Here is a 72089-nt window from a genome sequence, read left to right on the forward strand (position 1 = left end):
GCTCAGGATGTGTGTGCTGGATTTTGGCGGTTCTTGGAGGCAGCATCTACCCTTGGTGGAGTTTGCCTATAATAACAGCCATCATGCTAGCATAGGGATGGCTCCATATGAAGCTTTGTATGGAAGGAAGTGCAGGTCACCTGTTTGCTGGGAAGAAGTTGGAGAAAAGGCCTTGGTAGGGCCTGAGCTTGTAGAGATCACCAGCAGAGTGGTGCCCATAATCAGAGAAAGGATCAAGACTGCTGCAAGCAGGCAAAAGAGTTATGCAGATATCCGCAGGAGGCAAGTAGAGTTTCAGGAGGGGGATTTGGTATTGCTCAAGGTGTCTCCAATGAAAGGGGTGATTCGGTTCGGGAAGAAAGGTAAACTAGCTCCGCGGTACATCGGACCCTTTGAAATCTTGCAGAAGATCGGGAATGTATCGTATAAGCTGGATTTACCTGCTTCAATGGAGAGAATCTATCCGGTTTTCCATGTTTCTATGTTAAGAAAGTTCGTGTCAGATCCAAGCAAGGTTCTTAGTGAGCCTGATGTGGAGATCTAAGAAGATCTCATCTATGTTGAGCAGCCAGTACGGATTCTTGACACTCAGATCAGAAAGTTGAGAAACAAGGAGATTCCGATTGTGAAAGTCCTTTGGAATCACCACAACATTGAGGAGTGTACCTGGGAGACACGGGAGTCCATGCTCCAGCAATATCATCATCTCTTTTAAAGTAAGTGTTATGTGTTTTATGTGAATGTTTATGTTTTATGCCATGCTATGTTTGTTTGGTGAACATTCGGGGATGAATGTTCTTAAGGGGGGGAGAATGTAATACCCGGCTAGACTCCGGTATCGAAATTCCTACCGTCCGGTGGAATCTCAGATGTCGAAAACCTCTAGAAGAGTAAAACCATGTTTTCATAAAAATGTTTTAATGTATTTTATGGTTTTAAACAAGAAAGGAAATTGAGTTTTGAATGAAAAAGACCAAGGAGGCATTTTCAGGTTCGGCCGCCGAACATTGGATAGTTTAGGGGGGCAAGTTCGGCTTTCGAAAGTTTCAAACGTTCGGCCGCCGAACTTGCATGAGTTTTGAAGGCACTTTAGGCTGCCAAAAGGTGGTCTGGCAACCCCTATAAAAGGGCTCCATGGTCGAAACGGGCGAGTTTTCTCCCCATTTTCGGCCACGGTGAGTTCCTGCTCTCCCATGGTTGATCTTTGATGTTTTTCCTCCGATCTTTAGAGTTTTAACGAGTTTTATCTTGATTTGAAGATATTTGAACAAAAAGAACAAGTTTTGAAGCTTGAAGACCAAAGAGTTGATTCCTCCCCATCTCCGAGCTAGGATCGTCTCTCCTCTCGTTCTTCAAGAGGTAAGAGTAGATCCATAGTTCATTTCATATTTTAAGCAAGTTTTATGAAGTTTCTTGGGGTAGAAATGCATGTGTAGGTTTATGATGAGTTTTTGGTTAAATGTGTGTTTATGAGTAATGTATGTTGGTTATGCTTGTTTGATGTGTTATAGTTGGGGTTTAGGATAGTTTGAAGCCCCTAGGAGCTTATATGCTTGAGTTTGCTTGTTGTAGAATAGGTAAATACATGTTGAATGAGTTGGGAGGCGTTTATGCATGTGAAAGGCTGGGTTCTGCCACTTTGGGAGGACCTAGGTTCGACAGCCGAAGGCTCTTTCGGCCGCCGAACCTGCCTGTGAAGGCCAACTTTTGGCTGCCGAACCCTGCCCCCGAAAGTGGACTTTCGGCCGCCGAAGGTGCCGCCGAACATGCATGAGTTTCGTCTCTAGAGGGAACCTCCGGCCGCCGAAAGTGCCGCCGAAGGTGCATGACTTTCGGCTTTGGAGGGACTTTCGGCAGCCGAACCTGCCGCCAAAAGTGCCCTGTTCAGCCCTCCTTTGCATGATTTCTATGATTGTTTTAAGATGTTTTAGGAGGTTTTTGGAGAGAATTTTAGAGTCATGTTCATGAATGTTTGGTCCCTCATTTGAGTCCACCTGTATAGGTTCGGACCCGAGGAACCGAGGACCTCAGCAGTGAGATAGCTGCTTTAGAGTCATTAGAGCTTCAGCCTGAGGTGAGTGGAATAACTCCTTATGTTTTAAAGCAAATAAATAAATTTTGAGCATGATACATGCATCACGTATGCCATGAGATATACTAGGTTGTTTGCATTAGAATTCACGAATATATTGCATTGCATAATATGATGATAATGTGGATGGGTGTTGGATGATCCTTTAGTCCTCGTATGATATGATGTGATATGATATGGTATGGTATGGAAGTCCAGGTCGAGACCCATTCTACGCCCCTGGCACTATGTTAAGAGAAAGACCAGGTCGATGCCCATTCTACTCCCCTGGCATTATAGGAATGTTATGTTATGTATGTTATGCTAAGAGAAAGACCAGGTCGAGGCCCATTCTACGCCCCTAGCACTATTGGGTATGTTGAGGACTATTGGTGACAAAACCATCCTTGATGTGACTTGTTTGTGCTGTGTTGCATTTCATGAAAGCATGAAATATAAATTGAATGTTTTACTATTCTGCTCACTGGGCTTTATAGCTCACCCCTCTCCCTTAACCCCCAGGTTTGCAGGTACAGGGTAGACCAGGAGGTCAGCAGGAGTAGAGTTATGTTATTGTAATAGCTAGATGTGGACATGAATATGTTGTAATGTAAAAGTATAGTATAGAAATGTAATGTAATGATGCTTATGGAAGTTTAGAGTTGTGCTTGACCATAGTATGATTGTTAATCCCTTTCTAGTACATGATCTTAAATGTTTAATGATGATTATTGTAAACCAAGCTTAATGTATGTTATGTCACCCCATTGGAGTATTTGATGAGGACTCCAGTGTGAGGCTTTATGTTATGATTAGTGCATGCACAGGTTAAGCTTGGTGAATGAATGAAAGAATGAATGAATGAGTGAATGAATGACCAAATGAGAAAGTTTTAAAATTTTTATGTAATTATTGATCATGTATGGGGTTAAACAGGTTTACAGGAGGAATGTTTGGCTTGCTACGGATCCCGGCGGCCTTAAGCCGATCTGGATCCTAGCACCGGTAGCGGTCCGATTTCTGGGTCGTTACAACCTAGGCTCTCCCAAAGGACATAACCCGATTCTGCCTCTCACATCCAGCCACCAAAAACCTCACAACATGCATTCAACTCTTCTAAAACATGCATAAACACTTATTCAAGCATATAGGGGCATAAAACTAGCCTAAACCCCAACAAACATCACATTTAACATGCATTTATCATCTAACTAACATAAACCCTAACATTTTACATCTACTCTAAACATGCATTAAAACCCCTTAACCCTTCATAAAACTTACTTAAAAATATAAGAGAAGATGAGGATCTACACTTACCTCTTGAAGATCGAGAGGAGATGCGATTCCAAACTTGGAGATATGGAGGAACGAGCTCCGGGGGTCTCCAAGCTTCAAAACTTTGATCTTAGCTTAAAATCTTCAAAACATGTTAAAAACTCATAAGAATCTTGAAGGATTTGAGGAGGAAACACAAGATCAACAAGGGAGTGGCGGAGACTCACTGTAACGACCCGGAAACCGGACCGCTACCGGCACTAGGATCCAGATCGACTTAAGCTCGCCGGGACCCGTAGCAAGCCTACTATACATCCTGTACATCTGATAAAATTCCATACATGATCATATATTTTCTTAAAAACTTTAAACTTTTCATATACCAAGCTTGACCTGCACATGCACCATAACTGTAAACATAAAAACTCCATACTAGAGCCCTCATCAAATGCTCTAGTAGGGTCAACATCTCATACATCAAGCTTGGTTCATCATATAACATCATTAAAACATTACATAAGGATCGTGTACAACAGGGATTTACATTAAACATTAGGGCCAAGCACATTACTAATCCTTATTACATTACTGTTCAATACTTTACATTACATTACATGTCATTTCATGTCCACTACTAATCTATTACATAGACTATACCATAACCTTGCTGACTTTCCCATAGCTACCTGTGCTCCTGCAAACCTGGGAGTTAGGGAAAAGGGGTGAGCTACTAAAGCCCAGTGAGCAGAACGGTAAAACAATTTAATAACATATGCTTTCATGAAATGCATCACAACACAAACAATTCACATCACGGATGGACTTGTCACCAATAACCCTCTCCATAATCCAACTGTGCCAGGGGCGTAGAATGGGCCTCACTGGTCTTTCTCTTAACATGACATAACGTAACAAATCCAATGTGCCAGGGGCGTAGAATAGGCCTCACTGGTCTTTCTCTCATATCGTGCAGGGGCGTAGAATGGGCCTCACTGGACTTCCATACCGTATCATAACATATCATATCGAGGGCTAGTGGGTCATCCAATATCCATCCACATCAACATCATATTATGCAATGCGTCATATTCGTGAATTCTAATGCAATACAACCTATTACGTACATGGCATTCATGATGCATGAGCATGCTAAAAATTTCATTTACTTTAAAACATAGTTCAGTTCTACTCACCTCTGGCTGACTCTGAAACAGCTAACACTGCTGGCCTCCTTGGTTCCTCGGGTCCGAACCTACACAGGTGGACTCAAATGAGGGACCAAACAAACTCTAACATGACTCTAAATATCTCCCCAAAAACCCCCTAAACATTATCAAAACATGCATAGAAAACGAACAAAGGAAGGCTGGACAGGGGACTTTCGGCGGCAGGTTCGGCGGCCGAAGGTCCCCCAAATCCGAAAGTCAGGCACTTTTGGGGGCAAGGTTCGGCGGCCAAAAATCCTTCCAGAGCCGAAAGTCCAAATCTTCAAGGGCAGGTTCGACGGCCGAAACTCCCCTCCAGAGCCGAAAGTCCAAACTTTCGGGGGCGAGTTTAGGCGGCCAAAACTGCCTCCACAGGCAGGTTCGGCGGCCGAAACTGGACTCTCCCAAAGGGCAGAACCCGATTCTGCCTCTCACATCCAGCCACCAAAAACCTCACAACATGCATTCAACTATTCTAAAACATGCATAAACACTTATTCAAGCATATAGGGGCATAAAACTAGCCTAAACCCCAACAAACATCACATTTAACATACATTTATCATTTAACTAACATAAATCCTAACATTTTACATCTACTCTAAACATGCATCAAAATCCCTTAACCATTCATAAAACTTACTTAAAAACATAAGAGAAGGTGAGGATCTACACTTACCTCTTGAAGATCGAGAGGAGATGCGATTCCAAGCTTGGAGTTATGGAAGAACGAGTTCCGGGGGTCTCCAAGCTTCAAAACTTTGATCTTAGCTTAAAATCTTCAAAACATGGTAAAAACTCATAAAAATCTTAAAGGATTTGAGGAGGAAACACAAGATCAACAAGGGGGTGGCGGAGACTCACCTTGCCCGGAAATGGAGAGAGAAAACTCGTCCATTTTCGGACAGGGGGCCTTTTATAGGTGGCTGGCCAGACCACCTTCGGAGGCCAAAAGTGCCTCCGCAACTCCACCATGTTCAGCAGCCGAACATGAGGTTCGGCGGCCGAACCTGGGTTTCTCCTCCAAAACATTTTCTTTCAAAACTCAATTTCTTTCTTCATTAAAACCATAAAAAAAAATAAAAACATTTTAGAAAACCTTTATTTTACCCTTTTACAAGGCTCCGACATCCGAGAAATTTCGGATTTCAACGGAGATTCCGTCGGAAGGTAGGAATTCCGATGCCGGGGTTTAACCGGGTATTACACTCACCTTGCCCGGAAATGGAGAGAGGAAACTCGTCCACTTTCGGACAGGGGGCCTTTTATAGGTGGCTGGCCAGACCACCTTCGGAAGCTAAAAGTGCCTCCGCAACTCCACCATGTTCGGCAGCCGAACATGAGGTTCGGCGGCCGAACTGGGTTTCTCCTCCAAAATATTTTCTTTCAAAACTCAATTTCTTTCTTCATTAAAACCATAAAAACATATAAAAACATTTTTTGAAAACCTTTATTTTATCCTTCTAGAAGGCTCCGACATCTGAGAATTCCAGATTCCAATGGAGATTCTGCCGGAAGGTAGGAGTTCTGGTGCCGGGGTTAGGGTGTGTGGATAAACTGAAGAGGAAGATTATGTATGCAACATCCTAGTGAAAGCATCATGTAACGATGACATTCATAGTCAGAATGAATATGTGATTTAGATATCTAAAACTCTAGAGGGAGACCTGCAAGGAAGCTCATAACAGCCATTTGCTCTCGTTAAGCTTGTTGAGTTTTTATATTTGTGTTAAAAGGCATCAAGACATTAAATTCCTTGTAAACTCTTTTAAAATCCTTAAAATATAAGGTCAGAGTTCTATCCTGTTTCTCAACCCGATAAAATGCCTTACACACATCATAAATGCAAGAAATATTCCTTTTGCCCGAGTATAAAAACTCCAAATAATTCATTAATTCTTTAACAAATTCACAGTGATTAATAAGATTGATTATCTCACTATGAATGAAATTTTGGATATGCAAAAATAATCGAGTATCATCCCTCATCCAATCTTTCCTAGTATCATTAGTTGGAGGATCCTTGGTAAGGTAATCGTCCATTCCGATATTTCGTAAATAAATACGGATAGCCTTACTCCAATATAGAAAATTAGATCCATTTAATTTGCATTCTATAATTTTAGTCATCACAGGATTCACATTAGCTATGGTGTTTTTAATTTCAGCCATGGAAATAGCCCACCCAAATCACAAGCAACAGAAGGCATGGAAGCGAAAAAAAAAGGGACGTGAATAGTACCAGATGTAAACAGTATCCAAAATACAATCCAATCCAAAAATAACTCCACAAAACATCCAAACGGCAAACCGACCACATAAGTGAAGAGTGGACATTGAGGCAATACTGGCGATGGTGATCGAAGCACATGTGGACAAGTGACGCGCCTCCACACGCCGACGAGTGGGATGATGTTAAAAACTTGTTGCGGCGTGTGAGGGTTACTCGCTAGTCGAATAGTTGTCGGCTCTTCAGGGAAACGTCGCTGGCTCTCCAGCATCCTTCTTGAGTGGGCGGTGAGAGATAAACATCACCCTATAAGGGTGACCTAAAAGAACAAAAAAAATGGAGCCTAAGTCTCCAAATAGAACAAAGGGAAAAGAAAATTCAAAATTTTTTTTTGCATCTACAAGGCTCTGATACCATGCAGAGAAGTAATGTTTATTGTGTCTATTCCAATAGAGATTACAACATATTTATACATAAAAGACCTATCTAGAAAGGAAAGAGAATCCTTTTATCAAGCCTATAATCATGCAATTCTTAAGATCAAACAACTAACAGATCTATTCATATTTACTTCCTATATCAATATATCTACTTCCTATAACACTAATCAAATCGTTATTGCCAAGAGACCAGGAGAGCTTAGTTGTTGGCTGAGTAGGGGGCAAGAGGGAAGGATCCTTCAGGAGGGGATTGTTGTCCTTTCCATAATAGACCTCCTCACTATCGGAATCGAATTTAGGAGTTCGCAAGTCAGCTAACGGAACAAATGGTGCATCTCGGGCAACTTTAGGGCCCTGATTATAGCCTGTGGAGAACATCCGAAAGGCCTCCTCATAAATCTTCTTTTGCAGCTCCTCCAAATTCTTGAACTCTTGCACTCGCTTCTCATAGGCCTGGTGAACCCTGTCTTCGACAAACTTAGCGTCCTTCAACAGAGAAGCACACCTACCTTCTAGAGTGGAGACCTCGTAGCGAAGTTGTTGTCTTGGAAGTAGAGAATTCTCCAGCATGAGGGTTAGGCTTTTTAGGTCCCCAGCTTGTTTGTTGAGTTCGTGTTAGAGTACAATGGTGCGGGCCAAAGCCTCATCCCAGTACTGGCGAGTTTCCTTTAAGAGCGAAAATTGGGCGAGAGCTTCATCCTGTTGGAGTTCTGCTGTAGAAGCTCGCTGGGATGATTGGATGACCTCCTCCCTTAATTCCTTAAGTTGCTTGGTGAGATTTACAACTTGCCCTTTGAAGTTTACAATGTGCTCGCGAGACACCACAGTGGCAGCCAGGTTCTCATCTCGTCGTGTCTCCTCGATATCGTTGTCCATGGAGCTTTGGATAAACCGATTTCGAGCATTGATCTCTATGAAAGTTCCTAAGGATTGTCAAAAAGAAAAACGATGTCAGCAGACCACAAATCTAAAGTATCGAAAAGAAAAGCGATCAACTTACCATGAGGAGCAGCTCCCTTAAATTGTCCTTGAGAGTCTCTAAGGAGCGAAAACTGCAAGCGAATTGCTGCCTAGTGGACAAACCAGATTGCAGATAACTCAAAGGAAGCAAGGGTCGGAGACGTATGGCACCTCGCCGAAGACTTTACTACATAACAATTCGTTTAGCAGGACAGTCCCCAATGATGATATCCCCAGCAGTAGGAGGAGGAGAAATGCTTTGAACAGGAGATTCAGTGTCTTTGTTCGAACTGTAATCCTTTGATTTGCTGATGATGATAGGATCCTTTGGGACCGTCTTAGAGGCAGTTGGTGTCTTAGAGACAGCAAAATGAGAGCCTTCTGAAATGGCACCAAAGCCAGTGAAGGTGTAGGGCTGCAAGCAAAAGGCCGAACGAATAACAGAGGAGTCGTAACATGAAAGACCTCCCAAGTGACTTCGGCGAAAGACTTGTTAGCTTGGAAGACTAACAAAGTCTCTTTGAGATTCTCTATGGATAAGGTAAAATTCTTAGGAAATTTAATCTTGTCCATTGGCAAAGCAGAGACTGCAAGGAAAAAGAAAATAAAATTTAGTTAGAACTTGGCATTATAAAAAGAAAAATTCAAAGAAAAACTCAGAAGTACCGGCTTGGTGACAGTCCTTCAAGGAGGACATGAACAAGAACTTCTCAACATCTTATTTTTTTTCCTACAGAGGTCAGTGAAAAAAAGGTAGATCTGATCTATAAAGTTCAATCTAGGAAACTTATTGTAGCCCTGAGGTATATCCCCCAAGATAGGTCGACATCCCATTTGACCCTTGAACTCTCTTTTAGCTTGACAACAACAAAATGCTCTATCTAGCCCTTGATCGAATTTTTATAGCTAGTAAAAATGGAAAATCTAGCTTAGGGACCAAAATAATAAAACCCATGTATAGATGTAACCAAACGAAAGAAGGTAGATAATAGGTCGACGGAAGGAGCGAAACCCTGACACAGACAAATATACTCAAAACAACACATGAATAGAATGGAGTTGAGCGTCAATATTCTAGGAGTTACCCTATAGTGTTGGAAAACCTCGATGAAAAAAGGGTAAAAGGGAAAGTTAGCCTAAACTCGTGTTTCTTGAGGAAAAACACCAAATTACGCCTCTATTGGGCGTCCACCAAACCCTAAGGGATGGGCTGGATAGAGCTATTCTCTCATTGTTTAGGGGTGCCCTAATTCTAAAGATTTCAATATCTATTAGGTTGCGGGGAAGATGTTGGAGCAAGAAAGACGGAGTGACAGAAGAGACTAAATTATCCACCGCTGGAATTTCAGTAGGAGCCATAAGAAGAGCAATAACATACCTCTGATCGGAGAATCGAGACTAGAGAGGTGGGAAAGGCAGAATAGCAGAGATGAAGCAGGACAAAGGCAACAAGTGAAAAGCCAAATTCGAAATTGGGAGAAGACGAAAGATATGACACCTATTAGAGTCCCTTTTTCGATTTGAGCAAAATTAAATAGAATCTCGAAATTTACTCCCTCACTAATCATGAAATAATTGGTAAGGGGAATAAAGGAGCACTTGATGACTAATGGATCTCGGACCGTCAGGCACACAATAGCCTATACTAAAGAAGCCTAGACCAACATAACATAGGCCCATAACATGTCGCATAAGACGGAACCTGGACCAACCAAAGTCTAATCCCATAGCCTGGATAAGGCTCAAAGGAGCTTGGGGGCAGTCAGGCCCGACTACTCACCAACATTTGTATGAGAGCAAAGCCTGCAATAATAGGAATTGCGTCCTAAAAGGGCCAAAAAGAATTAAATAGCCTTTTGATGAGAATTAAAACTTTGTACTCACAAACAGGCTATCCGCGTGAAGGTGGCAGACAGAGGTGGCAGACAGATAAGATAAAGGTGTAGAACGGTAGAGGCATGCCCGATAAAGACAAGAAAAAAAATAGAAATAAAAAGAGAGAATAATCAAACTAAGACCAAACTTACCAAAACTGACATAATCCTAGACTCACTTTGGATCTCAGAACATCAAGTTCGATTAGAAAAGGGATATATAAAATTTTCATAACAATAGCATTATTTTATGGTACATGAGCACTTTTTAATTTTTGAATATGAAGAAAGTTGATATTTTAACGTTTTTATATTTATTAAGGATATCGTAGATATTGAATATCTAAGTAAATTATAAAAAACTTTATAAAAACCTAAACATGACACTATTGTTACTTGATCCAGTGCTACAAAGATTCAGAATTCAATGTGTTCTTTTGAAGAATTTGTATGTATATTCTATTAGAATATTCTCCACTGTGATTTTAATGTTTTTGCTTTTTTTGCTTTTCCCGCAATATACTCAGATTGGAGAGGTGATGGCCGACAAAAAAAAATAGCATGTTTAGAAAGCGTCTCTTATGCTATTATTAACAATAATAAAATATGTTTTTATAATAAAATATATTATGTTTTCACAAAAATATATATTATCAATAATAATTAAAAAACATTTTTTAGGTACAAATTATATTATAAATAATATTGTATACCAGCTGCAGGTTTTGCTGCTAAGCGAGAGGGGATAAAATTTTGCTGATGTATCCCTATTTGATAAAATTTTTTGCTTCCACCTTTATTTGGCAAATTTTCTCTTTAGTCCATCACTTTGACAAAAACCCAAAGAGCATGAGCTTTGGCATTTTAGAGGGATTCAGATGTCTGTTAAGCTTACTCATTGCAATGGAAATACTCATTCTCAAGTAAGTTTGTAAAGGACTTGATAATGTGACACCATAATGACAGACAAACTTTCTATTAATCTTCACTTGCCCTATAGAAGAATCACAAAATTCCCTGCAATGCAACTGCACTTCCAGCTCCACCGAAAGTAATATTGGAGAAGTCAAAAAGAATGTGAGTGAAGCTTCTCATCCAGTCCACTCTCTAAATGATGCTAAAACTTCTTATCTCCAACACTTCCAAGTCAAAATGGAACTTATGTGTCTAGGTTTTCCAGCTAATCCTCCAGCCATCTGCTACTGCAATTGCATATTTCTGTGAGTTCCTATGACCTTGATTGTATATACACCCTGGCTGACTTTAGCAGCAAGGACTAAGAGAGTCACTGCTCACTACATGATATTCATCAGCAGACTGCATTTATTTAAAAAACAATATTCAAATATTGCATGAAAGTGTATATTTATACATGCTGCTACATGTTCCTCTCATCTTTCTCTCATTGATGAGTTCAAATAAAGAAATCAGCTAAACATGATCTGCAGCTATATTGGAGGATCATGCTTCGCTCTTGGCGAACCACAGAACCAGATTGCCATCAGCACTATTAGGGTATGATTTTGTCCAACAAAGACTGCAGACTGATACCTGTTGTGCTGTGACCAATAACATTGATAGTGAATAGAGGAGATTGAAAATCCAGCCCCTTTTTATGCCACAGTTGCTGGTAACCTTCACCAGCTCTTATGACTGAAATTCCAAAAGAATCAGAAATTCCCTGCACTTTATTCTGCTTTAAGCTCAGATGAAAGTAACATTGGAGACTTAAAAGAATCAGATTAAAGCTTCTCATCCAATCCACTCTCAAAATGATTTACTTCCTAAATCCAGCATTTTCAGGTTGTAAGGAACTAATGTGTTCCAGCTAAAGCCTCTGCACAGATGGGTGCTGCTGATTCTCCTGCCATCTGCCACTGCAGTTGCAGTAGCTGACACTTGTATTAATGGTAATTGTAGCTCTTCAGCAACCTCTTATCCATAAAGCTATTGGTACTATCACTGTCAAATAGGATTACCAAATACCAACTGCCTGTTTTCGGTAATTTCCTGTAATTTCAATTAATTTCTCTTGCAATCTTGCTGTTTCAAAGGCTTGGTATAAAGTTCCTAGTTTCATCATCCTTACCATGGGTCTAATTTCATAAGGGAAACCTTCAAAAAATCCAGATAAAAGTAGGCATCCGCCTGCTCGGATAAAACCCTCTCCATTCTTGTCCAGATATCCTCGGAACAAATTCCTTCTTGTTGTCTCAGCATCATAAACTCTTCAACAATGTCCTTTAGAGCTTAACCTCTAAATCTAGCATATAACCAGACAAAAAAAAAATCAGCTTGCAATCCCTACCCTTCGCTCCCTTGGAACTCCATAAACCTCAAAGTACTTGACTAGCTTCCAACAATAAAAAATCTTAGTAAACGTAAAATTCATTTGTATAATATTTATCAACAGAGTGCATTCACTTTTTGAGAAATTTCAATGATCGTTTGCAAGTATGCATTTATATATGCTGCTATATGTTCCCCTTATATTTCTCCCGTTGTTGGGTTCAAATAAAGAAATCAACTAAACTTGATCTGCAGCCATATTAGTGGATCATGCTTCAATCTTGTTAGACCTGATTGTCATCAGCATCTGTACGGTTGCATTATTAATTTGTTAACAATGCATTTCTACAAAGCACACATGGACTGTGCCTAATTTAATTGAAATCAAGGCTGTCAAGGTTCTAGTTGCTCCTCAGTACCAAGCATCCCAGCCAGAGTAGTTCAACACTCATTGTCAATTGGTGGGCATAAACTAAAGAAAAAGAAACTGTTATATGCTTGTTCTTTCTTCTTTCGAGAGTATAGCTGCATTATGCTCGTAGATGTGAATACTTTATCATTCTTGTGCACATGCGAGCATAGAAGGAAACAACTTTTATCGGATAAATTAATTATTATTTATCTTAAGATGTATGATTATAGTTTAATCAGTATTATTGCATGCATGCCTTCAAGATCAGTGCTACTTGATCTGATGGTGATGCATGTGTTGGAACCTTGGAGGCACTGTCCCTTTGTGTGACTATATTTTAATCATTCATCATAAATTTTTATAATCAGATTGCTTAATTATAGCACAACATTGATGAAACACTTGGAACATGACAACCAAGATAAATCAAGAAGTCAAATTCTTTATGTTCTATTGCACTTCTATATATATAAGAGGCTCATTCAATGGGATTAACACAACCAAGACCACCTGTACATTCACACAGTTGATAGACTATCTTCTGCATAAGGAAAAAAATGGCTTCTTGTCATATCCGTTCATTTAGTTTACCTTCCAGATCTCATCCGCTAATTGTTAATATTGAGGAGCAGTTGTGCAAATTGAAGGCATCTCAGTCCTCAACAATGAGCTGCAAATTGAATAGCCTAAAGAATTTGTTTGAGTGCACTGATGATTTGCTTCAAATGCCAGTGGCTCAACAGACTCTCTCCCATGAAAGTCAAAGCCAGTGTGTAGAAGACGCATTGAGTGGATCTCTGGATCTGCTGGTTTTGTGTGATTCCACAAGAGACTTTTTCTCACAGATGAAGGAATGTGTGCAAGAACTTGAATTATCTCTTCGTAGAAGAAAAGGTAAGGACTCTGGCATGACAACCGATTTTGAGGCTTATGTTGTATCTAGAAAGAAGTTGAGTAAAGTTATCTGCAAATATCTGAGAAATTTGAAGAGAAAGGAGAGGAAATGCACAACAGCAGCCTTGGAAAATAACTCCAACCTGACAAACATGTTTAGCCTATTAACAAGAGTCCAAGAAACTAGTCTTGTGGAGTTCAAGTCGATCTTATCTTTCATTTCTCAGCAAAAGGCAAAATCAAAGCTCTCTGGCTTGTCTATCATCTCAAAAGCACTGCAATCCAAGCGTGTATCATGTGAGGTGGAAATTGAAGTAAATGAAGTAGAGAAGATTGATGCAGAATTGCCTATCCTAAAGTCAAGCAAAGATATCAGTATTTCTCAACTTCAAAACCTTCTTAAAGGATTGGAGTCTTTGGAGTCGAGCATTCAAGAAGCTGAGGAGGAGCTAGAATGCATTTACAGGCGATTGGTGAAAACTAGAGCATCACTTCTCAACATCCTGAATCATTAGTGGGGTTGCTTCCACAAACTCCCCTACACAATTTTGTATCATACAAATTCAGTTCCCAATTGTAGATATATATACACACAGAAAATGAAATCAAAGATTTATATACTCAGATTCAGAACATCTCCCTATTTGCTCACTTTCTCCTCTTTATATTATATTCAACTGCTAAAGTAGCTCAAAAAATTTTTACGAAGTTAAATTTAGAAGAATCAACATAAAATTTTAACAGGATCTTGACAAGCACTGTTTATTTCCATAGCCAGTGGAATCAACATGTTTTCTGCTGCTTGGAGTTGGTTAAACTGAGATGGAAAAAGAATAAATTACACTATGAATAATTTTAATTTAGTGAAAACTGCTATACTCTGTAAAAATTTTCAAAATTATCATCACATTTTACAAGTTAGATCATCTGAAAAATGAAATTGGAAAGCATATCTTGGAAATGATTTCTGTTTCATTTCCAAGGGAATTAAAGAAGGCCTTTTGTTCACCCATAAACTATTATAATAATTTAGATAAAGCCAAGGCTGTCAAGATTCATGCTGCTTCATAATCAATGGATATTCAAATAGTAAAAGAAATTGAACAATTATTTTGAGCTAATGCATCACCCTCGTGGGAATTCATAATTTACTAGAGTCATGCAAATGAAGCAGGTAAAAACTGAAGGATATTATCTAATAGTTATGACTACGTTTTGTTTACAAAAAATAATTTGTATTTAAAAAATATTTTTTTAAAATGTAGTTTTTTTTTATTATTTATTTTTAATTTAAAAAATAAAATATTATTAAAAAATTAATATATAAAGGTCTTAATAAAATTTTTAAAAGATAAAAAATGACTTTTTCTTTTTAAAAGATGAAATATTTTTTTTAAATGACTTAATTTTTTTTTATCAGAAAATATTTTTTATTAATTAATTATTTTTTCAGTATTTCAAATATCAAAAAATATGTCCATGCGAAATAAACGGAGCTTTACTTCTGAAACCTTTGAAGTCGGGTTCATGCATGGGCTATTTGTCTAATAATAACAGAATGTCTACTTGCGCATGTTCAAACTAAAAGCTGTTCATTTTGAAGGAGATCTCTTTGTCTGGAGTTATGGCAGCTGAAACTGAACTCGAAAAATATTATAATCAATTAGGGATGATAAGGGGAAATTTTCATTGGTTATTCTTGAACTTTGAGGGTTGTAACACAGTACTACCTAGAAATTAATTTGTAATAAAAAAATACTTAGAACTTTAATATTAATAATGATAAAATACCTATAGTCTGACCAGTGCTAACTGAACTCCAAAAAAATGGTATGAGATTATTAAGCGTATTTTTGCGAGCACATATTACCGCTAACATTTTAAAATAGCCAAATCTCCCTCTGTATCTCTTACTCCTTAGATGTTCATATCTCAAACCTAAGTAGAAGTGATAAGATAGATCATTCCCTGTCAATGAGATGCAATTGCGGGATGGAGGTGGTGATAAAAACCTATTGGACAAACAAAAATCCAAGTCCAAGATTTCTTGGATGTCCATTTTATGGAGTAAGCAATCTTTGGGTTAATTAATAGTGTTTGGTGCTGGGAAAAATAATTATTAAAAATGCCACCCACTAATGCCATTTTTTTTTTTTTAAAGCTCAAGTCATTATTGATCGGATCATAGGTACTTTATGGTTACTGAAATTAAAGTTTAAATTTTTCAGTAAAAATTAATTATTAGGTAGTACTATATTATGGCTCCAAAATTCAGGTCGTACCTGTGAAAGTTACCTGGATGATAAAAACATCGGTGGAGCCGGCACAAAACTCTAAAAAATGATAGCAGTTATGGAATTTGAAAAAAAGAAAATCTTATATTTTTAAATTTAATTTTTAAAATTTTATTTAATTAATAAAATGATTTCTTAATTTCAACTTTATATTTTTAATTAAAACTAATCCTTATATTTTTACAAATTGATTTCTAAATTTTTAATTACAAGTAAGTCTTTATATATGTAAATTAATTTCTCTATTTATAAAATTTTAGTATTTTCTATGTGGAAAACACTAAATGAAAATTAAATAAAAAAATATGTTGTTTCCTTTTGCTCTAATTAAATAAAATAAATAAGTAAATCATTGATAAAAGAAAAGTTAAATGGTATAGAATTCTCTGAGCTTAAATATAAAGGCATATTGTATCGAGATTCTTTATTTAATTTTTATTTTATTATTTTATTATCAAATATAATATATTAAAAATTAATGAATATGTGATATTAGTTTTTAAAAAATATAAGTAAAAATTTGTAAGTAATTATAATATTTAGTGACTAATTTATAAAAAATAGGGATGAATTATAACTATAAAACTATTTTTTTATAAAATTATAACTAAATTATAAATAGATGGCTTAAATTGTATATTTTACTAAACTTTAAGAATTAAAATGTAATTTATCCCAATTAAAAATTAATTTTAACTAATTTTCAAATGTCATACCAGCGTTTATTACCACTTAAAGGCAGTAGAAAGAGAAGATCTATTTTTTTAATAGAATAAAACTACATGATTGTTTTTATTATAAAGTAAATTACAGAACTCTACTCGAAAAAGATATAAAACCACATTGCAGTTCTTTTATAATTATCCAAACAAACATATCTTATCTTGATAATACCTTTACTTGGTGGCGGCAGAAGTTATGATCATGAACTTTTTTTCATAAATCTGACTCTTACACCTTTTAGGTTCGAAAGCTTTAGAAATAAATATATGCAGTTTTGCGACCCTATTGCTGAAGAATTGCTCATATATTCTAATGACTAGCATCGGTTTCTATTGAAGAATTTGGAAAAGTCAGAAGTGCCAAAACAAGAGCATGAGCCATGGCATTTCAGAGGGATTCAAATGCCTGTTAAGTTGACTCATTCGAATGAAAATAATAATGCAAATAATAATTCTCTAGTAAATTTGTAACGGACTTAATAATGTAACACATAATGACGAACAAACTTTCTAGTAATCTCCGCATGTCCTACTGAAGAATCACAAAGTCCTTGCAATGTAGCTGTGCTTCGAGCTCTAGGTGAAAGTAATATTGGAGGCTTGAAAGTAAAAAAGAATGTGATCGAAGCTTCTCATCCGATCTACGCTCAAAGTGATGCTAAAACTTCCATACTCCAACACTTCCAAGTCAAATTGGAACCTATCTGGATTTTCCGGCTAATGCTCCTGCCATCTGCAACTGCAAATGCAGTGGTTGGCGCTTGTATTAATGGCAATTGCATGTTTCTGTGAGTTCCTAGGACCTTGATTGTACATGCACCATGGCTGACTCCAAAAGCAAGTACTAAGAGGGTCACTATCTCTAACTCAAGTAGAACCCTCTTTGTTCTAATCTTGAGACCCTCAAAACCATATCCATTCCCCTAATCTTTAAATCTAGCATATACCCTTTTTCAAACTCATCTCATGAAGAACTTGTGCAAAACGAGAGAGAGAGAGAGAGAGAGAGAGAGAGGGTTTCCTCATTGAATGAAATGCACAATGCGTGCTCTGGTACATTTACAGGTCTCAACTAACAAACTAACATTCCCACCTATGAAGAAAATAGAAACAGAAAATACAAGAAAAATGTTGTGCATCACTACTTAACCCAAAACACACATTTTACTAATATAACTTAACACTTTCCCCGCTCAAGATGAAGCTGGGTGTCGCAGCTTAAGAGATAGCAAGCGCATCTTGAACATCCACAAGCTGAGCTGTGAGGAAACATGAGCTAGAGAAATAAATCCTCGAGTGAACTGAGTGCAAACTTCATGACAATCTATATCCAAGTGCTTAGTACAGTTGTAAAAAACTGAGTTAGGCAGTAATATGCATAGCAGCTTTATTGTCACAATGCAAAGGAAAGGAAGTTGAGTGTCCAAGTGAAAATCCCGCAACAGATAACTCAACAAAAGTAGCTCACAAACTGTCATCGTGATGCTTCGATATTCTGCTTCTGCAAGGACCTACTAACAGTTGCTTGTTTCTTTGACTTCCGTGAAATTAAAGCATTGGCAAGGAAGACACTATATCCTCTAACAGACTTGTGAGACATAGAACACACAGCTCAATTCGCATCACAATAACCCTTGAGCTTCAGTGAATTACTAGCTAGAAAGAAAAGATCTAGAGAGGGAGAGCTCTTCAAAAAATGCAGAATACACAAAGCAGCAACCAAGTGAGGTTTTCTTGATTGTTGGATGAATTGACTCAGCTATTGGACTGAGTAACAAATGTTTGGCCTTGTTAGTCCTAAGTAAAATAGCCTGCTAATTAACCTTCTGTAAGCTTCTGGATCAGAGAGCAATTCCCCATTTGTGTCATATCCAGAATTAAAATCTGATTTCTAGTGTGATCATAGGACTTGTTCAATCCCATAAGGAACTGTAAAAACTTATCATCATTCTCCCTATCCATAAACAGCTTGGACAATCCACATTCACAAACTGGTAAAGGCCTTAATACCGCAACCTCATCCCAAAGTTTTTTTCATCTTAGTAAAACACGTTGCTACTGACATTGTACCTTGTGTAAAAGAACTAATCTCCTTCTTTAACTGACATAATAAAGGACCGTTACCCTCCCCAAAGTTTTCAGCCAATTCTTCCCATAATTCTTTTGCTGAATTAGCATAGAAGAATGCCTCTATAAGATCTTTAGAAATAGAAATCAAAATCCATGAAAAAACTATACTATCAACTTTTAACCATTTTTCGTGTTCAGAAGGTCCTATTACAGGCACTTGTTATTGAACCATTTATAAACCCAAGTTTATTTATGGCTCGCAAAAGCCAATGGCATCGAATGACTCCAAGTGAGATAGTTAACTCCATTCAAGGGCATAGGAACCAGAGTCATACCTGGATTATCAGAATTTTGCAAAACAAACGAGTCTGGAGCGTTCTGTCTCACTTATTGAACATCTCTTCTACGCATCTGATCTCTTTCTTCATCGGGAACAACAGCTGCATCAATCCTTTCCTACATGGTTAGGGTTTCAAGAAAAAATAACGGCCTCAAATTAGGATCTTATTTCTGATACCATGTGCATATTAAGGATAAAGACTAACTATAACAGTTTTATCTATTTTTAGTATTTGAGTTATAGCTGTATACTTATCTTGTATTTAATTAGTTGTAGATATTAAGGATAAAGACTAACTATAACAGTTTTATTTATTTTTAGTATTTGAGTTATAGCTGTATACTTATTTTTAGTATTTGAGTTATAGCTGTATACTTATCTTGTATTTAGTTAGTTGTAGACTTGTATTATATAAGCTCCTGTAATACGTTCAGTAAATAATACAAAAACCCTTTTCTCTATATGGTATCAGAGCCGCAATCTGCTCTCACGAGTTTTCTGATCCAATTTTCTTAAACTTTAATTAATGACTTCGTCATCTATTACTGTTATTCAATTAGATGCTCCAACGCATTTTCCTATTAAACTTACTCAGGAGAATTTTCCTGTTTGGAGAAAACAGATCCAATCAACCTTAATTAGTCTTGATTTACTTGATTTTATTGATGGTTCACGGGTTGCACCATCACAATTTCTTTCTGAAAAAGACAAAACAGCCAACCCAGCTTTCGCCTTATGGTTTCGACAAGATCAAATCTTGATCAGTGCTCTTTTAGGAAGTTGTTCCGATACTATTCAACCCTTGATTTCTTCAGCCAATACTGCCAAAGAAGCATGGGATCGGCTTCACCAGAGTTTTGCTAATGTTTCTCGTTCTAGAATTTTGTCCTTAAAGACTAAATTAGCACAGAACTCTAAGGGAACCAAACCGATTGTTGTTTTTCTCAATGAGATGAGGGCTATTGCAGATGAGCTTGCTCTTACCTAGAATCCGGTGAGTGATGATGATTTAATTGTTTATATTATCACGCGATTGGGAGATGATTACAGTCCCATAGTTGCTGCGTTAAAAGTTCGTGAAACCCCAATAACCTTTTCTGATCTCTTTGAAAAACTTACTGATCATGAACAATCCTTACAAGAAAAAGATTCCACAACTGTTTCAGCTACGTCACAAGTGATTGCTACTGTCAATTACACTCAACGTTCTAGAGGGTGTTTACAAAATCAGAATGGCAATTATAATCGATCTCCACAAAAATACAATTATTCTGGAAATCGACGTGGTGGTCGTGGTTCTTACTCTGGTGGTCGAGGTCAAGGTTCTTATCGACCTGATGTGGTATGTCAATTTTGTGAATATACTGGGCATACTACTGCCGAATGTCGCAAATTGGCTCGCTTTCTTAAGGAGAATAATATGTCTTTGAAGACTGATACCTCTCATTCTTTAGCACCGATACCTGCAGTTAATGTTACTTCTGCTATGGCTGCTTCTTCTCCACAACAATGGTTGTTTGATAGCGGAGCTTCTCATCATGTTGTGTCGAATCCAACTTCTTTGCAAAACTATTCTGACTATGGAGGTCCTGAGGAAGTACAACTTGGTGATGGTAAAACGCTTGCTGTATCACATACTGGTTTTGTGCAAATTCCTGCTTACTCTAAGAATTTATCATTGCCTAATGTGTTATGTGTGCCTAATCTGCGCAAGAATTTGGTTTCAATTGCTAAGTTATGTCGCACTAATCATGTTTCTGTGGAATTTTTTCCATCTTATTTTGTTGTGAAGGATCTGTACACGGGGGCGTCTCTGCTACGGGGAGAGAACATTGATGATATCTACTGTGCAAGTTTTTCTAGAGTTAATTCTCAACGTCCTCAGCTGAATGTTACTACTCGGTGTCTGTCTTTGCTTTCTGAATGGCATCACAAGCTTGGTCATCCCAACAATAAAGTCTTTTGTTAGTATTTCGAAATATTGGTCTTCAGTCTATGTCTAACTATGTTTCTAGTTTTCATTGTACTTCCTGCTCTATGAGCAAGAGTCATAAATTATCGTTTTCTGAGAATTCTCTTGTTAGTAATAAGCCTTTGCAACTTGTTTATTCCGATGTTTGGGGTCCTACACAAAAATCTATTGATGGCTATGAATATTATGTTACATTTATTGATCACTATTCTAAGTATGTTTGGCTATATCCCATGAAGAAGAAATCTGATACTCATGATTTGTTTATCCACTTTCAGAAATTGGTTGAAAATTATTTTCACACTAAAATTATTTATGTGTTCACTGATAATGGTGGGGAGTATCAAAAGCTTAAGCATCATTTTTTGTCTTGTGGTATTTCCCATTATACAGCACCTCCACATACGCCAGAGCATAATGGTACTGCTGAACGTCGTCATCGCTCAATAGTTGAAACAGGTCTTGCTATGTTACAATTTTCGTCTTTACCTTCTAATTATTGGTCTCATGCTTTCCAGGCTGCTGTTTATTTGCTCAATCGGTTGCCTTCGTCCGCTATTTCGTTTCAAATACCTTTCTCTAGATTGTTTGGTATGTCTCATAATTTTAAGAGATTGAAATCTTTTGGTTGTCTTTGTTTTCCATGGCTAAGGCCATATAATAATTCTAAACTTCAGTGTCGTTCATTGCCTTGTATTTTTCTTGGATATTCTCCAACTCAATCTGCATACAAATGTTACGATCCAAAGGCTAATCGTTTGTATTTGTCTCGTCATGTTCAATTTGTTGAGCATATTTTTCCATCTGAAACTTGCACTAGTTCTCATCAATTTACAGATTATTTTCGAGATGCTTCTTGTACAGGTTCGGCACAACAACAAAATTCATCACCTGTTGCACCAACTGCAGTTACTTCGGTTCCATTGGCAATTTCTATTCCAAGTGATTCTGATTTGTTGGTTTCGAGTACTGGTTCAGAATCTATTACAGCATTATCAGCAGAATCTGATCAATCTGCCATGCCATTAATTAGTACTGAGACTCAACAAGTTGAACCTTTGATGACTGAATATTCTACTGCTGATTTAGATTTGCCACTACCGATTATTTCACAAGACTCAGTTCCAGCTCCTGTACAACGGCAGCAGCGACAAAGGAAGCCTAACTCAAAGTATTTTAATTCTTCTTTTGTTAATCTTACAACTAAATATCCTTTACAGGATACACTCGAGCCAAGAACAGTTAAAAAAGCTCTGGCAAGTTCACTTTGGCGGCAGGCGATGGATTCAGAGTACAATGCTCTTTTGCAAAATAAAACTTGGGAGCTGGTTCCGAGAGATAAACATCATCTTATTAGTTGCAAATGGGTGTTTCGGATTAAGCATAAACCGGATGGTACTATTGATAAGTACAAGGCACGTTTGGTTGCCAAAGGATTTCTTCAGGAACCTGGGCGTGATTATTTTGATACATTTAGTCCGGTCACAATTCGGGTAGTTCTTACTCTTGCAATTTCTAAAGGATGGCAGTTAAGGCAATTGGATGTAAATAATGCCTTTTTACATGGCACACTTTATGAAGATGTCTACATGCAGCAACCTCCAGGATATGTGCAACCTGAGTTTTCTGATTATGTTTGCAAACTGAAGAAGTCTCTTTATGGTTTGAAACAGGCTCCACGAGCTTGGTTGTAATACCCAGCTAGACTTCGGTATCGGAATTCCTACCGTCCGGTGGAATCTCGGATGTCGGAAGCCTCTAGTAGGGTAAAACCATGTTTTTATGAAATGTTTTAATGTGTTTTATGTTTTAAGCATGAAAGAAAATGAGTTTTTGCATGAAAATAGCATTGGAGGAAAACTCAGGTTCGGCCGCCGAACCTCAAGTTCGGCCGCCGAACATGCATGCGTTGCGGGTGTGCTTTAGGCCCCCGAAAGCATAAGTGAGGGAAGTCCAGGTTCGGCCGCTGAACCCCAAGTTCGGCCGCCGAACATGGCATGCATGCGGAGGCACATTCGGCCCCCGAATGTGGTCTGGCCAACCACTATAAAAGGGTCCCTTAGCCGAAAACGGGCGAGCTTTTTTCCCATTTTCGGCCAAGGTGAGTCTCCGCCGCCCTTCACCCATCTTTGGCGTCTTTCCTCTAGATCTTTCAAGATTTTCATTTGTTTTAACTTTATTTTGAAGATTTGAGCAAAGTTTTGGAGCTTGGAGGTTCAAGAACTCAAGCTCTCCCAACTTCGAGTTTAGGTCGTCTCTCTCTCGATCTTCAAGAGGTAAGAGCCGATCTTAAGCTCATTTCATGTTTAAAGTAAGTTTTAAGTAGATCTATGGGGTAGAATGCATGTTTAGGTTATGGTTATGTTTATGGGTATAAATGTATGTTCATGAACAATGTGGATGCTTGATGTGTTGTAGATGGGGTTTATGATGGTTTGAGGCCCCTAGGAACATGTATGCTTGTGTATGTGTGTGGTAGAATAGGTTTAATGCATGTTTGGAAGGTTTGGAGGCGAAATGTGCAAAAGGAGCCAAGTTTCTGCCCTTTGGCAGAAACCAGGTTCGGCAGCCGAAGGACTTTCGGCCGCCGAACATGGCTGGGGAGGCAGCCTTTCGGCTGCCGAAGCTTGCCCCCGAAAGGGAGACTTTCGTCTCTGTCTGGCAGTTTCGGCCGCCGAAAGTGCTGCCGAACATGCATGAGTTTTGTCTCTGTCTGGGAGTTTCGGCCGCCGAAGGTGCCGCCGAACCTGTCTGACTTTCGGCTCTGGAGGGACTTTCGGCCGCCGAACCTGCCGCCGAAAGTGCCCTGTCCAGGCCTCCTTTGCATGTTTTTCTATGGTTGTTTCATGATGTTTTAGGGGGTTTTTGGGGAGTAGTTTAGAGATATGTTCTAGTATGTTTGGTCCCTCATTTGAGTCCACCTGTGTAGGTTCGGACCCGAGGAACCAAGGACCCCAGCAGTGAGTTCAGCTGCTTCGGTGTTGTCAGAGTCAGCCAGAGGTGAGTGGAACTAAACTTAATCTTTTAAATTAAATGTTTTATCATGTTTCATGCATCATGATTATGCAATAGGATGATTGCATTAGTTTCACGAATATGCCGCATTGCATCGATTGTTGTTGATGTGGGTGAATGTTGGATGACCCAATTAGTCCATGACAGGAAGACCAGGACCCCATTCTACGGCCTGGCACAGAGTAAGGAAAGACCAGGACCCCATTCTACGGCCTTGCACGGTTATGGGACTCGAAGACCAGGAGCCCAGAGGAGGCCCTAGGACAATGGTAAGTAATGTATGTATGACATGAAGACCAGGACCCCATGCTACGGCTTGGCACAGAGTTAGCTTGGACTAATTGGTGACAAGTTCACCCAACCCTTATGTGAATTGTCTGTGTTATGATGCATTTCATAGAGCATAGTGTTAATATGTTTTACAGTTCTGCTCACTGGGCTTTTAGCTCACCCCTCTCCCTTTACCCCCAGGCTTGCAGGTACAGGATAGAAGAGGAGGTCAGTTAGAGTAAAGATTGTTTATGTAATAGATAGAATGTGGACATGACAAATCATAGAACGATGTAATGTTACAGTATAGTTATGTAATGAGATGATGTTTATGGATGTTAGAGATGTGCTTGACCATAGATTGTTGTATCCCTTTCTATACATGATCTTAGAGATTTTTATGATGTTTTTGTAAACCAACTCGACATATGTTATGTCACCCATTTGGGGGCACTGATAAGATCCCACAGAGGGATCAATGTTTATGAGTTATGTTATATACAGTGCATGCATAGGTTGAGTATGGTTGATGTATATGGAAAGAAAATTTTTAATTCTTATGTATGTTGTTGATCATGTATGAGATTATACAGGTTTACAGGTTAGATGTCAGGCTTGCTACGGGTCCCGGCGGCCTTAAGCCGATTTGGATCCTAGCGCCGGTAGCGGTCCGATTTTTGGGTCGTTACAGAATGGTATCAGAGCCCTAGGTTCATATGGTCGGACCTAGAGTGTTGGGCTCATAAAGGTTATAGAAGGTCAAGCACAATAAGAAAGGTCATGTCCACTAGGATAGGATGTGGAGTCCTGTCTTACATAATGATGTGAAATGCCATGATGATATGCTATGATATGTGATGTATGTGATGCGGGTTCATGTGTGCCCACATGAACCATATGGTGCTAATGTTTGCTTGTGCTGTGTACTGTTTTTCAGAAAACAGGATGAGAGGAACTCGTCGATCTGCACGATTGACTGGAGTACCACCTGAGGATGAGGGCATGAGCGCCCGTCCTCCAGCATTGCCTAGGGCAATGTCTAGTAGGTCTAACCGAGATAGAGCAGCAAGAGACCCTAGAAGGTCTCTAGATCTGGGTAGAAGCAGATCAGTGAGGGGAACAGTTCAGGGAGGAATGTCAGAGGATATGGGGGATGATATGGATGTAGAGCAGAGAAGGGATGGCAGTTTGGGAGTTAGCATGTCAAAAGAAGGTATGGGAGAGTCCCAAGGAGGCACTCAGGCCTCGGGATTTGTTCAGCCACCCCTAGGGGTGAGCATTCGGTCGGTTCGGTTCAAAACCGAACCGAACCGAATAAACCGAAAACTGAAATTTGAGTGTTTATGAAAACCGAACCGAACCGATTTTGGTTAGAAACCGAATCGAACCGAACCGGTCTGATTCGGTTCGATTCGGTTCGGTTTGATCGGTTTCGATTTTTAATAATTTTTTATTTTTTACACTTTATTTTTAATATTTTAAAATTTAATTAAAATATTTTAATCTTAATATGATTTAATTTCTATATATTATTAAAAAAACATATTATTATTACTAATCGGTTCGGTTCGGTTTTTTCGGTTTTTTTCTGATCAAAACCGAACCGAACCGAAATAACCAAAATTTTTAAAATTGAAAACCGAATCGAACCGAAATATATAAAAAACTGAACCAAATTTTTAAATCGGTTCGGTTTGATCGGTTTTTTCAGTTTGAACCGAATACTGCTCACCCCTGGCCACCCCACTACCCACACTTCTCGCAAAATCCCGGGTATTCGATGGGAGGTACATCGGATTACCCTAGCTTCACCCCTTATCCCACACAGATGCCATACCCACCATACTACCCACCATATTCGCAATACCCAATGTATCCACCCCCACCTTACTATCCAAATCCAGCAGACCCTACCTCAGAAAATGTTGCACCACCTCCACCACCTACAGAACCAGCAGCCCCAGTTGCTCAGCCATCTAGACCTAGCTCAGCCAGTGGGAGCAAGGTTAAGATGACTGACTACATGAAATTGGGTGCTCCTCAGTATGAAAAAGGGGATGACCCATTTGTGTATCTTGAAAGGGTTAAAGTGATCACAGAGGAGATTGGGGCTGATGACAGTAGAGCCATTCAGATGGTTGGATTCACGCTTAAGTGCAAGAAGGCACGAGAGTGGTTCAAGAATTATGTGAACCCGAGAGTGGACAACATGTCCTGGGAAGAGTTTGCAAACGAGTTTGCAGGTTGGGCTTTTCCCGATAGTTCAAGGGAGTTGAAGATGATAGAGTTTGAACATTTGAGGCAGACAGAGGATATGAGTGTAGAGGAGTACACCGACAGATTCTTGGAGTTGCTGCCTTTTGCTGGGCAGAGTCTGGACACAGATTCGAAGAAGTCAAGGAGGTATGTCATGAAACTTCATTCCAGGTATTCCTCATTGATTCAGTCCGTGGACAGGGAGAGCTTCCATGACATAGTAGATATGGCCAGGAAAATGGAGGCCAGTGCCATCATTCAGGGGACAGTGAAGCAGACAGTGGCACAATCTTCTGGTTCAAAAACTCCGGGTGGGGGAAGGTTAGATCCCTCTACCTTGAGTGCAGCAGCTTCAGGCAGTAAGAGATGGGGTAAATCCAAGGGTAAGAAGAACAAGTTCTGGAACAAGGTTAAGTCTAGTCTGGGATTTGGAAGTGGCTTAAGCTCTTGTAACGCCCCGGAAATCCGGACCGTTACCGGCGCTAGGATCCAGATCGGCGTAAGGCCGCCGGGACCCGTAGCAAGCCTAACATACATCCTGTTTATCTGTTTAATCCCATACATGATCAACAAACATACATAAGAATTAAAAACTTTTCTTTTCTTCATTTACCAAACTCAACCTGTGCATGCACTATATTCATCATATACATAAACATTAATCCCTCTGTGGGATTTCATCAAAGCCTCAATGGGCAATATATATATCCTGTGTTGAGTTGGTTCACATATACATCATAAAATAAGATCATGTACATACCAAGGGATTAACATATACTATGGTCAAGCACAACTCTATCCTCAATAACATAATTACATTCTTATCATTTGTCATGTCCACAAACTCTAGCTATTACATACATATGACTTTTCTCTTCTTTTCTTCTCTATCAATCCCGTACCTGCAAACCTGGGGTTAGGGGAGAGGGGTGAGCTAAAAGCCCAGTGAGCAGAAACTGAAAACATTATATTAAAGTTCATGCTTTCATGAAATGCATCATATCACAGACAATCCACATCAAGGGTGAACCTGTCACCAATTAGTCCCAACATAGTCTCGTGCCAGGCCGTAGCATGGGGTCCTGGTCTTCCTGTCATAACATACATAAAGTCTCGTGCCAGGCCGTAGCATGGGGTCCTGGTCTTCCTGTCATATCATATATAAAGCCTCGTGCCAGGCCGTAGCATGGGGTCCTGGTCTTCCTGTCATATCATATATATAAAGTCTCGTGCCAGGCCGTAGCATGGGGTCCTGGTCTTCCTGTCATATCATATATAAAGCCTCGTGGACTAATTGGATCATACAGAATTCACCCACAACCACAAAATAAAATGCAATGCGACATATTCGTGAACTAATGCAATCAGCCTATTACATGTCATCATGATGCATGAAACATGCTCAAAACATTTAATTGCTTGATTTAAAACATTAAGCTTGTTTCCACTCACCTCTGGCTAGCTCTGTCCAGACACTGAAGCAGCTCACTCACTGCTGGGGTCCTCGGTTCCTCGGGTCCGAACCTACACAGGTGGACTCCAATGAGGGACCAAACATATATAAACACAACTCTAATACATCCCCCAAAAACCCCCTAAAACATCATGAAAACATCACAGAAAATATGCATGAAACGGCTGAACAGGGCACCTTCGGCGGCACCTTCGGCGGCCGAAAGTCCTGGACAGAGACGAAACTCAGCTAGGTTCGGCGGCACCTTCGGCGGCCGAAAGTGCCAGACAGAGACGAAAGTCTCTTTTCGGGGGCACCTTCGGCAGCCGAAAGCTGCCTTCACAAGAGGGGTTCGGCGGCCGAAACTCCCTTCGGCTGCCGAACCTGGTTTCTGCCAAACGGCAGAAACTTGGTTCAAATGAACCTCCTGCCTCCCAAAACCATAGATCATGCATATTTCTCAACCAAAACACGCATACAAGTTCCTAGGGGTCTCAAACATGCATATACCCCATCTACAACACTTCATTCACACACAAACAAGCTACATTGCTCAAACTTCATCAAAACCCATAAACTCAACATATGTCCTAACATGCATTTCTACCCATAGATCTTACTTAAAACTTGTTTAAAACATAAAAAGGGTTCAAGATCGACCCTTACCTCTTGAAGAAACGAGAGGAAAGCGATCCTAGCTTGGAGATGGAGAGATTAAGCTCTTTGAACCTCCAAGCACTCAAAGCTTGCTCAAAGCTCACAAATCTTCAAAACAAGGTTATAAACTTGTTAAAACCATGAAAGATCTAGAGGAAACACTCAAGATCGAGGGAGGAACGGTGGAGACTCACCTTGGCCGACAATGGGAGAGAAAAAGCTCGCCCGTGCGGACCAAGGGGACCCTTTTATAGTGGCTGGCCAGGCCACGTTCGGGGGCCGAATGTGCCTCCGCATCCATGCAATGTTCGGCGGCCGAACATAAGGTTCGGCGGCCGAACCTGCACTTCCCTCACTTAGACTTTCGGGGGCCTAACGTGCCTCCCAAAGTCCATGCATGTTCGGCGGCCGAAAGTGAGTTTCGGCGGCCGAACCTGAGTTTTTCCTTAAAGAATTTTCATGCAAAAATTTATTTAAAATCATACTTAAAACATTAAAATACATGAAAATATTTTATAAAAACATGCTTTTACCCTTCTAGAGGTTTCCGACACCCAAATTCCACCGGACGGTAGGAATTCCGATACCGGAGTCTAGCCGGGTATTACATTCTCCCCCCCTTAAGAACATTCGTCCCCGAATGTTCCTCAACTAGTACTTGCATAGCGAAACAAACATAACATACACACATATAGCACATGGAACACATCTCAACTAACCTTAGAAGAGGTGGGGGTACTGCTGGAGCATGGACTCCCGGGTCTCCCAAGTGCATTCTTCCAAATTGTGGTGGTTCCAAAGGACTTTCACCATCGGGATTTCCTTGTTCCTCAACTTTCTGATCTGAGTGTCAAGAATCCGCACTGGCTGTTCAACATACGTGAGATCCTCTTGGATCTCCACATCAGGCTCGCTAAGAACCTTGCCCGGATCTGACACGAACTTCCTCAACATGGAAACATGGAAAACCGGATGGATTCTTTCCATAGAAGCAGGCAAGTTCAGCTTGTATGATACATTCCCAATCCTTTGCAGGACTTCAAAGGGTCCAATGTACCGCGGAGCTAGCTTACCCTTTTTACCAAATCGAACCACCCCTTTCATCGGAGACACCTTGAGCAATACTAGATCCCCCTCCTGAAACTCTACCTGTTTCCTGCGGATGTCTGCATAACTTTTCTGCCTGCTGGTGGCAGTCTTTATCCTTTCTCTGATAATGGGCACCACCCTGCTGGTGATCTCAACAAGCTCAGGCCCTGCTAAGGACCTCTCTCCAACCTCCTCCCAGCAAACGGGTGACCTGCACTTCCTCCCATACAAAGCTTCGTATGGAGCCATCCCTATGCTAGCATGATAGCTGTTATTGTAGGCAAACTCCACCAAAGGTAGATGTTGCTTCCAAGAACCGCCAAAATCTAGCACACACATTCTGAGCATATCTTCTATGGTCTGGATGGTCCTCTCTGACTGTCCATCAGTCTGGGGGTGGAAGGCAGTACTGAAATCTAACCTGGTACCCATAGCACTCTGCAGACTCCGCCAAAATCTGGAGGTGAACTGGGGCCCTCTATCTGACACTATAGATACCGGGACCCCATGTAGTCTGACGACTTCATCCACATAAACCTGCGCTAACTTATCCACAGAGTAGTTGCTCCTAACTGGAATGAAGTGAGCAGATTTGGTGAGTCTGTCCACAATCACCCATATGGAGTCTAGTCTGTTGGATGTTGCCGGTAACCCCACTACAAAGTCCATAGCTATGTTCTCCCATTTCCATTCTGGAATAGGTAGCGGGTTAAGCATTCCAGCCGGCTTCTGATGTTCCAGCTTCACCTTCTGACATATTTCGCAGGCTGACACGAATTGTGCCACTTCCCTCTTCATAGCTGGCCACCAATACACCCTCTTCAGATCTTGGTACATCTTGGTGGCTCCAGGGTGAACACTGTATCTTGCATTATGAGCCTCTCTCATAATGTCTCCTTTAAGCCCGATGTCATCTGGTACACATAGTCTGTTCCCATAGCGGAGGATCCCCTTATCATCGAATCTGAACTCACTATCTTTGCCTGACTGAACAGTCCTGGCAATCTTCACTAACTCTGGGTCCTCGTGCTGTTTCTGAGCCACCTGCTCCAGAAACACGGGGGTTACTTTCATCTGTGCAATCAAAGCACCTGTACCAGACAACTCCATCTGTAGACCCTCCTCAATGAGCTTATAAAATTCCTTCACCACCGGTCTCCTCTCTGCCGTGATGTGGGATAGACTGCCAAGTGATTTCCGGCTTAAGGCATCAGCTACTACATTAGCCTTACCCGGATGGTACTGTATCTTACAATCGTAGTCACTGAGCAGTTCTACCCATCTCCTCTGCCTCAAGTTCAAATCCCTCTGACTCAAGATGTGCTGCAGGCTCTTATGATCTGTGAAGATCTCACATTTTACCCCATAGAGGTAATGCCTCCACATCTTGAGGGCAAAGATAACTGCTGCCATCTCCAGATCGTGTGTGGGGTAATTCATCTCATGCCTCTTTAGCTGTCTAGAAGCATAAGCGATCACCCTACCATTCTGCATCAACACACAACCCAAGCCTACTCTGGATGCATCACAGAATACTGTGAAGTCCTCATTGCTGGTTGGCAGAGCTAACACCGGTGCTGAAGTCAACCTCTTCTTGAGCTCCTCAAAGCTTTCTTCACATCGATCGGTCCACTCGAACCTCTGATTCTTTCTGGTCAATCTGGTTAAAGGAGCTGCAATTTTGGAGAAGTCCTGTACGAACCTCCTGTAATAACCAGCCAAACCCAAGAAACTTCTGATCTCTGTCACTGAGGTGGGTCTGGGCCAGTTAGTCACAGCCTCTACTTTCTTGGGGTCTACCTCTATTCCATTCTCTGACACTATATGCCCCAAGAATGAGATGCTCCTTAACCAGAACTCACACTTGGAGAACTTGGCATACAAGCCATGTTCCCTCAAGGTCTGCAAAACTATCTTCAGATGATGGGCATGCTCCTCTGCATTCCTGGAATACACTAGGATATCATCTATGAAGACAATAACGAAGTGATCCAGGTATGGTCTGAATATTCTGTTCATGAGGTCCATGAATGCTGCAGGGGCGTTGGTTAACCCAAACGGCATTACAAGGAACTCATAGTGCCCATATCTGGTCCTGAAGGCCGTCTTTGGCACGTCCTCCTCTCTGATTCTCAACTGATGGTACCCGGATCTCAGATCTATTTTGGAGAAACAACCCGCTCCTGCTAGCTGGTCGAATAGATCGTCGATCCTTGGCAATGGGTACTTATTCTTGATGGTGACTTTGTTCAACTGCCTGTAGTCGATACAAAGCCTGAGGGATCCATCCTTTTTCTTCACGAAGAGTACTGGAGCACCCCAAGGTGAGGTACTCGGTCGGATGAAACCCTTGTCCACCAGTTCTTGCAACTGTTCCTTCAACTCTTTCATCTCGGCTGGTGCCATCCTGTAGGGAGGGATAGAGATCGGTCTGGTACTAGGCATTAACTCAATTTCGAACTCTATTTCCCTAGCAGGTGGTAACCCTGGCAGCTCGTCTGGGAAAACATCTAAGAACTCACTCACCACAGGCACTGAGGCGGGCTCTCTAACATGACTATCCAACTCCCTCACATGAGCTAGAAACCCCTGACATCCCCTCCTAAGCAACCTACGAGCCTGAAGAGCTGAAATTAGACCTCTAGGTGTACCCCTCTTGTCTCCTCTGAAGACGACCTCTGACCCATCCTGACATCTGAACTTAACTACTTTGTCCCTGCAGTCCAAGGTAGCACCATGGGTAGATAGCCAATCCATCCCTAGAATGACGTCAAAGTCTGTCAAATCTAGAACCACAAGGTCGGCGGACAAGCATCTTCCCTCTATAAAAACTGGACTACACTGGCAGACTGACTCTGCAACTGACGGGTCACACTTGGGTCCACTGACCCATAGGGGACACTCTAACCCAGAGACCATCAATCCTAACCTCTGAACGGCTCTCGGTGCAATAAAAGAGTGAGATGCACCCGGGTCCATTAATGCATACACATCAGAACACCCAATGATGAGATTACCTGACACCACGGTGTTGGATGTGTTAGCCTCCTGCTGTGTCATGGTGAAGATCCTGGCTGGAGCTGATGGACCTTCACCTCTGAATCCTGCTGAGGAAGAAGCTGACCCTCTCCCTCTGCCTCTGCCACTGGCCTGTGTAGCAGCTAGAGCTACTGGCTGTGCCACACTTCCTGAAGCTGTCTGCTGTGTCTGTGCCGTAGGAACTGCTTTAGGGCATTGCCATGACATATGCCCCTCTTGCCCACATCTGTAGCAGGTCGTTGTCCCATACCGGCATAAACCCCTGTGTGGCCTACCACACTTCGCACAAGCTGCATTATCCGCCCCAGAACTAGAACCACTGCCAAACCCCAGACTAGACTTGACCTTGTTCCAGAACTTATTCTTCTTACCCTTGGGCTTACCCCATCTCTTACTGCCTGAAGCTGCTGCACTCAAGGTAGAGGGATCTAACCTTCCCCCTCCCGGAGTTTTAGAACCAGAAGCTTGTGCCACTGTCTGTTTGACTGTCCCCTGAACGATGGCACTAGCCTCCATTCTCCTAGCCATGTCTACTATGGCGTGAAAACTCTCTCTATCTGCTGACTGTACCAAGGAGGAATACCTAGGATGGAGCTTCATGATATACCTCCTCGACTTCTTCTGGTCTGTGCTAAGGTCTTGCCCAGCAAAAGGCAGCAACTCCATAAACCTGTCAGTATACTCGTCTACACTCATGTCATCGGTTTGCCTCAACTGCTCGAATTCTATCATCTTCAATTCCCTTGAACTATCAGGGAAAGCCCATCCTGCAAATTCATTAGCGAACTCCTCCCACGATAGGCTATCCACCCTCGGCTTCACATAGTTTTTGAACCACTCACGGGCCTTTTTGCATTTCAAGGTGAAACCAGCCATCTGAATGGCTCTACTATCATCAGCTCCGATCTCCTCTGTGATCATCTTGACCTTCTCCAAATACACAAACGGGTCATCACCTGACTCAAACTGGGGAGCACCCAACTTCATGTAATCTGTCATTTTAGCCTTACTTCTCCCAGATGAGCTAGGCTGAGGTATCTGGGTATCTGGGCATGTAGGTGCTGGTGGTGGTGGAGGTACAGCATCCCCTGAGGTAGGGTTTGCTGGATTTGGATAGTATGGTGGAGGTGGGTACACCGGGTACTGTGGATATGGTGGGTAGTATGGTGGGTATGGCATCTGTGTGGAGTAAGGGTTAAAACTAGGGTAATCCGATGTACCTCCCATCGAATACCCGGGATTTTGGGTGTAGGGCGGATAGTGAGGTGGCTGAACAAATCCCGAGGCCTGAGTGCCTCCTTGGGATTCTCCCATACCCTCTTCTGACATACTGACGCCCAAACTGCCATCCCTCCTTTGATCAACATCCATCTGATCCCCCATATCCTCTGACATACCTCCCTGCACTGTTCCTCTGACTGATCTGCTTCTTCCCAGATCTAAAGACCTTCTAGGGTCTCTCACTGCTCGGTCCCTGTTGGACCTACTCGACATTGCCCTAGGCAATGTTGAAGGACGGGCATCAATGCCCTCGTCCTGAGGTGGTATTCCAGTCAATCGTGCAGATCGACGGGTTCCTCTCATCCTGTTTTCTGAGAAACAGTAAACATCACATAAACATTAGCATTAAATGGTTCATGTCGGCAAGCATGAACCTCACAGCTACATTACACACATAGCATATCATCATGGCATATCATACAATCATAGCAAGACAGGACTCTACATCCTATCCTAGTGGACATGATTTTTGCCTATTGTGCTTGACCTTCTATAACATCTATGAGCCCGACACTCTAGGTCCGACCATATGAACCTAGGGCTCTGATACCACTCTGTAACGCCCCGGAAATCCGGACCGTTACCGGCGCTAGGATCCAGATCGGCGTAAGGCCGCCGGGACCCGTAGCAAGCCTAACATACATCCTGTTTATCTGTTTAATCCCATACATGATCAACAAACATACATAAGAATTAAAAACTTTTCTTTTCTTCATTTACCAAACTCAACCTGTGCATGCACTATATTCATCATATACATAAACATTAATCCCTCTGTGGGATTTCATCAAAGCCTCAATGGGCAATATATATATCCTGTGTTGAGTTGGTTCACATATACATCATAAAATAAGATCATGTACATACCAAGGGATTAACATATACTATGGTCAAGCACAACTCTATCCTCAATAACATAATTACATTCTTATCATTTGTCATGTCCACAAACTCTAGCTATTACATACATATGACTTTTCTCTTCTTTTCTTCTCTATCAATCCCGTACCTGCAAACCTGGGGTTAGGGGAGAGGGGTGAGCTAAAAGCCCAGTGAGCAGAAACTGAAAACATTATATTAAAGTTCATGCTTTCATGAAATGCATCATATCACAGACAATCCACATCAAGGGTGAACCTGTCACCAATTAGTCCCAACATAGTCTCGTGCCAGGCCGTAGCATGGGGTCCTGGTCTTCCTGTCATAACATACATAAAGTCTCGTGCCAGGCCGTAGCATGGGGTCCTGGTCTTCCTGTCATATCATATATAAAGCCTCGTGCCAGGCCGTAGCATGGGGTCCTGGTCTTCCTGTCATATCATATATATAAAGTCTCGTGCCAGGCCGTAGCATGGGGTCCTGGTCTTCCTGTCATATCATATATAAAGCCTCGTGGACTAATTGGATCATACAGAATTCACCCACAACCACAAAATAAAATGCAATGCGACATATTCGTGAACTAATGCAATCAGCCTATTACATGTCATCATGATGCATGAAACATGCTCAAAACATTTAATTGCTTGATTTAAAACATTAAGCTTGTTTCCACTCACCTCTGGCTAGCTCTGTCCAGACACTGAAGCAGCTCACTCACTGCTGGGGTCCTCGGTTCCTCGGGTCCGAACCTACACAGGTGGACTCCAATGAGGGACCAAACATATATAAACACAACTCTAATACATCCCCCAAAAACCCCCTAAAACATCATGAAAACATCACAGAAAATATGCATGAAACGGCTGAACAGGGCACCTTCGGCGGCACCTTCGGCGGCCGAAAGTCCTGGACAGAGACGAAACTCAGCTAGGTTCGGCGGCACCTTCGGCGGCCGAAAGTGCCAGACAGAGACGAAAGTCTCTTTTCGGGGGCACCTTCGGCAGCCGAAAGCTGCCTTCACAAGAGGGGTTCGGCGGCCGAAACTCCCTTCGGCTGCCGAACCTGGTTTCTGCCAAACGGCAGAAACTTGGTTCAAATGAACCTCCTGCCTCCCAAAACCATAGATCATGCATATTTCTCAACCAAAACACGCATACAAGTTCCTAGGGGTCTCAAACATGCATATACCCCATCTACAACACTTCATTCACACACAAACAAGCTACATTGCTCAAACTTCATCAAAACCCATAAACTCAACATATGTCCTAACATGCATTTCTACCCATAGATCTTACTTAAAACTTGTTTAAAACATAAAAAGGGTTCAAGATCGACCCTTACCTCTTGAAGAAACGAGAGGAAAGCGATCCTAGCTTGGAGATGGAGAGATTAAGCTCTTTGAACCTCCAAGCACTCAAAGCTTGCTCAAAGCTCACAAATCTTCAAAACAAGGTTATAAACTTGTTAAAACCATGAAAGATCTAGAGGAAACACTCAAGATCGAGGGAGGAACGGTGGAGACTCACCTTGGCCGACAATGGGAGAGAAAAAGCTCGCCCGTGCGGACCAAGGGGACCCTTTTATAGTGGCTGGCCAGGCCACGTTCGGGGGCCGAATGTGCCTCCGCATCCATGCAATGTTCGGCGGCCGAACATAAGGTTCGGCGGCCGAACCTGCACTTCCCTCACTTAGACTTTCGGGGGCCTAACGTGCCTCCCAAAGTCCATGCATGTTCGGCGGCCGAAAGTGAGTTTCGGCGGCCGAACCTGAGTTTTTCCTTAAAGAATTTTCATGCAAAAATTTATTTAAAATCATACTTAAAACATTAAAATACATGAAAATATTTTATAAAAACATGCTTTTACCCTTCTAGAGGTTTCCGACACCCAAATTCCACCGGACGGTAGGAATTCCGATACCGGAGTCTAGCCGGGTATTACATGCTCTGGTGCGGATAATGCAGTTTGTGCGAAGTGTAGTAGGCCACACAGGGGAATATGTCGGTTTGGGACGAACGCCTATTTCAGATGTGGTCAGGAGGGGCATATGGCTCGAGAATGTCCAAGAGCAGTCCCGATGGCTCAGTCCCAGCAGACAGCTTCAGGCAGTGTAGCGCAGCCAGCAGCTCCAGCCATGACTCAGGCCAGTGGCAGAGGCAGAGGGAGAGGGGCAGCCTCTTCTTCAGTGGGTTTCAGAGGTGAAGGTCCATCAGCTCCAGCACGGATCTTCACAATGACACAGCTGGAGGCAGATGCATCTAACACCGTAGTGGCAGGTAACTTAATTATTGGTTGTTCAGATGTGTATGCCTTGATGGACCCTGGTGCATCTCATTCTTTTATCGCTCCGAGAGCCGTGGGGAGGTTGGGTCTGATGACTTCTGGGTTAGAGTGTCCTCTCTGGGTCAGTGGACCTAAGTGTGATCCATCAGTGGCAGAGTCAGTCTGCCAATGTAGTCCTGTGTTTGTTGAGGGAAGATGCTTGTCCGCCGACCTAATGGTCCTAGATTTGACAGATTTTGACGTCATTCTAGGGATGGACTGGTTATCTACCCATGGTGCTACCTTGGACTGCAGGGACAAGGTAGTCAGGTTCAGAGGTCAGGATGGGTCTGAGGTTGTCTTCAGAGGAGACAGGAGAGGTACACCTAGAGGTCTGATATCAGCTCTTCAGGCTCGTAGGTTGCTCAGGAGGGGATGTCAGGGGTATTTGGCTCATGTGAGAGAGCTTAGCAGTCAGGTTAGAGAGCCCGCCTCGGTGCCAGTGGTTAAAGAGTTCTTAGATGTGTTCCCAGACGAGCTGCCAGGTTTACCACCTACTAGGGAGATAGAGTTCGAGATAGAACTGATGCCTGGAACCCGACCGATCTCTATCCCTCCCTACAGGATGGCGCCAGCAGAATTGAAAGAGTTGAAGGAGTTGGTAGACAAGGGCTTCATCCGACCGAGTACCTCACCTTGGGGTGCTCCAGTTTTGTTTGTGAGAAAGAAGGATGGATCCCTTAGGCTTTGTATCGACTACAGGCAGTTGAACAAAGTCACTACCAAGAACAAGTACCCTTTGCCAAGGATCGACGATCTATTCGACCAGCTAGCAGGAGCGGGTTGTTTCTCCAAAATAGATCTGAGATCTGGGTACTACCAGCTGAGGATTAGAGATGAGGATGTGCCAAAGACGGCTTTCAGGACCAGATATGGGCATTTTGAGTTCCTTGTGATGCCGTTCGGGTTAACCAACGCCCCTGCAGCATTCATGGATCTCATGAATAGAGTGTTTAGCCAGTACCTGGATCACTTCGTTATTGTCTTCATAGATGATATCCTAGTGTATTCCAGGAATGCAGAGGAGCATGCCCATCATCTGAGGTTGGTTCTACAGACCTTGAGGGAACATGGCTTGTATGCCAAGTTCTCTAAGTGTGAGTTCTGGCTGAGGAGCATTTCGTTCTTGGGGCACGTAGTGTCAGAGAATGGGATAGAGGTGGACCCCAAGAAGACAGAAACTGTGGCTAACTGGCCTAGACCCACTTCAGTGACGGAGATCAGGAGTTTCTTGGGTTTGGCAGGTTACTACAGGAGGTTCGTTCAGGACTTCTCAAAAATAGCAGCTCCTCTGACCAGACTAACCAGGAAGAATCAAAAATTTATGTGGACCGACCAGTGCGAAGAGAGTTTTGAAGAGCTTAAGAAGAGGTTGACTTCAGCGCCAGTTTTAGCTCTGCCATCTAGTGATGAGGACTTTACAGTCTTTTGTGATGCGTCCCGTGTGGGACTGGGTTGTGTACTAATGCAAAATGAGAGGGTGATTGCTTATGCTTCTAGGTAGCTGAAGAAGCATGAGTTGAATTACCCCACACATGACCTGGAGATGGCAGCAGTAATCTTTGCACTCAAGATGTGGAGGCACTACCTCTATGGGGTTAAATGTGAGATCTTTACAGATCATAAGAGCCTGCAGTACATCCTGAGTCAAAGAGATTTGAACTTAAGACAGAGGAGATGGGTGGAGCTGCTGAGTGACTATGATTTCAAGATTCAGTATCATCCGGGTAAGGCGAATGTCGTGGCAGACGCTTAAGCCGGAAGTCACTAGGCAGTCTATCCCATATCACGGCAGAGAGGAGACCAGTGGTGAAGGAGTTTTACAAGCTCATTAAGGAAGGTCTACAGTTGGAGTTGTCTGGTACAGGTGCTTTAGTTGCTCAGATGAAAGTGACACCCGTGTTTCTGGAGCAAGTGGCTCAGAAACAGCATGAGGACCCAGAGTTAGTGAAGATTGCCAGGACTGTTCAGTCAGGCAAAGACAGCGAGTTCAGATTCGACAACAAGGGGATCCTCCGCTATGGGAGTCGTTTATGTGTACCAGATGACATAGGGCTAAAAGGAGACATTATGAGAGAGGCTCATAATGCAAGATACAGCATTCACCCCGGAGCCACCAAAATGTATCAGGATTTGAAGAAAGTTTATTGGTGGCCAGCTATGAAGAGAGAAGTGGCACAGTTTGTGTCAGCCTGCGAAGTGTGTCAGAGGGTGAAGCTGGAACATCAGAAGCCGTCTGGAATGCTTAACCCGGTACCTATTCCAGAGTGGAAATGGGAGAATATAGCTATGGACTTCGTAGTGGGGTTGCCGGCGACGTCCAACAGATTGGACTCCATATGGGTGATTGTGGACAGACTCACCAAATCTGCTCACTTCATCCCTGTCAGGAGTGGCTATTCTGTGGACAAATTGGCGCAGGTGTATGTTGAAGAGATAGTCAAACTGCATGGGGTTCCTGTTTCTATAGTGTTAGATAGAGGACCCCAGTTCACCTCCAGGTTTTGGCGGAGTCTGCAGGATGCCATGGGTACCAGGTTGGATTTTAGCACTGCCTTCCATCCACAGACAGACGGACAGTCAGAGAGGACCATCCAGACCATAGAAGATATGCTGAGAATGTGTGTGCTGGACTTTGGCGGTTCTTGGAGGCAGCATCTACCTTTGGTGGAGTTTGCCTACAATAACAGCCATCATGCTAGCATCGGGATGGCTCCATATGAAGCTTTATATGGAAGGAAGTGCAGGTCACCTGTTTGCTGGGAAGAAGTTGGAGAAAAGGCCTTGGCAGGGCCTGAGCTAGTAGAGATCACCAGCAGGGTGGTACCCTTAATCAGAGAAAGAATCAAGACTGCTGCAAGCAGACAGAAGAGTTATGCAGACATCCGCAGAAGACTAGTAGAGTTTCAGGAGGGGGATCTGGTATTGCTCAAGGTGTCTCCAATGAAAGGAGTGGTTCGGTTCGGGAAGAAAGGTAAGCTGGCTCCGCGGTACATCGGACCCTTTGAAGTCTTGCAAAAGATTGGGAATGTATCGTACAAGCTGGATTTACCTGCTTCAATGGAGAGAATCCATCCGGTTTTCCATGTTTCTATATTGAGAAAGTTCGTGTCAGATCCGGGCAAGGTTCTTAGTGAGCCTGATGTGGAGATCCAAGAGGATCTCACCTATGTTGAGCAGCCGGTACGGATTCTGGACACTCAAATCAGTAAGCTGAGAAACAAGGAAATCCCGATGGTGAAAGTCCTTTGGAACCACCACAATCTGGAAGAATGCACTTGGGAGACACGGGAGTCTATGCTCCGGCAATATCCTCATATTTTTTAAGGTTAGTCCCTATGTGTTTTATGTGTATGTTGTGATGATTTTATGCATGTGCTAGTTGAGGAACATTCGGGGACGAATGTTCTTAAGGGGGGGAGAATGTAATACCCGGCTAGACTTCGGTATCGGAATTCCTACCGTCCAGTGGAATCTCGGATGTCGGAAGCCTCTAGTAGGGTAAAACCATGTTTTTATGAAATGTTTTAATGTGTTTTATGTTTTAAGCATGAAAGAAAATGAGTTTTTGCATGAAAATAGCATTGGAGGAAAACTCAGGTTCGGCCGCCGAACCTCAAGTTCGGCCGCCGAACATGCATGCGTTGCAGGTGTGCTTTAGGCCCCCGAAAGCATAAGTGAGGGAAGTCCAGGTTCGGCCGCCGAACCCCAAGTTCGGCCGCCGAACATGGCATGCATGCGGAGGCACATTCGGCCTCCGAACGTGGTCTGGCCAGCCACTATAAAAGGGTCCCTTAGCCGAAAACGGACGAGCTTTTTCCCCATTTTCGGCCAAGGTGAGTCTCCGCCGCCCCTCACCCATCTTTGGCGTCTTTCCTCTATATCTTTCAAGATTTTCATTTGTTTTAACTTTATTTTGAAGATTTGAGCAAAGTTTTGGAGCTTGGAGGTTCAAGAACTCAAGCTCTCCCAACTTCGAGTTTAGGTCGTCTCTCTCTCGATCTTCAAGAGGTAAGAGCCGATCTTAAGCTCATTGCATGTTTAAAGTAAGTTTTAAGTAGATCTATGGGGTAGAATGCATGTTTAGGTTATGGTTATGTTTATGGGTATAAATGTATGTTCATGAACAATGTGGATGCTTGATGTGTTGTAGATGGGGTTTATGATGGTTTGAGGCCCCTAGGAACATGTATGCTTGTGTATGTGTGTGGTAGAATAGGTTTAATGCATGTTTGGAAGGTTTGGAGGCGAAATGTGCAAAAGGAGCCAAGTTTCTGCCCTTTGGCAGAAACCAGGTTCGGCAGCCGAAGGACTTTCGGCCGCCGAACATGGCTGGGGAGGCAGCCTTTCGGCTGCCGAAGCTTGCCCCCGAAAGGGAGACTTTCGTCTCTGTCTGGCAGTTTCGGCCGCCGAAAGTGCCACCGAACATGCATGAGTTTCGTCTCTGTCTGGGAGTTTCGGCCGCCGAAGGTGCCGCCGAACCTGCCTGACTTTCGGCTCTGGAGGGACTTTCGGCCGCCGAACCTGCCGCCGAAAGTGCCCTGTCCAGGCCTCCTTTGCATGTTTTTCTATGGCTGTTTCATGATGTTTTAGGGGGTTTTTGGGGAGTAGTTTAGAGATATGTTCTAGTATGTTTGGTCCCTCATTTGAGTCCACCTGTGTAGGTTCGAACCCGAGGAACCGAGGACCCCAGCAGTGAGTTCAGCTGCTTCGGTGTTGTCAGAGTCAGCCAGAGGTGAGTGGAACTAAACTTAATCTTTTAAATTAAATGTTTTATCATGTTTCATGCATCATGATTATGCAATAGGATGATTGCATTAGTTTCACGAATATGCCGCATTGCATCGATTGTTGTTGATGTGGGTGAATGTTGGATGACCCAATTAGTCCATGATAGGAAGACCAGAACCCCATTCTACGGCCTGGCACAGAGTAAGGAAAGACCAGGACCCCATTCTACGGCCTGGCACGGTTATGGGACTCGAAGACCAGGAGCCCAGAGGAGGCCCTGGGACAATGGTAAGTAATGTATGTATGACAGGAAGACCAGGACCCCATGCTACGGCCTGGCACAGAGTTAGCTTGGACTAATTGGTGACAAGTTCACCCAACCCTTATGTGAATTGTCTGTGTTATGATGCATTTCATAGAGCATAGTGTTAATATGTTTTACAGTTCTGCTCACTGGGCTTTTAGCTCACCCCTCTCCCTTTACCCCCAGGCTTGCAGGTACAGGATAGAAGAGGAGGTCAGTTAGAGTAAAGATTGTTTATGTAATAGATAGAATGTGGACATGACAAATCATAGAACGATATAATGTAAAAGTACAGTATAGTTATGTAATGAGATGATGTTTATGGATGTTAGAGATGTGCTTGACCATAGATTGTTGTATCCCTTTCTATACATGATCTTAGAGATTTTTATGATGTTTTTGTAAACCAACTCGACATATGTTATGTCACCCATTTGGGGGCACTGATGAGATCCCACAGAGGGATCAATGTTTATGAGTTATGTTATATACAGTGCATGCACAGGTTGAGTATGGTTGATGTATATGGAAAGAAAAGTTTTAATTCTTATGTATGTTGTTGATCATGTATGGGATTATACAGGTTTACAGGTTAGATGTCAGGCTTGCTACGGGTCCCGGCGGCCTTAAGCCGATCTGGATCCTAACACCGGTAGCGGTTCGATTTTCGGGTCGTTACATTGGTATCTTGAACTTACTTCTTTTTTGCTCAAACTTGGTTTTCGCAAATCAAATGCTGATGCGTCCTTGTTTATTTTTTTCCTCCAATGGGATTACTGCATATTTTCTAGTATATGTTGATGATATTGTATTTACAGGTAATAACAATCATTTTCTGAATACCTGTATACAGAAGCTATCTGCTCAGTTCTCTATCAAAGATTTGGGAATATTAAATCATTTTTTGGGGGTTGAAGTAATTTCTACAGCTGCAGGATTATTTCTTTCGCAACATCGACATATTGCTAATTTGTTAGACCGATTTGATATGGCTGGAGCTAAAGAGGTGAATACTCCTATGTCTACAGGAGACAAGCTGATCTTAAATGATGGTTCTAGTTCGACTGATTCCACCGTATATTGCCAAATTGTTGGATCTCTTCAATATTTGGCAATTACGCGTCCTGATGTTTCTTTTGCAGTGAATCGGTTGTCACAGTTTATGCATGCACCGACGCAAACTCATCTTCAAGCACTGAAACGTGTTTTGCGATATCTCAAAGGAACCATACATTATGGCTTATTTCTCAATCGAAATTCCACTCATACTCTGTCTGCCTTCTCTGATTCTGATTGGGGTGGTGTCCTTGATAATGGGCGGTCTACAACTGCTTATGTTCTATATCTTGGTTCTAATATTATCTCTTGGAAATCTAGTCGGCAAAAGACTGTCTCACGATCTTCTACAGAGGCTGAGTACAAAGCCTTAGCCAATGCTGCAGCAGAGGTATTTTGGGTTCAAAGTTTATTACAAGATTTGGGAGCACCAATATCACAACCACCAGTCCTTCATTGTGATAATCTTGGTGCGACTTACTTCTGCGCCAATCCAATCTATCATACTAGGATGAAGCATTTTGCACTGGATTACCATTTTGTTCGCGAGAAAATTAATGCTGGACAGTTAAGGGTTCTTCACATAAGTTCAAAAGATCAAGTTGCTGATGTGCTTACAAAGGCTTTGGGAAGAACTCAGTTTTGTTACTTTAGAACCAAGATTAGAGTCTCCAATGGCGTCTCAATCTTGCGGGGGCGTATTAAGGATAAAGACTAAATATAACAGTTTTATCTATTTTTAGTATTTGAGTTATAGCTGTATACTTATCTTGTATTTAGTTAGTTGTAGATATTAAGGATAAAGACTAACTATAACAGTTTTATCTATTTTTAGTATTTGAGTTATAGCTGTATACTTATTTTTAGTATTTGAGTTATAGCTGTATACTTATCTTGTATTTAGTTAGTTGTAGACTTGTATTATATAAGCTCCTGTAATACGTTCAATAAATAATACAAAAACCCTTTTCTCTATAGTGCAAACGAGAGATAGAGAAAAGAGGATTTTCTCATTGAATGAAATGCACAACGCGTGCTTTGGAATACACACAGGTCTCAGGTAATTCCCGCCTAAGGCTATCTTTGTTTGGGATAACTCGACTGGGAATTTGAAGTTTTCACAAAGCTATTTGATTATTTTTTAAGGAAATTTACTTATCCAAATCTATTTAAATTATTTTTTGAAAGTTTACGAAGTAACACATTTGATCAAATAAGTGAAACGGTGCGCATCAATACTTAACTCAAGACACACCGTTTTACTAACATAACAGAACTCCTTCGGCCTCTGTTCCAATAATGGAACCAGGAGTCCGCTCTCTCCACCAAAAATAAGCTTGCAATCACCCATCCTCTGTTTAAAGTACTAAACACCTTCCAAATATAAGATATATCGACAAACACTTTTGGAAGTGAAATCCTGTTCTTATAAAATTCTTGTATATGATGTTCATCAGTAGGATCCATACATTTTTTTTTTTTTTTTAAATTCAAATATTGCATGAAACTGTGTATTTATATATGCTACTAGATGTTCCTCTCTTCTTTCTCTCACTGTAAGGTTCAAACAAAGAAATCATCATGCTTCATTCTTGGCGAACCAATTTTACTATGTCTATGGCAACTAGAGTTTTTTTATTTCAAACATAATACACTAGCAGAATATTAAATATTTATTTCATTAGGCACCATATCTCAATAATTTGCTCATATTTTGCCATCAGCACCATTATGATTGCATTGTTAATTTGATAATTATGCATTCTGTACAGCACAGATGGACTGTGTCTAATTAAATTGAAATCAAGGCTGTCAACATTCTAAGTGCTCCTGTACACCAGGCATCCCAGCTAGAGTTGTTCTTGTTATCAATTGGTGTACATAAACTAAAGGAATTGTTATATGCTGTTCTTGTTTCTCTGCTCATCATGCTCGTGGCTGTGAATATTTTATCAGGCTTTTGCACATGGAAATAAAGCAGGAAGCTACTCTATCTTAAATAATTGTTGCACGCGTGCATTCAAGGTCATGCTAATTAATTTGATGGTGATCTCTTTGTTGGAACCTTGGAGGCAAAGTACCTGTGTGTGACTATATTTTAATCATTTATCACAAATTTCTACGATCAAATTGCTTAATTACAACACAACATTAATGAAGCATTGCTGGGGCTGTCACAAAACTCAGAACATGACAACTAATGTAGATCAAGAAGATGAAATTATTTATCCTTCTATTGCACTTCTATAAATAAGAGGGCAAAACTTAAACACATCCAAGACTCTCCTGTACATTCACATTCTTGGTAGAGACTATCTTCTGCAAAAGGAAATAACAATGGCTGCTTGTCATATCCGTTCAATCAGCTTACCTTCCAGATCTCATCCTCTAATTGTTAATATTGAGGAGCAATTGTACAAATTGAAGGCATCTAAGTCCTCATCAATGAGCTGCAAATTGAATGGCCTAAAGAATTTGTTCGAGTGCATTGATGATTTGCTTCAAATGCCTATGGCCCAACAAAGTCTAACCCGAGAAAGGCAAAACCTGTGTGTAGAAAGCACATTGAATGGATCTATGGAGCTGTTGGATTTGTGTGATTCCACAAGAGATCTTTTCTCACAGATGAAGGAATGTGTGCAAGAACTTGAATTATCTCTTCGCAGAAGAAAAGGCAAAGACTCTGGCATCGCATTGAAGTTGAGGGTTACATGGAATCTAGAAAGAAGTTGAGCAAAGTTATTACCAAATATCTGAGGACTTTGAAGAGAAAGGAGAGGAATAGCACAACAGAAGCCATGGAGAATAACGCCAAATTGACAAACATGATTAGCATATTAACGAGAGCCCAAGAAATTAGCCTTGGAGAGTTCAAGTCAATCTTATCCTTCATTTCTCAGCCAAAGGAAAAATCAAAGCCCTCTGGCTGGTCTATCATCTCAAAAGCATTGCTATCAAGGCGCGTATCATATGAAGTGGAAACTGAAGTGAATGACGTAGAGAAGCTTGATGCTGAATTGCTTATCCTGAAGTCAAGCAAAGACATAAGTATTTCACAACTTCAAAGCCTTCTCAAAGGATTGGAGGCTTTGGGGTCAAGCATTCAAGAATCTGAGGAGGAGCTAGAATGCATTTATAGGCAATTGGTGAAAACTAGGGTATCCCTTCTCAACATCCTGAATCATTAGTGGGGTTGCTTCCGCAAACTCCCCTACACAATTTTGTATCATTAAGTTCTATTCCCAAATTGTTAATATATACATACATACAGAAAATGAAATCAAAGATTTATTTACTCAGATTGCGAACATCTCCTCAATTTGTCCACTTTCTACTCTTAATATATCTTTTTCTTCAAAATTTTATATCATACTCAGTGCTAAAGTAGCTCAAAGAATGTTTATATTGTTGAATTTAGGAGAATCAACAGAGTACTTTTAACAGGATCTAGACAAGCACTGTATATATCCATATCCAGTGGAGTATGAACCAGTTTTAAAAAATTATCATCAGATTATGTAAGTTAAATCATCTAAAAAATGAAACTGGAAAGCAAATCCTGGAATTGAACCTTGTTTTGTTTCCATGAGAAATCAAAACAAGGCCTTCTGTTCACCTGTAAATTCTGTTAAGCATACCTGTATTATTGTATTATTACAACTGAGCTTTAACACAAAGTTAAACTTGATCTTACAGTCTTTTATTATTACAATCATTGGTTAAATTACAATAATTATTGATAAACGTGATGCAATTGACTAATAATTTGTATAAGTCAAAATTCTTCTTGCTCCATAATCAATTGCTAAAAGAAATAAACAATTATTATGATAAATTATTGGAGATTGGATTCATGAATGGTCTAACCTGTCCAATAACAACAAAATGATAAATTGTGCATGTTCAAACTTAAAGATGTGCAATTTCATGGAGATCTCTCTGTCTGCAGCCATAGAAGCAGTTACTGCACTCGAAATTATAATAGTTATATTTTAACTATTCGGTCTAAATCGAAAAAACTGATGAAATCAAATTAATTCATAAATTCGGTTCGATTTTTTATTGATTTCAGTTCGGTTTGATTTTAATAAAAAAAATAAAAAAAATCAAATCGAACCGATCAGTGATAATAGTATATTATTTTAATAATATAGAGATATTAGATTATAATTAAGATTAAAATATTTTAATTAAATTTTAAAATGTAAAAAGTAAAAATTTATCAAAATTCAAATTGATCAAACCGAACTGAATCAAATCAAATTATACATGTTCGATTCAATTTGGTTTCTAACTAAAATCAGTTCGGTTCGGTATTCATAAACACCAAAATTTCGGTTTTTAATTTATTAAGTTCGATTCGGTTTTAAACCAAACCATCCGAATACTCACCCATAATTGGATCTTGTACAATGTAAAACATTTATAGAGATTGAGATAGATGAAAAGCTAAGCCTTTAAGAAATGGAGATTAACTAACAAAATGATGAGGGTTATTGGTTGTGCTTGTTATAAGGTAAACTTAGTTCTTCAAGATGTCAAATGCGATTTTTTTCCCTCTACTTTAATTTCATTTCCAAAACCTGTTTGATGAAAAAATGACTTTCTTTTCATGGTACAAGATTAATTATTTAGTTGCTTATGGTGGTTTCAGTTCCATGCACAGAAAGTGTTCGATCTATTGTTACAATTGGATAATCTATGCAAGTATGGCTATGAAAGTTCACATTATTTAATTGTTGTAGTGGACATATTATAGCTAGCTTTTGGCAGCACTGTATTCAATATATCAAGATTAGCTTTGTTTACCCTACCTCAACTTTTCTATACATCTGGTAGTCATTTGTGTTATACATAATAGATAAAATTTTCTTGTAGCTTCTGTTATCTTTATTTTCTTTTTTAATTGTTAAAAGACCTAATTAAATCCTTAAACAAATATCAAAAGTCTAGTTAAGCCCTTAAACAAATTTTGGGTCCATTTAAACCCTCAAACTAATTAAATAAGATAATTTAGTACTCAAATAACAAAAATTTAATGTCGTTAATATAAAAAGGCAAAGAGCGGCCCACATCTTTCCTTCCTCCTCCTCTTCCTTGACTTTTCAGAGAAACTAGAAGAGGTGGGATGCTCTGTTCATGCCTGAAAAAGTTGTCCAGATCAACTTTGGTATTCACTCTTACCAATATGTTGAAGTTGTCCTTAAAGTACTTGGTTCTCTCACACAAGACTTCCATAAAGCTAGTGTTTTTCTTTTTGTTCATTCCCAAATCAAAGTCCTCGTAATTCACATAAGCAGTTCTTGGAAACATAGAAACATATAACGTCGTGCAGTTGTAAAGTTTCCTAATCAAATCCATATGCTTCTCAGCATTCTTTTCTCCATCTTGCTAGTTTGACAAGGTATTGAATCTTGAACATATTTCCCTTACTGCGAGGGAATAGGATTTATGACTCTAAAATTTTGCTCATCATCCCTTCGTAAGCATTTCATATCATCAATGGACTTTCTTTCTCTAACAATCTTCGGCAGAGTCCCTTCATTCCTATTTCAGGAATGGGTTTTTTCACAAAATCTGATTTGGCCTTGAAGTAGTTCTTGAATAAAAACTTCCCTTAAAGCAAAAATTTTAGAGGTGTAGTGCTTGGGTTCCCGATGATGTATAATACTGATCTGATCCAGCTTGTTTCTGTGCAATCTTTTCTTGTCAAATCCAATTCAAGGAAGCTGTTTTGCATCACCTGAAGGAGTCTGTTTGCATCTCCAAGAAACAAGGCATTGTAGGAAGTTGTTACAGTTCTTTGAGTACTGTTTCAAATTCATTTAGATAAAAATAGTAGACGAAAATGGGTTGGAAGATAATAGCAGTCCACTATGTTATTAGCCATGTGGCCCTGCTTAGTTTGTTTAAATTTCTGATACTTTAGTGCTAAATTAGCTTATTTGATTAGTTTAAAGTCTGAATGGACCCAAAATTTGTTTAACGACTTAATCAGACTTTTGGTATTTATTTTATGGGTTAAATCATCCTTTGGCCTTTTTAATTTTATTATATGTATCAGTGATGATGGCTAATCTCTCTGTTGAAGGAGATGAGCCAAACGAGATCATTTTTGCCGGGAATGAGGATGTTGGTAATACACAGACCTATGAACTTTGCATTGTGGATCGATGTATTTCGGAGTGTACAGTGAATTTATGGCCATGAAGCGGACTTTGCCTTCTTTGTGGAGATCGGCTATGGCAATGACAGTTAAAGCAATTGGAGAAGGATACATTTATGTTTTTCGTTTCTTTCATATTGCGGACCTCAATCGTGTCATGGATATGTGTCCATAGTCTTTTAATGGACAAGTTATTCTGTTGGAATCTGTTACTGGTTATCGCCATCCATCCCTGGTTCCGCTTTTCCATATATACATCTGGTTGGAGATCCATAACCTTCAAGAGGGATTCTATACAGAAAGGGTGGCTCAAAGAGTAGGTAGCGAAGTGGGGTAGGTTGTTCAAATTGATCAGGTCAGTTTGAAGAATCAGGAGCAGGGTTATGTCCGTGTCCGTGTGAAGATGGACGTTCGAAGACCAATCTGTAAGGGTTTTTCTTTGCGAAAAGAAGAGCTGAGGGTTTCTTTGCAAACTTTAAATAGAGTATGTTGACCGTGAGACTTTTCCCAGATAGCTGGATTGCTTAAGATTTTGTTTAAAGTTTACTTTTTACTGTAAATATAATTACCTAACCTTAATCACGAATTTTTACTTGTAAGAGTTGCTAATATCTCTTGTAATCTATGTAATCAGGCTCATTTTGATTATATAATTAATGAATTATCATCTGTCAAAGAAGAGAAATATAGAATTAGAGAAGTTCTAAGTTGCTCTATTTTTTTCTCAATTCGCTACTGGTTTTAGATATTTATTTTCATTTCTAAATATCTAATTTCAGTATTTAGTTATCTATTCTTTGCTTCAACTCTCAACAGTGGTATCAAAACTCCTTATGTTCTTTAAGGACATATAAAGAGACAAAACAAGTGAGAATCCCTTTCACTAAAAAACCTTAAAACATTAGAGTGGAGAGTGATGGCTTTTAGTGGATATTCTGCTCCTTCACCACCTGTATTTTCTAGAGAAGGCTATGCAATCTGGACTATGAAGATGAAGGCTTATCTCAAAACTTTTAATCTGTAGGAGGTGACTCAAACTAGTAGTGAACCAGCTCCCTTAAGAGATAATCCTACTATTGCTCAAATTAAGGCTCATAGTGAAGAGTGTGCTAAGGGTTCAAGGCTCTGTGGTGTGTCCATGCCTCTGTCTCTAATGTGATTTTCAAAAGAATCATGACTTATGAATTTGCAAAAGAAGCTTGTGACAAACTCTAAGAGGATTTCCAAGGAAGTGAAAGCTCGAGGCAGATGACTGTTCTCAACTTAAGAAGAAAGGTTGAGGTTCTAAAAATAAAAGCATCTGAAACTCTGAAGGAGTACATAGATGGATTGATGGCTATGATCGACAAAATCATATTGTCACATTTCAAAATCTAAGGATAGAAATAGAAGAACTATTAGATTAAATTGTACCATTCTAAAGTCAGGGTAATAATTTTTAGGGGAGGTGCTAGCTAATCCATAGCCGTTTGACACACAATTCACCTATAGGTAGAGCAGTAAAAGTTGTGTTTAGAGATCCAACTTATATTTCATATAGAGTTATATATGTAAAGACAGAGTTAAAAAAAGAATTATCAGTAATAATATTTTAACATCTTTAAGCTGTAATAACTGAATCATAGAAAGTCTAAATAAGAAAACGGACATATCTTAAAATAAAACAGATAATGTGATAAGTAAGTCGGAATCAAGTCACTTTCGAGAGATGCTTAAGGGTTTCCCGACATGTTAGCTTGAGGTGCTTGTTAAAACTAACGTGCTTACCTATATGAAATGGACTCTAAAGTTTAGAAGTATAATTTCAATAGGTTAATTTATGAACATTAAAAGTTTAAAAACTAAATTAAAACATGAAAAAAATTTTAGTAGGTTAAAGTATGAATATGAAAAGTTTAAAAGTAAATTTTAAGTTTGGTCCTCTATTTTTTTGCACCTCTTTACTTAAACCTTCCATGTGTCACCTAAATATATAAGGAAGAAATGACTAAGTGAAAAGAAAAATGTGGACTTCCATATCCTTCATGTTAGCCGATCCTACACCAAAAGAAAAGAAAAGACAATTAGTTTTTCTTCTTTTTCTTTCATTTCCACCTTATTTCTCCATGAAGACAAGATCTCCATTCAAGCAAATTTTTTCCAAAGTAAAATAACCAGCAAAGGAACCATAGAAAAAGAGGAAAGAAGGAGAGAAGTTTAGGTGCTTAAGTGGTAAGTGATAGAAATTGAAAATTAGGTTAGGCAAACATGTTCTTTCATAGTTTCAATCAATTTTATATTGTTAAATGAATTAAAACTCTTATTTTTCTTATTCTTTGTAAAGAACAAATTCAAAAGGAATAAGGTACATCAAAGGGCAAAGGCAATAAAAAAGAATAACTAAGGTGTACCTAAAACTTTTGAAAAGAATTGTGCAAAAATTTTGGTGTTTGTATGAATTTATGTTTTCCTTGATTTTCTCATGAATATATAAAATTAGGGATTGGTTTTGATTGCTGGAAGTGTTTCTTTGATTGTATGGATATGTAATATGAAAGTTGAAATGATGTTTAGGAGGCTTAAAGCAAATAAATACATCATGGGAGTTAAAAATGCAAAACTAGCATAATAGAATTCAATAGGGTAGCATGTATTGACAGCTTCATAACTTATTGTGTAATTGTTAAAATTAAGCCTAATATATACCACATAAAAGCTAAGACAAAGATCTAAAATTGTCATCAAGTGATCAAGTTCTGAATTTGTAGCTAGTGTATGGAGATTGCCAGTGAATCTAAATTGGTTACAAGGGTGGTGTATCCGAAATAGTCTGTATTACTTATACCATAACTAATTCTTTACTCATTAAAATGAGTTAAGACCAATACCCAATGAACCCTAAGAAGTATACCTAAAAATGTGTAGAAGAAACTTAATCTTGAATCTGTACACAAATGTATGCAAGGATATTTTTTTTTACACTAAAAAGACAGATACAAAATTGTACTGGTTAGTACCTGATTGGGCAACTTGCAAAGAAAAATTCATAACTTAAGTTACAAATATCAGAATTAGATGTAATATATCTTGTTAGAAAGCTAAGACATAAATATATAAATTTTATGAAAAAATTTAGTCTAATTTTATCCATTAGATACTTGAAAATGTGGCACAATCTCAGGCAAAAATAAAGCTAAATCTGAATATTGACTTAAAAAGAATTGACATGCTAGCTTTGCGGTCAAATTACGCACATGCTAGCTTGACGTGGCTGCTTTATGCACGTTATAGCTTAATAAACTAAAAATTTATATACATGTTCTTAATGAAATAGCAATATGTTCATGACTGAATATGGTTTATCATACACACATATATGCTTTTAAGAACTTGTTTTATTGACTTGCTTGCTTACAAATGTATAATTCGACATACTTGTTTCAATATGTTATGTATATAAATGGATAATTTTAGTATAAATAAATATTTAACATGTAAATATGCATTCTTGACCCTAATAAATTTCAGTTGGAGTTATAGACAGAATAAGGGTATGGCATGCTGACTGTGCGGTTGTCGAAGCCGGTTAAAAATAACATTTTTGGTTATCAACAATTTTACAACTGTAGATAGTGGCAAAAGGATTGAATCCACAGGGAATTGATACTTACCTATTTCCCTTATCAAGACTAAGTAAACAAACTGAAAGTAAATAAACTGAAAGTAAATAAATTGAAAGCAAAATAAAAGGGGGGGATTTTGAGATTGATTCAATTAAACTAATAACGAAAGCAATAAAGTAAAGCGAATAATTAAAGTAAAGGAATTCAAATATGAGAAAAACTCTAGTTGAAGAATTGGATCCACTTTAGTTGTTAGGATTAATCATTGATTCTTATATTCTTTTGTTTGATTCAATAAATTAGTTATGGAGATGGAAGACGCTTCCCACCACCATATCCCTCCTTAAGCATAAATCAATTAGGGAATATCCTCTAACTAATCACTAATCAACAAGTTGCCAAGGAACGTTCTTGGGCCTTTGGCATCTAACAACTGTCAATTGCATTAAGAAATAGAGAGACCTAATTCTAGCTACCCAAACGCATGGTGATATTGCTAGATTATGCAATTTCCTTAGTTTTTACACCAAGAGTTACTTATGTTTGAATAATCCAAGCAATTACGGACTTAAAACTATCCAAACTAACAAATTATTACCTTGAAATCAAGAATCAATTGGCCTTATTGATCTAAATAACAAAGCAACAATGGAATTAAGCATGAAATTGCATAAATATTGAAAAACAAAAGATAAACAATGTATGTTCAAATCTCCCAATCCATAAAACAACCAAAGTTTCACCTAATCGTCAATTAGAAAAAAGAGTTTCAGCCACTCATGGCTGAAACAAAACTCAAAAATAAAGAAAGGAAGAAGAAGAGATGGTGGCCGGCGGTCATGGAGTGAATGTGCGCCGAATCTAAAGAGAAGTGTGATGGATGGGGCATGCAGCTTGGCTTGTATTTATAGCCTTTATGTGCTGCCCTAGCTCTTCCTTGCTGCCTAAGTTTGCTGCCCAATGCTTAGCTTGCTGCCCAAGTTGCATTGATGAGGTGGAGCCTTCTTTTGAATTTTGAATTTTGAATGTGTATCTCCTTGAGATTTGGCTTCTTGAATAAGCTGAATTTTGAATTTTGAATGCTCTTGAAGATTTGAAATTTGAATTTCAAATTACTTTCCTTATCTATCTCCTCTTAAGTTGCAACTTGGCATGCTTATTCTCCTTTATTCCATTTTAGGCAATTTTAAGGGCACTCTCTCCAAATTACCTCTTTACACCATTTTCTGCAAAACAAGATCAAAACCACAAAATTAGGCAGAAAAAGTGTAAATTAACATTAATAACATCATGATAAAATGGTCTAAATTTGGACTGATCAAATACCCCCACACCTAGCCTTTTGCTTGTCCTCAAGCAAATAAATTTAGTCAAACAAGCTCTCTTTGCTGCTTGATCCTTTATTTCCACTTAAGCTCTTACTCTAGACCCCTACTTTGAAGCATTGCAGTGAAGAATGTATGCACAAAGGTTACTCTCCTTCTTTCCTTGTCTCCCTTTACCTACCATGGCTAGTATTTGTTTTCCTCAAGAGAGAGATTATACATGCACATATTCTTGTTCAGTTAAGTCTTTTCCTAGCTTTTGGAGTGACTTGCCCTTACTTGAAGCACTTTATTCAGCTTTTTGCACTTTAATCTTGCTTGAAAAAGTTACCAACTTTTTGACGTGAAGGTACATATTTGTGATACCCACCCCCAGTTACTCAGTTAGTCACCTGTCCAAGTGGCTACTAGCTCTGTTCATAGTCTTTTGACCATTGGAACAGTTTTTCATTTGTGTTTTTGAAGTCTTTGCCTTTGCTGAATTTCTTTCCCAATGAATTGGGCAAATCAACACCAATTGCTAAAATAAGCCATGTTCAGTTACTCACACATCTTTCAATTTATTCTCTCTAATGAGTAGTATATATTTTTCACTATGACAAGCTCAAAGATTCAATTGAAAAGGAAATTCTCAAAAATGAATACAACTCACTGCAATTGATTTAACTTAGGTTTAAAGAGTCATCACATCAATGGGGTCATGGAAAAAAAGCTCATTCAACATAGCCTATGAGTTTGAGTAAAGCATATCAAAACAGAAAAAGAAAAAAAAAACTGTGGCTACATGTGTGTGCATTAAAGGCAAAAATAACAAAAATGAAAAATGTGTACAAACTAAAAAATTAAAGCTAAAAATGGACTTAAAATAAAAGTTCAGAGATATGCACCCCACACCTAATTCATGCATTGTCCTTAATATATTGGTGATAGCGGTTGTCGAAACCGTAAAAAATAAATCTATTATCAACCAACAAAATAATTTTGCAGATAGTGGCAATAGAGTCGAACCACAGGGATTTGACACTATGAATTTTCCTATTAATGACTTGGACAAGTAAATAATAAATAATTAAAAGAAGGGGTTTTGATTGGATGAGTTAATATTAAAGAGAAAGCAATAATTTAAAAGGATAAGAATTTCAATGGGAAAAGGATTCTAGTTGAAGCATGGATGAATTCCAGGTTGTTTAGAATTGATCATTGACTTTTTGTTACTCTTATTTATTTCAATAAGTTAATTTAGGACGTGGAAGACGCTTCTCACAATCCAAATTCCTCCTTAGTTTTAGTTTGATTAGGAAACGTTCGCTAATCAAACTCTAGTTAACAAGTTGCCAAGGAACGTCCTTGGGGCTTTTAGCATCGAACAACTGTTAACTGCATTAGGACTTAGAAAAACCCAACTCTAACCTTGCCAACCACGTGGTCAAGTTAGATTATGTAACTGATTATACTTGTGATTAAATAACTTAAGCAATTACGGATCTAAATTATTTAAACAATATATTACTCAAGCAATTAAAAGCAACAGGCCTTAATTGATTCTAAAAGCAAAGCAATAATTATAGAAAGATCAAGTTGCATAAATATTGAAAATAAACAAGAGTTTGACATGGAGTATTAAATCTCCCTATTCATCACAAATATGGAATTTCCAACTTCAACTAGAAAAGAGTTGGTTAGCCACTTATGGTGAACAAAATCACAAAAAGAAGAAAGAAAGAAGAGAAGAGAGAGGCTGCTGTGTTTTCTGCAGAATTCCCCGAAGGTGCTGAGTAAAGAGGATGATCTGTTGGGTTGGAAGTTGTCCCTTTTATAGCTAGAGAATTTTAATCCAACTAGGGTTTGGAAATCCCCATCTTGACTTAGTCTTTTGTGGTCTTTGATTTCTCTTAGGATCTTGTATTTAATTGTGAATGGATTTCCTCAAGTGAAAAGACCTCCTCGTGGCTTAAGGGACTGATCTTGGAGTGTTTGAAATGGATTTGGACTTCTTTGCTTTTGAATTTCAGTTTTCTGCACTTTTCCCGCTTCTACTGTTTCTCTGCGTCAATGTGATTTGGGCGGGTGATTTGGGCAGATCACTTGCCCAAATCGTTTTTGTGTGTTGCCTCCAGATTTCTGCCTTAGCTTTCTGCTTCTGATTTCTGCGGGTGATTTGGCCAAATCACTTTGACCCAATCACTTTTCCAGCTTTTTCTACACTTTTTCTCAAACTTTCCATTTTCTTCTTTTCTACAAAAACATAACAAAAACATAAATTAAGATAGAAAAATGAGTAATTAAACAGTAATAAATATAATAAAAATGTGGCTAAATTAAGCTTGATCAAATACCCCCACACCTAGCTTTTTGCTTGTCCTCAAGTAAAAAATAACTTAGTCAATTAAGCTCCTTTTTCTTTTGAGCCTAAGTACCACTTAATCAGCCCCCTCTAGACTCCCAAATTGAAGTATCACAGTATAGAGTACATGCACTAAGGTTGTTCTCTCTTTTCCTTGTTTCCTTTCACCTACTATGGTCATGAGAAAGGTTTTTGGTTCCATCATGCTTATTCTTTTGTTTTAAGCTTGAAGCAACCCTCTAAGAGTAACTTGCCCTTCTTTTTAGACACACTTTTTATTCAGCAGCACTTTTTCTTTATTCTTGCCTGAAAAAGTCAGCAACCTTTTTACGCGAAGGTGCATATTGGTAATACCCACCCCCGGTTACTCAGTTAGTCACTTGTTCAAGTGGCTACTAGCTCTGTTCATAGCTCATTTGACCATTGGAACAGGTTTATGATTTGTGCTTTGTGCTGGTTTTTCTTTTTCTTTTCTTTTCATAACAGTTTGGGCAAATCAGCTCATAGGGAGTTACACTAACTTTTTATTTGCATGTATTTATATTTTTATTTTCCTTGACCACAACAAATTTAAGGATTCAATTCAAGAAAAGAACTTTCAAAGTGAAGGTAGCACACTGTAATTGATTCAATTTAGGCTTAAAGGGGTGAAAATCAATGGGGTCATGAGATAAGAAGCTCTTTTAACCTTGTTATCTATGCTGAGTAGAGCAATAGCTAAGACAAAATTCTGTGTGTGTGTGCAGAAAGTGAAAAATGTGTGCAAAGGAAAAATGTGTGAAAGAAAAAAATTTGTGTGTGTGTTAGGGGAGGGAAAAAAATGCGAAAAGAAAGCAAAAGATAGTGTAATTAATGCAAGAATAACCTAACAGTACCCCCACACCTATTGCAAACATTGTCCTCAATGTGTAAACATATATAAAAATTAAGAAGGAAAGGGAAAGGGACTTCCTGGCCTGTGGGTGATTTGGTTAGTGATTTGGGCAAATCACTCGGCCAAATCACTGTCTGGCATGGTCTGTGGGCAGGAAGTGGTCCACCAGCAGTTGCAGCAAGTGCTCCATATGCTGCATTCTATCCTCAATTCTGTTGAGACGAGCCTCGATTGTCTGGTTTGGGGCTATGTCTTCAGTGGCCTGGTTTGCTTCCTGCTGGGGTGCCACTGGAGGTGGTTCATCTACTGGGGGTGCCTGTTCTGTTTCCCCTGCTGTCCCATCTGCTGGGGCAGGGTGTTGGTATACTAGGGTAAGGGTGGCCTTCTTCTTCCTAAATACATGCTCATGGCGTGGTGTTAGAGGCTCTGCAGGTGAAAGAGAAAAAATGTTCCCCACTTTGCAAAGAAACTCCATATCATCTAAAGATCGAAGGTCCAAGGGGGTTGGATTGTTAGTGGGGTGAGGTCAGTGTGGTCTGGGTGCAATGATTTCAGGTTCACTGCAATGGTAGTGATCAAATGGCCCAAAATCAGGGGTCTGTGGTACTGGATGATGTTGGAGATTTGTGTAGCTACCCAATATCCAAAGTGGATTTTCTGGTGTTTGTGCATGCACCACAGAATGTAAAGCTCTGTTCTGGTCAGGATGTTGGGTGCATCCTTCCTCCTAGAAAATGTGTAGGCCAAAAACCTATGAATGTATTTTAGGCTGGGATTTTTCAGGTACAGGTCTTTGGACCTGGTGGGCGAGTAAGAATCAGGGGGGTTATCACACAACTCCAAATAGGCATTGATGTGATTGAATTCAGCAGAAAAATCCCAGGTGGAGTCAGGGCATTCACAGCCCATGGCAGTGCCAAACTCCTGCAGGGACAAGCGAAATCGCTGTCCCAATAACCTGAACCCAATAACATCTGGTGTGTGCAGGTTGTGCATGGTTGGTCTATCAAAGTAGAAAGTGGTGAAGAACTCATGTGTGAGCTCAATGAAGGATGGAAAATGAAGGAAGAAGAATTTGTCCCAACTAATTGCAGAGATTAGGGAACGTACCTGGTCTTGGAGTCTCAGTGCTTCAAGAGTGCCATGGTGTATGTACTTACCTGGATGGTACGGCAGGGAAGAGACTTTATCTAGCCTGGTTCGTTCAGATGCCTTGTTGAATGTCATGGTCTAAGTGATGTGATCTGGGTGGGTTGGTTTGGGCAAATCGCTGGGCAATTCGCCTTCTTTGTGGCCTGCGGGAGGCATGTCCATGGGTGTCTCTGGTTGTCATTCTGGGCTCGGCGGTGGTGGTGGTGAAGGTGTTCTCGGCCGTTTCTGCCCATGGCCAGTTGAAGTGGTGGCTTCTGGAGGCGTTTCGCCTTCAGGGGTTCCCATCGCGTCTGTTGGAGAGGAAGGTGGTGCTTCAATCATCGTCGCCTTGTTTCGCTGGCGATAGGTCTGGACATCTGGTGAGTCGAAGTGCCTGGTCTCTGTACCTTCGGCTGTTCCTGTGTCGGCGTCGTTGGGAACGGGTGGAGGGTTTTCCATTGCCTCTTCGTCACTGTCGGTGGGAATGCGTATCGGTCCGGGCATCCCGCGCCTCCTCCACATCTCGGGGCCACTGGTAACCATCATCTTGGTTCTGGCCATGGTGTCTGATGTCGCCGGTGATAGTAGTTTCTTGGAGAAGAAGAAAAAGATGAAACAGAAAGAGATAGCGTGAGGGAAAAGGAAATAATAAAAAATTATTTAAAGTGATTTGGGGTAGTTGAACTGCCCTGATCATTAAATACTGAGTCTCTGGCTTCTTGACATGGTGATTTGGTCAGTGATTTGGGCAAATCACTTGGCCAAATCACCTTCTTCATTGCAGTTGCTTGGTTGGTACTGTTCACGCCCTTTGCTGTTGATGGGCTGAGCTGTCGATTTGGCCTGGTGATTTGGGCAAATCACTTCTTCGGTGCAATGGCCTTGTTGATCTTGTTCTTTCGAGATGAACCCTGTCGATTTGGCCTGTCGATTTGGGCTCATCACCTGCCCCAATTACTTATGACTATGGTACATTCAGCCAATTTGCCCCAGTGATTTGGGCAGATCGCTTCAGCTGGGTTGCCTCCCAGTAGCGTCCTGTTTTCTGTCTTGGGCTGGACTGCCTTATCTTGATCAGCAGGCTGGGGAAGGGGGATCCAAGGGAACCTCCTCCACAAGGTGAACAGTAAACCCTTCATAAAATTGCTTCAAACGGTGCCCATTGACCTTGAAAATTTTGCTAGTTTGTGGATTGCGAATGTCCACAGCTCCATGTGGATAGATGTGCTCCACCAAAAATGGCCCAATCCACCTAGACCGAAGCTTCCTAGGGAATAATTTGAACCTTGAATCAAAAAGCAAAACTTTATCACCAACCTGGAAGTATTTTATGGAGATATTTTTGTCATGGAAGGCTTTGGTCTTTGCTTTGTAATCCCATGAAGCTTCATATGCATCACGCCGGATCTCCTCTAGCTCTTGAAGTTGTAATTTTCTATTGGTTCCAGCTTCTTTTTCATCAAGATTACACTTTTTGACAGCCCAATAGGCTTTGTGTTCAAGTTCTACGGGTAGATGGCAAGCTTTCCCATAAATCAGCCTATATGGAGACATTCCAATTGGAGTTTTATATGCTGTTCTATATGCCCATAAGGCATCATTGAGGTGCACACTCCAGTCCTTGCGATTTAGGCATACTGTTTTCTCCAAAATTGACTTAATCTCCCTATTTGACACTTCGGCCAGCCCATTTGTTTAAGGATGATAGGCAGTAGAGGTTCTATGGATGACGTGGTGCTTCTTAAGGAGAGTTTCTACTACCTTGTTGTAAAAATGGGTGCTACGGTCACTGATAATGGCTTTGGGCAGACCGAATCTTGAGAATATGTGGGATTTCACGAAGTCACAAACTATTTTTGCATCATCAGCCCTTGTTGCCTTTGCCTCAATCCACTTGGACACATAGTCCACTGCCAGCAGTATGTAGGTGCTGCCAAAGGAAGGTGGAAAGGGCCCCATGAAGTCAATGCCCCAAATATCAAATATTTCACACACCATAATGGGTGCTTGTGGCATTTCACTTCGGGTGCCAAGGTTTCCCGTTTGTTGGCATCTTGCACATGACCTACAAAATAAATAAGAATCTCTAAATATATTAGGCCAAAATAACCCACATTTAAGTATTTTCAAGGCTGTCTTGCGTGGGCCAAAATGTCCTCCACAGCCATATGAGTGGCAGAAGGCTAGGACATAATGTATTTCTTGATTTGGTATGCATGTCCTTATGACTTGGCCTGCACAATGCTTCCATAGGTAAGGCTCATTCCACACATAATATCTTGCATCTTTTTTTTTATCTTATTTCTCATGTGTTGGGGCAAATCAGTAGGTAAATCACCTGTGGCAAGGTAATTTACTATATCAGCATACCATGGTTCCTCTTCTTGAACAACAAAGAGGTGCTCATCAAGGAAATTTTCGTTGATGGGGTAGGTCTCCATCTCGGTCAGTATTCTGCTGAGGTGATCAGCTACAAGGTGCTCTTTTCCCTTTTTATCACGAATCTCCAGGTCAAACTCTTGCATGAGCAATATCCATCGCACCAGCCTTGGTTTGGACTCCTTTTTCTTGATTAAATATCTTAATGCATCATGGTCTGAATAAATAATCACCTTTGTCCCAAGTAGATAGGATCAAAATTTCTCCAATGCAAACACAACAGCTAGCAACTCTTTTTCTGTGGTAGAATAATTGCATTGTGCAGCATTTAGGGTGCATGAGGCATAATGAATGACATGAGGAGAATTACCTTTGCGTTGTCCCAATACTGCACCTACAGCAAAGTTGCTGGCGTCACACATGATCTCAAATGGAAGGGTCCAATCAGGTGGCTGGATGATTGGGGCAGTGATCAGCAGTGATTTGACCAAATCAAAAGCTATTTTGCAGTTTTTATCAAAGCTGAATTGCACGTCCTGCTGTAATAACCTGCACAAAGGCTGAGTTATTTTGGAAAAATCTTTGATGAACCTTCTGTAAAATCCAGCATGGCCAAGGAACGATCTAATCTCCCGAATGCTGGCTGGATAGGGCAAGCTTTTGATGGTGTCCACTTTGGCCTTGTCCACCTCTATCCCTTTTGCTGAAACAATATGGCCCAAGATTAAGCCATGGCTGACCATGAAGTGGCACTTCTCGTAGTTGAGAACTAGATTTGTCTCCAAGCATCTTTGAAGTATCTTCTTCAAGTTGGCTAGGCATTCATTGAATGAGTTGCCATATACCGTGAAATCGTCCATGAAGACTTCAATAATCTTCTCCACATAGTCAGAAAAAATACTCATCATGCACCTTTGGAAAGTGGCTGGTGCATTGCAAAGACCGAAGGGCATCCTTCTAAATGCGAAGGTGCCAAATGGACATGTGAAGGTGGTCTTTTCTTGGTCTTCAGGTGCAACGGAAATTTGGTAGAATCCCGAATATCCATCAAGGCAGCAGTAATGGCTTTTTTCAGCAAGTCTCTCAAGCATTTGGTCCATGAAGGGCAAGGAAAAATGGTCCTTCCTTGTGTCTGTGTTGAGCTTCCTGTAATCCATGCACACTCTCCACCCATTTTGCACACGAGTGGGTACTAGCTCTCCTTCAGAATTGGGGACAATAGCAATCCCAGTCTTCTTTGGTACTACGTGGATAGGACTCACCCACTTGCTATCAGAGATGGGGTAGATGACTCCGGTATCTAAGAGCTTCACTATTTCTTTCTTCACAACCTCCATCATCGGTGGATTTAGCCTTCTTTGGGCCTCACAGACAGGTTTGCATTCATCCTCCATGAGTATCCGATGCATGCATGTTGAGGGTGAGATGCCTTTGATGTCCTCTAAGGTCCACCCAATTGCTTTCTTGTGTTTCCTCAATATCTCTAGGAGTTTTTCCTCTTCTTGCTGGTTGAGTTGATTGGATACTATGACTGGAAGTGTATTTCCAGCCCCCAAGTAGGCATATTTAAGGTGCCTTGGCAGAGGTTTCAGAGTTGGTGCAGTTGCTATCTGGTCTGATGCTTGCTGTCTGTCCACTGATTTGGGCAAATTGCCTGGCGCTGGGTCTGGTGATCTGGGCAGATCACCTTCTGTCCTGTCTGTCTGTTCCAGCGATTTGGGCAAGTCAGAATCTGCCTGTACTGGTGATTTTGGTAGATCACCCGCAACCAGCTGGGAACAGTGTGCTGTCTTCACTGCTTCTGTCTTGGTGCTGCTGTCCACTTCTCCTTGCCTGCAAAAATCATCATAAAGTAAATTTTCTTGATCAAAATAAAAAATTTCTTGACTTAAATCATCAATAACAACAAGGCTATAAATAGGAGAAACATCATTGGGGAATTTCATGGCATCATAAACATTAAACTTGATAACTCCATGGTTAATGTGCCATCATGCACATCAATTTTTATTCTGGTTGTACTCAAGAATGGTCTCCCAAGTAGGATGTCAGAGAGGTATTGCTTTTATCTTCCTCCATGTCAATGACATAGAAATCAGCTGGGAAGACTAGTTGGTCCACTTGCACCAACACATCTTCAAGCACTCCCTTCGGATAGACAACAGATCGGTCAGTCAATTGGATTACTATGCTGGTACCTTTGAGTGTACCTGCATTCAATAAGTTAAAAATAGAAAGGGGCATGACATTGATTGAAGCCCCAAGGTCACACATGGCATTCTTTATCCCCACGTTGCCTATTTTGCATGAAACTGCGAACATCCCTCTATCTTTGCATTTGACTGGAAGCTTTCTTTGAATGACAGCTGAGACACAATCCCCCACACTTACCTTTTCACGTTCAGCAAGTTTCCTTCTATTGGTGCATAGCTCTTTGAGAAATTTGGCATACCTTGGTATTTGTTTGACAGCATCAAGTAGAGGTATGTTGATTTCCAAATTGCGAAGTGTCTCAAGTATTTCTTTTTCCTCTTTTTCTTTTTGAGACCTTGCAAATCTTTTGGGAAAGGGGGGAGGTACCTTAAATTTCTCCACTGGTTGCTGGTCTGACTTCTGCCTGTTACTGGATTCTACCTGGTCTGTTGATTTGGGCAAATCAACTTCTGCCTTCTCTGGTGATTTGGGCACATCACTACTGCTGGGCAGCTCAGTCTACCTAGCGATTGGGTTAGTGATTTGGGCAGATCGACTGCCCCGATCACTTTCTAGCAGATTCTCCTCAGCAATCTGTTTTTGCTTTTGCTCAGCCCTACTGTCTTGCAGCTCTTTTCCACTCCTCAATGTGATAGCTCTAGCATTCTGCCTCGGGTTTATCTAAGTTTGGGAGGGCAGTTTTCCTTGTGATTCAAGGTTGCTTAAGGATGAAGCCATTTGTCCCATTTGTTGCTCAAGATTCTGCACAGTGTTTGTTAGGGTCTTCACAATCTCTTCAAGGGGTGCATTGGACTTTTGAGGTGCTGGATTTCTTTACTGGTAATTTGGATATTGATTGGCCCTTGCATAACTGAAGTTCGGATGGTCCCTCCAACCTGGATTATAGGTGTTAGAATAGGGATCATACCTTCTTTGCCCATTGAAACCTCCAACTGCATTGACTTGCTGGTCTTCTTCTTGAAGGGAAGGACATAGATCAGTTGGGTGGTTTGTATTTGCACATATTCCACATGGCTTGGGCTGCTGAAGCTGCTGGGCTTGTTGGGCTTGACCCACAACAAGGCTACGGACATCATTGGTTAGATCAGAGATTTGGAATGCCAAAATTGATGTACTCACCTCATTTACCATTCTTGGTGGCTGTTCTTGGTTTCCAAATTGCTGAGAAGCTGCAGCCATGGTGGAAATTAAATTCCTCATCTCACGAGGTGATTTGTCTTCAATTGACCCCCCACAAGCTGCATCAATAAATTTTCTCTCTGAGGGCAGCAGACCTCCATAGAAGTATTCAATGAGGGATTGGTCAGAAATATCATGTTGTGGGTAGCTTGTGCATAACCTTTTGAACCTTTCCCAGTATTCGTACAAGCCTTCAGAGTATTTTTGCCTTATACCACTTATTTCTCGGCAGATGCCTATGGCTTTTGAGGTTGGAAAGAATTTTCTCAAGAATGCTCTCACCATACCAGCCCATGATGTGATGGATCCGGGTGGCAAGTAAAATAGCCATTCCTTGGCATAGTCGTCAAGGGAAAAAGGGAAGGCTCTAAGTTTAACATGCTCTTCTGAAATACCTTGAGGTCTCATGGTGGAGCACACAATATGGAATTCCTTTAAATGCTTGTGAGGATCTTCATTTTCTAGGCCTCTGAATTTGGGAAGGAGATGGATCAGGCCTATCTTTAATTCGAAAGGTGCTGTCAATGGGGGATATGCAATGCACAAGGGCGCTTGGTCTCCTGCCGGTTCAGCTAGTTCTCGGAGTGTTCTCTCCCGTGGCTGTGGTGCCTGGATAGGCATGTTTCCAGCTTGAATTTCAGCTTCTTCACGTGCAACAGGGGGTTCTGCCATTACTGGATTTTCTGCAGCAACTCGGAAGTCTGTTTCTAGTGCAAATTCAGCAGTGGGTGAATCTATTGGTGCAGAAAATTCTGCAGCAGGGGCAGTAGCAGATCTGTGAGATGGTGTTGCTGATGAAGATGGTCTTGAGGCTTGGTTCCTCAAATTTGCTTGCTTTCTTAAGCTCTTGGCGATGCATTCTATCTTTGGATCGTAAAGAAGAGTGTCTTTACGGCCAGACCTAGTCATAAAGGGAAAAATACGTTAGTTTAAATCAAATCCCCGGCAACGGCGCCAATTTTTGATAGCGGTTGTCGAAGCCGTCAAAAATAAACCTATTATCAACCAACAAAATAATTTTGCAGATAGTGGCAATAGGGTCGAACCACAGGGATTTGACACTACGAATTTTCCTATTAATGACTTGGACAAGTAAATAATAAATAATTAAAAGAGGGGGTTTTGATTTGATGAGTTAATATTAAAGAGAAATCAATAATTTAAAAGGATAAGAATTTCAATGGGAAAAGGATTCTAGTTGAAGCATGGATGAATTCCAGGTTGTTTAGAATTGATCATTGACTTTTTGTTACTCTTATTTATTTCAATAAGTTAGTTTAGGACGTGGAAGACACTTCTCACAATCCAAATTCCTCCTTAGTTTTAGTTTGATTAGGAAACGTTCGCTAATCAAACTCTAGTTAACAAGTTGCCAAGGAACGTCCTTGGGGCTTTTAGCATCGAACAACTGTTAACTGCATTAGGACTTAGAAAAACCCAACTTTAACCTTGCCAACCGCGTGGTCAAGTTAGATTATGCAACTGATTATACTTGTTGACTTGCGGTTGTCGAAACCGGTCAAAAATAACCTTTCTGGTTATCAATAATTTACAACTGCAGATAGTGGTGAAAGGATCGAATCCACAAGGAATTGAGAACTCACCTATTTCTCTTTTTATGACTAAGAAAATAAACTGGAACAATAATAAACTAAAAATGAGATAAAAAACTGAAAGTGGGATTAAATGAGATAAATTGGGATAAAAAACTATCAACAAAATAACAGGGGGGGTTTGAGATTGATTGTAGTAACTAATAATGAGAATAATAATAGAAAGCAAATAATAAAATAAAGAGTAATCAATAATGAGAAAGTTCTAGTTGAAGTATTGAATCCACTTTAGTTGTTGGGATTGATCACAGACACTTTGTTCTTTTGGGTTGATTCAATAGATTAGTTATGGAGATGGAAGACGCTTCTCACCACCATTATCTCTCCTTATGATTAAACCAATTAGGGAACGTCCTCTAATTAATTACTAATTAACAAATTGCCAAGGAACGTCCTTGGGTCTCAGACATTAAAACAATTGTCAATTGCATTAAGAAATAGAGAGATCCAATCCTAACTACCCAAACGTATGGAGATAACGCTAGATCATACAATTTCCTTGGGTTTTATCCCAAGTGTTCTCATGTAAGAATAATCTAAGCAATTACGGACTTAAATTATTCAAACTAACAAATAATTATTTTGCAATCAAAAATCAACGTAGATCTCAATAATAAAATAATATGAAAATTAAATATGAAATTGCATGAATATTGAATTCCCAAAAATTAAACAATATTTGATCAAGTCTCACAACCCATTAATCAACTAAAGCTTCAACCAATATTCAACTAGATTAAAGAAATCAGCCACTCATTGGCTGAATCAAAAACAGAAAAATAAAAAGGGAAAAGAAAGAACCGAAGGAGCTGATTTCTTCTGCGCAGAGGCTTGCGGAAATTTCCGAGAGGAGAAATTGTAATTCTGTGCTCCTGTCTTCTGGCCGCTTAAAGCTCTTTAAATAGAGCTGGAGAGACGCCCTAATTGGGAAATTGCGGTCCACGTGAAGAGCTTTGAAGTGGGCCCATGTGTCCAAGTGCGTTGCGTGAGTTGATGAGGAGCTTTGGTCCATTTGGGCGTGAATTGAGCTTGGTGGGTCCATGGTCCACGTGAAGTGATGAAGTGCGGGAGTGAGCTTGTCCATGTGCGGTCCACGGTGAAGTGATGAAGTGCAGTGGCCCATTTGCGTGAAGTGAGAATGGTCATGAGTGCAAGGTGGAGGTGCGGGCCATGGTTCCACGTGAACGTGCGGAAGCTTGCCTTGGTGGGCCTGTGTGCGTGTGGCGAAGGCGGGTCCATGGTGCAAGGTCGTGCGGGCCATTTGCACATGAATTGAGCTTGCGGAAATAGGCCGTCCAATTGCTTCAATATTTAAGCTTCAAAATATCTTCCTCGTTTAGCTTGACTTGAATCCAACTTGGCAGGCTTGCTTTCTTTGGCTCTAAATAAGGCAGTTTTAGGGGGATTTTCTCCAAAATGTCCTTTTACACCATTTTCTGCAAAATAATATTAAAAGCACTAAATTAAGCAGAAATCATGTAAATATTTATTAATAATATTAATATAAAATGGACTAAATTATGCTCTATCACTTGTGATTAAATAACTTAAGCAATTACGGACCTAAATTATTTAAACAATATACTACTCAAGCAATTAAAAGCAACAGGCCTTAATTGATTCTAAAAGCAAAGCAATAATTATAAAAAGATCAAGTTGCATAAATATTGAAAATAAACAAGAGTTTGATCATGGAGTATTAAATCTCCCAATTCATCACAAATCTGGAATTTCCAATTTCAACTAGAAAAGAGTTGGTTAGCTACTCATGGTGGACAAAATCACAAAAAGAAGAAAGAAAGAAGAGGAGAGAGAGGCTGCTGTGTTTTCTGCAGAATTCCCGAAGGTGCTGAGTAGAGAGGATGATCTGCTGGGTTGGAAGTTATCCTTTTTATAGCTGGAGAATTTTTATCCAACTAGGGTTTGGAAATCCCCATCTTTATAATACCCGGCTCGAGTCCGGCCTCGGAATTCCTGTAGTCTGGTGGAATCTCGGGTGTCGGAACCCTCGAGAAGGGTACAATCTTGACTTGGTCTTTTGTGGTCTTTGATTCCTCCTTGGATCTTGTATTTAATTGTGAATGGATTTCCTCAAGTGAAAAGACCTCCTCGTGGCTTAAGGGACTGATCTTGGAGTGTTTGAAATGGATTTGGACTTCTTTGCTTTTGAATTTCAGTTTTCTGCACTTTTCCCGCTTCTGCTGTTTCTCTGCGTTAATGTGATTTGGGCGGGTGATTTGGGCAGATCACTTGCCCAAATCGTTTATGTGTGTTGCCTCCAGATTTCTGCCTTAGCTTTCTGCTTCTGATTTCTACGGGTGATTTGGCCAAATCACTTTGACCCAATCACTTTTTCAGCTTTTTCTACACTTTTTCTCAAACTTTCCATTTTCTTTTTTTTTTTCTACAAAAACATAACAAAAACATAAATTAAGCTAGAAAAATGTGTAATTAAACAGTAATAAATATAATAAAAATGTGGCTAAATTAAGCTTGATCAATTGGAAATATTAAAGTTCAAAGGAAACTGAGTACTCTTCTGGTGTGGTTTGTGTGGTGCGAAACACTAAGCAGACTGAGAAGGATGATGCAGTGGAACTTCTTCCACAACTTGCACTATGAACCCTTCAATAGTATGGTTTCAGATATGGTTCATCACAAACATCGTGTCTTGCATTCTTCTTTATTTTGTCTTTATACCATGGTTCATCAGTTTGGGCATGGAACATTTGTTCATAGAAGCCACTTTCTTCAGATTTTGGAAGTTGCTGCATGGGGGCTTCTGATTGGGAAGATAAGTGTCTGTTTGCGTTGGGAGGTTGGCTGAGCTGGGTTTCGCATGCTTCATTGATGTGGGCGATTTGACTTCAGCTTTCTAAAGTGGGTCGCAGTTCATCTGCTGAATGTAGCAGGCTGATGCTTTCAGTTTTGACTCTTTTTGGCTAGCCTCCCTGCAAAAGTCATTGTTTAGCATATCATCTTGATTCATATCAAAAACTTCTTGGCTCAAACAATCAATGATATCTAAACCATAAATAGGGGACATGTCATGGGGATATTTCATAGCATCATAAACATTAAATTTTATTACTTTCCCTTCAAATTCTATGGTCAATGTGTCATCATGCACATCTATCTTAGTTCTGACTGTGCTCAAGAAAGGTCGTCCTAGTAGGATGTCCGAAGTAGTGTTGCCATTGTCTTCCTCCATATCAATCACATAGAAATCTGCTGGAAAGACAAGTTGATCTACTTGTACTAGAATATCTTCTAGAACTCCTTTTGGATATACTACAGATCTGTCAGCTAATTGAATCACTACTCTAGTGTCTTTCAGTGCACCTGCATTCAAGGAATTATAAATAGAGAGAGGCATAACATTAATTGATGCACCTAAATCACACATGGCCTTTTTGATGCCCACATTGGTAATTTTACAAGAAACAACAAACATCCCTTTATCTTGACACTTGGCTGGCAGTTCTCTTTTTATGACAGGTGTCACAACTTCACCTACACTTACCTTTTCTTTCTCAGCAAGCTTCCTTCTGTTAGTGCACAGTTCTTTCAGAAATTTTGCATACCTGGGAATTTGTTTCACAGCATCTAACAGAGGTATGTTGATCTCCACTTTCCTGAAGGTCTCAAGGATCTCTTTTCTTCTTTTTCTTTTTGTGACTTCTCAAATCTTTTTGGAAAAGGTGGTGGAATCTTGAAACTTACTTACTGATTTGTATTTTGCTGGTGTATTGGTGCGGTTTGCCCAATCGGTTTGGACAAACAGTTTTCTGGCTGCTTCTCTACAGCAGCTTGTCTTTGCACTTGTGAACTTCCTTCATTAGCCTTGGCATCCTAGAGCTCTTTCCCACTTCTTAATATGATAGCACTTACATTTTTCCTGTAATTAGCTTCAGTTTGGGAAGGTAGCTTACCTTGAGATTCAAGCTTGCTTATTGAGGTGGCTATTTGTCCCATCTGCTGTTGGAGACTTTGTATAGAATTTGCCAATGACTTCACTACCTCCTTAAGGTGCATATTGGAGCTTGGAGGTGCTGCTTGGGCTTGATTTCTTTGATAGTTCTGGTATTTGTTAGCCCTAACATAGCCGAAGTTCGGATGGTCTCTCTAACCTGGATTGTATGTGTTAGAGTATGGATCATGTCTAGGCTGGCTATTGAATCCTCCAATGGCATTCACTTGCTGTTCATCCTCTTGAAGTGTAGGACATTGATCAGTTGGGTGTCCTACATGTGCACATATCCCATATAGTCTAGCTGGCGGAACTTGTTGAGCTTGACCTATGACAAGACTTTTCACAGTAGAGGTTAGTTCAAAAATTTAAGAAGCGAGAACAGATGTACTTACCTCATTGACTCATCTTTGCAGTTCCTTTTCATCTCCATATTGTTTAGATGCTACTGTAAGTGTTGAAATCAACTCTTTGATTGCTTGAGGTGTGCTATCTTCAATTGAACCTCCACATGCTATATCAATGAAATTCCTTTCGGATGATAGCAAACTTCCATAGAAGAATTCTATGAGTGATTTATCTGAAATATCATGTTGAGGACAGCTTGTGCACAATCTCTTAAATCTTTCCCAATAATCATACAAATCTTCAGTTTCTTTTTGCTTAATACCACTTATCTCTCTTCTTATGCCTATGGTTTTAGAAGTTGGGAAATATTTATTCATAAAAACTCTTACCATACCATCCCAAGAAGTGATTGAACCAGGTGGTAGGTAGAATAACAAATCTTTGGCATAATCATCAAGTGAGAATGGGAATGCTCTCAATTTTACATGCTCTTCAGTTATGCCTTGCAACCTCATGGATGAGCATACAATGTGAAATTCTTTCAAGTGCTTATGTGGATTTTCATTCTCCAAACCTCTAAATTTAGGTAGTAGATGTATCAAACCTATTCTGAGCTCAAAAAGGACTGTCAGAGGTGGATAGGTGATGCAGAGAGATGTTTGATCGCCTATAGGGGTTGCCAACTCTCTCAGTGTTCTTTCTCTTGGCATTGGTGGCCTCATTGCTGGATTTTCTGGTATTAATTCATCATGGACAGCAGGTTCAGCATGGGCAGCAGGTTGTGCATTGTTTTCAGTAATCTCTGTGGCTGTTTGGTCAAGTTCAGAAGGTGTTGCTTCAGTTTCTGCGATGGCAGGTTTCTCTGTGGCAGATTCGGTGATGGCTTGCTTCCAAAGTGTGGCGACTTGCTTCCCAAGTCGCTTGATTGTATGCTCAATTTCTGGATCGTAAGGCAGAGTTTCCTTGTGTCCAGATATGATCATGAAAGAAAAATAAATTACTTAAATCAACTCCGTGGCAACGACGCCAATTTTTTACTGTGCAGTTGTTAAAGTCGATAAAAAATAACCTTTTTGGTTATCAACAATTTTACAACTGTAGATAGTGGCAAAAGGATCGAATCCACAGGGAATTGATACTTACCTATTTCTTTTATCAAGACCAAGTAAACAAACTGAAAGTAAATAAATTGAAAGAAAAATAAAAGGGGGGGGTTTGAGATTGATTCAATTAAACTAATAATGAAAGCAATAAAGTAAAGCGAATAATTAAAGTAAAGGAATTCAAATATGAGAAAAGCTCTAGTTGAAGAATTGGATCCACTTTAGTTGTTAGGATTGATCATTGATGCTTAGATTCCTTTGTTTGATTCAATAAATTAGTTATGGAGATGGAAGACGCTTCCCACCACCATATCCCTCCTTAAGCATAAATCAATTAGGGAACGTCCTCTAACTAATCACTAATCAACAAGTTGCCAAGGAACGTCCTTGGGCCTTTGGCATCTAACAACTGTCAATTGCATTAAGAAATAGA

General features: G+C 40.3%; 4 protein-coding genes across 4 annotated transcripts; 3 read left to right on the forward strand and 1 right to left on the reverse strand.

Annotated features, from left to right (window-relative positions):
• The first annotated feature begins 13269 nt into the window (after nucleotides 1-13269).
• LOC110627472 lies at nucleotides 13270-14278 on the forward strand. Its single transcript, XM_021773800.2, has one exon. The coding sequence runs from the start codon at nucleotides 13317-13319 to the stop codon at nucleotides 14166-14168; it is 852 nt and encodes a 283-aa protein (XP_021629492.1). The 5' UTR covers nucleotides 13270-13316; the 3' UTR covers nucleotides 14169-14278.
• Nucleotides 14279-45745: 31467 nt separating this feature from the next.
• Nucleotides 45746-46141, forward strand: LOC110627606. Its single transcript, XM_021773955.1, has one exon. It carries the CDS (start codon nucleotides 45746-45748, stop codon nucleotides 46139-46141), a length of 396 nt encoding a protein of 131 aa, XP_021629647.1.
• A 65-nt stretch (nucleotides 46142-46206) lies between these two features.
• Nucleotides 46207-46596, forward strand: LOC110627607. Its single transcript, XM_021773956.1, has one exon. The coding sequence runs from the start codon at nucleotides 46207-46209 to the stop codon at nucleotides 46594-46596; it is 390 nt and encodes a 129-aa protein (XP_021629648.1).
• A 1825-nt stretch (nucleotides 46597-48421) lies between these two features.
• LOC110627608 (berberine bridge enzyme-like 19) lies at nucleotides 48422-49688 on the reverse strand. Its single transcript, XM_021773957.1, has 3 exons — nucleotides 49558-49688; nucleotides 49055-49218; nucleotides 48422-48795 (listed from the first exon to the last, which is right to left on the reverse strand). Exons 1-3 carry the CDS (start codon nucleotides 49686-49688, stop codon nucleotides 48422-48424), a joined length of 669 nt encoding a protein of 222 aa, XP_021629649.1.
• Nucleotides 49689-72089: the final 22401 nt, after the last annotated feature.

The sequence above is a fragment of the Manihot esculenta genome, chromosome 12 (genome assembly GCF_001659605.2).
Source record: "Manihot esculenta cultivar AM560-2 chromosome 12, M.esculenta_v8, whole genome shotgun sequence".
Classification (NCBI taxonomy): domain Eukaryota; kingdom Viridiplantae; phylum Streptophyta; class Magnoliopsida; order Malpighiales; family Euphorbiaceae; genus Manihot; species Manihot esculenta.

Excerpts from the sequence above, each read along its gene's own strand:
- LOC110627472 (XM_021773800.2), top strand. The coding sequence starts at position 13,317 with ATGGCTTCTTGTCATATCCGTTCATTTAGTTTACCTTCCAGATCTCAT.
- LOC110627606 (XM_021773955.1), top strand. The coding sequence starts at position 45,746 with ATGGCTGCTTGTCATATCCGTTCAATCAGCTTACCTTCCAGATCTCAT.
- LOC110627607 (XM_021773956.1), top strand. The coding sequence starts at position 46,207 with ATGGAGAATAACGCCAAATTGACAAACATGATTAGCATATTAACGAGA.
- LOC110627608 (XM_021773957.1), bottom strand. The coding sequence starts at position 49,688 with ATGTATCCTTCTCCAATTGCTTTAACTGTCATTGCCATAGCCGATCTC. Across the intron at positions 49,219-49,557 it reads CCACAATGCAAAGTTCATAG|TACTCAAAGAACTGTAACAA; the intron begins GTCTGTGTATTA and ends AATTTGAAACAG. Across the intron at positions 48,796-49,054 it reads ATACATCATCGGGAACCCAA|ATGGAGAAAAGAATGCTGAG; the intron begins GCACTACACCTC and ends CAAACTAGCAAG.